General features: G+C 34.8%; 4 protein-coding genes and 2 long non-coding RNA genes across 21 annotated transcripts in view; 2 read left to right on the top strand and 4 right to left on the bottom strand.

Annotated features, from left to right (window-relative positions):
• Window positions 1–1,031: 1,031 nt before the first annotated feature.
• On the bottom strand, window positions 1,032–22,681 carry LOC106661547 (uridine phosphorylase 1). Of its 4 annotated transcripts, none has more exons than XM_014385033.2 (7): window positions 22,462–22,681; window positions 3,665–3,788; window positions 3,290–3,451; window positions 3,027–3,212; window positions 2,827–2,965; window positions 2,577–2,770; window positions 1,032–2,455 (listed from the first exon to the last, which is right to left on the bottom strand). In XM_014385033.2, the coding sequence occupies exons 1-7, from the start codon at window positions 22,509–22,511 to the stop codon at window positions 2,264–2,266; spliced, it is 1,047 nt and encodes a 348-aa protein (XP_014240519.1). In that variant the 5' UTR covers window positions 22,512–22,681; the 3' UTR covers window positions 1,032–2,263. The 4 variants fall into 4 exon arrangements, with proteins under 4 accessions (XP_014240519.1, XP_014240518.1, XP_014240517.1 ...); XM_014385032.2 differs by lacking the exon at window positions 22,462–22,681 and adding an exon at window positions 8,262–8,380; XM_014385031.2 differs by lacking the exon at window positions 22,462–22,681 and adding an exon at window positions 6,068–6,215.
• A 4,184-nt stretch (window positions 22,682–26,865) lies between these two features.
• Window positions 26,866–35,206, top strand: LOC106661534. 5 transcript variants are annotated; one of them, XM_014385003.2, is made up of 11 exons: window positions 26,946–27,107; window positions 27,305–27,488; window positions 30,201–30,360; window positions 30,517–30,630; window positions 30,700–30,913; window positions 31,005–31,166; window positions 31,231–31,358; window positions 31,479–31,588; window positions 33,228–34,078; window positions 34,156–34,326; window positions 34,394–35,206. In XM_014385003.2, exons 2-11 carry the CDS (start codon window positions 27,325–27,327, stop codon window positions 34,459–34,461), a joined length of 2,142 nt encoding a protein of 713 aa, XP_014240489.1. In that variant the 5' UTR covers window positions 26,946–27,107; window positions 27,305–27,324; the 3' UTR covers window positions 34,462–35,206. The 5 variants fall into 5 exon arrangements, with proteins under 5 accessions (XP_014240488.1, XP_014240489.1, XP_014240491.1 ...); XM_014385005.2 differs by having other exon boundaries at window positions 26,947–27,107; window positions 27,302–27,488; XM_024225598.1 differs by having other exon boundaries at window positions 26,980–27,107; window positions 27,305–27,398.
• Window positions 35,207–37,667: 2,461 nt separating this feature from the next.
• LOC106661608 (ribosome biogenesis protein 15) lies at window positions 37,668–42,627 on the top strand. 2 transcript variants are annotated; one of them, XM_014385122.2, is made up of 6 exons: window positions 37,668–37,856; window positions 40,228–40,668; window positions 40,742–40,921; window positions 42,001–42,109; window positions 42,165–42,379; window positions 42,447–42,627. In XM_014385122.2, the coding sequence occupies exons 1-6, from the start codon at window positions 37,830–37,832 to the stop codon at window positions 42,465–42,467; spliced, it is 993 nt and encodes a 330-aa protein (XP_014240608.1). In that variant the 5' UTR covers window positions 37,668–37,829; the 3' UTR covers window positions 42,468–42,627. The 2 variants fall into 2 exon arrangements, with proteins under 2 accessions (XP_014240608.1, XP_014240607.1); XM_014385121.2 differs by lacking the exon at window positions 37,668–37,856 and adding an exon at window positions 38,402–38,621.
• A 2,438-nt stretch (window positions 42,628–45,065) lies between these two features.
• LOC106661322 lies at window positions 45,066–45,424 on the bottom strand. Its single transcript, XR_001339689.2, has 2 exons — window positions 45,316–45,424; window positions 45,066–45,191 (listed from the first exon to the last, which is right to left on the bottom strand). It is a non-coding gene; the product is annotated as an uncharacterized LOC106661322 (long non-coding RNA).
• Window positions 45,425–49,250: 3,826 nt separating this feature from the next.
• LOC106661323 lies at window positions 49,251–49,923 on the bottom strand. Its single transcript, XR_001339690.2, has 4 exons — window positions 49,820–49,923; window positions 49,687–49,764; window positions 49,403–49,585; window positions 49,251–49,337 (listed from the first exon to the last, which is right to left on the bottom strand). It is a non-coding gene; the product is annotated as an uncharacterized LOC106661323 (long non-coding RNA).
• Window positions 49,924–51,007: 1,084 nt separating this feature from the next.
• Window positions 51,008–60,948, bottom strand: part of LOC106661434 (autism susceptibility gene 2 protein homolog) — a 345,697-nt gene continuing 335,756 nt past the window's right edge. For 2 of the 8 annotated variants that reach the window (XM_014384822.2, XM_024225595.1), the window contains exons 6-19: window positions 59,881–59,935; window positions 59,343–59,554; window positions 59,030–59,278; window positions 58,765–58,931; window positions 58,579–58,701; window positions 58,328–58,503; window positions 57,491–57,699; window positions 57,285–57,428; window positions 57,141–57,173; window positions 56,577–56,805; window positions 56,094–56,190; window positions 55,638–55,961; window positions 55,384–55,583; window positions 51,008–52,682 (exon numbers count right to left, since the gene is read on the bottom strand). In XM_014384822.2, coding sequence (XP_014240308.1) covers window positions 55,394–55,583; window positions 55,638–55,961; window positions 56,094–56,190; window positions 56,577–56,805; window positions 57,141–57,173; window positions 57,285–57,428; window positions 57,491–57,699; window positions 58,328–58,503; window positions 58,579–58,701; window positions 58,765–58,931; window positions 59,030–59,278; window positions 59,343–59,554; window positions 59,881–59,935 — 2,208 coding nt within the window. In that variant the 3' untranslated portion in view covers window positions 51,008–52,682; window positions 55,384–55,393. Of the gene's footprint in view, window positions 52,683–54,102; window positions 54,175–55,383; window positions 55,584–55,637; window positions 55,962–56,093; window positions 56,191–56,576; window positions 56,806–57,140; window positions 57,174–57,284; window positions 57,447–57,490; window positions 57,700–58,327; window positions 58,504–58,578; window positions 58,702–58,764; window positions 58,932–59,029; window positions 59,279–59,342; window positions 59,555–59,880; window positions 59,936–60,948 lie in introns of all 8 variants that reach the window. The other 6 variants (XR_002909990.1, XM_024225593.1, XM_024225596.1 and 3 more) reach the window with 6 other exon arrangements.

The following is a 60,948-nucleotide window of genomic DNA, read 5'->3' as shown; positions in this document are numbered from 1 at the left end:
AACTATCAAATATTTTTGTTTTTTGTGTTGAAGTTTGCCTTTGTAAAACATTTTACATATGCATTCTGGAAAATATTTTTTGAGTTTTATAATGGATTTCATTTAATTATAATCTTTTTTTTAAATAGATTTTTTAAAGATAAGTTTTAACAATTAAGTTGTAAGAAGAGAAATGTTTGAAGAAAGGCTTTGTAAAAAAGATTTATCTTTTTTTTTTCAATTTTGAATTTTAGGCACTAATAATATAATTGATTTATTTTAGATTATTATAAATCATAAATATAAATTGTAAAAAGCAAAAACTGGAATTAATAGTACAAGTAGGCATGACATTTATTTGTTGTGCGGGGCCATGACCAGTCTCTATTCTAAGCTACCACTAAATACACTACGCACTAGTTTTTTTTTATTGAACAAAAAAATGCATTAAAAAAAAAAGTAACTTCGTAATATGTTCATACCAAGGTAAATGGAAACTGTTAGTAAAAAAGTTTCCACCCCAGAAAAAGATAAAACTTTCCCGCGGGCGCAGTCAATGTGCTAAGACCTGATCGTTGCTGTTTCAATTTGTAAAATTTAAATTATCATATAATTCCCAATAATTTTAAAAGTATGAAATAATTTCAATTTGGTTTATTATTTTAAAATTGTTCTTTTAATCATACCAACTTGATTTTTTTAAAAATATTTGTTTTATATTCTGCGGTACATATTTTACTATAAATAAGTACATATTTTGTCAAAAATAAAGACATATTTATGTTTATATTTTGACTTTTTTAATAGATAAAAATCTACTCCCTAGTACTGAAGAATGTGCTTTCATTGAAAAAAGAAAGTTTTCATCAAAGAAAAATCTTTCAATTGATTTCATTTAATTGTTTATGTGATAGGTCATAAATGTTTATGACTCTACAAATATTTCTGAATGAGAAGAGTAAACATATGTGCTTGATTTATTACACATTAATTGGTTATTTTGTATAAATTATCTGTTCATAATATGGGTTTTAAAAAAAAGAAAGACAATATATTTGCAAGAGTAACAATTTTATGTATCCATATAGAATAATTTTTATCACAAAATTAAAATTAAGGTTATTGTTTTTAATTTAATTTATTTTTGTTTGATTGTTTTAAATGCACCAGATATGTCGTTGTTTGAGTATTAGGCCTGTCCGTCCTTTCCAGAGCATACATATCCAAGTGAAAAAAAAAAAGAAAAAATATAAGACGCTTCCTTAATATTTCAATTTTTAAATCAACAGAAACAATTACATCAAGTTTCTGTAGTTTTCACTTTTCAAGATAATATTTCAACGTCACAGTAACCAGTAACGTCAATTTTCTTAGGATACAATGCATTGTACATTCATGCTCAATAATATCGATTTTCTATTGCTAACAACAATAACCAGAATTCTACTAACAACTGTAAAAGTCTAAACGCAGCAATGTCATTTTACTTTTATACAAACATTGCTGTTTTCTAATTAGTCAGTTAGAAAATTTCTATGCCAAAGACTATCCATTCTTTTGTCTTTTATATAAAATAATAACACAATTTGTATTGCATTGGAAAGCATAATAACAGTCATAATAAACATTAACTTTCTGATGGCTACAAACATTGATTAACAATTGCAATCTTCCTTGGTGACGTTAAACAGGAAGATTTTCATAAGGCAATTCATATGGCACACTTATTTTAAAGGCAATAATATATAGAACGTTTATAACATCAACTAGCATAATAAAATTATTTTTTATATTTATTTACAATTAATATGCGATCTCTTAAATATATGGATCTTAGTAGTTTTTAGTATGATAATATAATAGAAGTAGAACACACAAAGTTAGTGCTTGGTATATATAGCAAAAATTGTTAGAAGCGAATATGAATTGATGCAGAGTACATTTTTAGGCAATAAAAGAACATTTATATACAATACATTTTTGTGATGTGTGGGTCATTATGAAAAGTTTAATCACAAAAATGTATGGAGTCCGAAGGTGAAGGCTTCAAATTGCAGAACAAATCATACTTTACAGAAACATTACCAAATTAAGTCAGGGAAAAATAAAAGCCATATTAAATGAGAGAAAAAATATGCTTTAAAATATTGTCAGTGATTTCATTCAAATGCACATATATCATTTTTTTATTATTTTATAGTGTTGCAAAATTCAAGCAATGCTTTGCTGCATTGCAGAAACGGCTCTCTGCCTTTGATATATCCAGTATTATTTTATTTATTTCTTAATCATAATTTTCAGATTCTTGCTGCACCAACTTAAACCTTCTTGGGCTTTTGACACAAGGACTGCATGGCGAAATGCAAAAGGAATCCATAAATCGACCTTTCGTCTGCAAAAAACGTTTGATGTACTGTGAAACTAATTTTTGTGGTCTGTTTTGCCATTCATCCAAAACTTCCTTTGGAACATGTATCTGGAAAAATAAGAGGACAATCATTTATTTCATCATTGCTGAATATTAAACAAATCCATTATCTCATATTAAATTTAAAAAAAATAAAAATATTTTAACCAATTATTTTATACGATCTTACCTGGTCACCTTTTAGCCTGTCTACAATTGTAACACAGATTACAGCACTCTTTATGCCAGCATGGTGTGTAAGCGCAGCAAACACGAGTGATTCCATCTCCATGTTGACAACACCGGCTTTTTGAACTTTTTCAAGATAAGCCATTTTATCTGCTTCTGTAAATTCACAGAATGCGCCGTCTAATCTTCCCTGACCTGAAAAGCATTTTTCAGTTGAGATTTAATTTTTATTAAATATGTAATATACGAACCTTCATAGAAGTCTGTGGTGCACAATGTTTTGCCTATCATCACATCATAAGGATCTTCATTGGAATGTAATGCTTTCAATTCTCTCACCAATTTTTTGTCAAGAATGGCTGGTCTTTGAATGACCTTTCCCAAGACAGGCTAAGAATAAAATAAAGAGATATATTTGCTAAGAACCTTGAATTTAATCATTTATAATTACGAGTTCAAAAAACGGTCTCATCAACCCGTCAACAGCTTGTTCAGAAATGACAACAGTGCCTCCTTCTAATCCAATTCCTCCACTTGTTCCTATCCTGAAGAACACAGGATCTTTCACTTTTGCATGGTACATGAGCTTGATCATTTCATGCAGCAGAATACCAATTGAAGGAATGCCCATTCCATGCTAAAAAAAAACAAAAATAACAACAACCTCATTTTCATGAATTTAAATACTTGATCAGATTTCTAAGATTAACTCACGCTAACTGAAAGGACCGGTCCTACTTTGTACATTGAATACCGGTACGAGAATTGGCTTATATCCTGAAGCATCGTTCCAGCTGGAAGTTTATGCCCGATTTCACCCATTATGTAATAGGCGAATTGTTCCATCCTCTTTGGTGTCCCTCCCATGCACACAAACTAAAAATATATAAGTATAATATTGAGAAAGGTTATAATAAGAAGATAAAACTATAGCTTGATCGTCCCTGATTACACTGGTATTGCTAGTTTTGTCCTTCTGTAACACCAACTAATGGTGAAATACCAAAACCAGGTACGATTGAGCTACATATACAATACCAATCACTGAATACTATTCAATTAACAATAAAAGCATTTTTTGAAAGTTACCTTGATGTCTCCAAACATTTCAACGAGATCATGAGAACCACTTCCTAAAGCCAAGTGGTAAAGGATGTCTTGGTCCATCAATTCAATATGTGGATTCCTGAGCCTGACGGTCCCATTTTCAAATCTGAAAAATATAAATACATAGAAATTTAAGTGATTTTACTCAATTCAATTTTTTTAAACAATTATTATATATTAAATGAAAAGTAAATAACATCAAACTTTATCAATTGGAGTGGTTGAATATAAAATTTGGAAAAGGCAATTTTACTAGTACATACTAGAAGAAAACCAACAGAACCACATTGTTTTGGCAGTTCCTTAAAACAGTTAACTGTATTTTTAATTCTTTAATCATATTGCATTTGACATCTTGTGCATTTTTTCTCCAGCACATTTCAATTGCACCAATTGAGTTTGAAGAGAATCAAACGATGAATTAGATTCGATTGAATTGTTGATTAAAAACAGTTGGTAGAAAAAAAGCAATGTGACTTTTAATTATACTGATCAAAAGCTTGTCAGTAGTAATTCGTGCTCAGACTACAGATAATATTAACGTCCTTGATCATCATTTAATATTCTTCCTTGTTACTAAAGCCTATAAATTCTAGACATAGTAATGTATTTTTATCTTTTCAAAAAATAATTTAATTTTAACAACATAAACAAATAAACACAATGAAGAAACCAGCAAGACGTAACAGGTGAAAACTGCTATTAAATAAAAAAATAAATATTTTTTTAAAAACTGAAGAGGGAAAAAGAGGTCAATATATCGCTATAATGCATGACATGATTTACAAAATTGAGAAAATGATTCTGGTTGTAATTTGTAATCGCTTTACGAAAATTAAAATAACTGAATAACAAGTTGTTAATAGTAATTTCAATAGGAAATATCGAGTACATCAACGTCCTTATTTGCCAGCTAGAATATTGATATTTTTAATGCATGTATAAAAAAATACGTGTTCTTTGATTATGTAATTACAAAATCAGCTTTATAATCAACAATGGTTTCTAGGTCTTCAGATAATTTCTGCCATTTACGACCGCTCTGTTTCTGGTTGTTTACACAGTACCCAAATCGACAAAATTGTGGAAAAAAGTATTCTCGACCAAATTGTATGAATTGAACGTGGGAGAACGATTCGACACGGGCCCTTTTAAATTCTCAGGGGTCGAGCCATTGTCAAGTTCCTCTAAACAATTTGACACTTCCGGACAAACAATCGGCAAGGAAATCGTGATTTAAGCCTTTGTAATTAACTCTTGTTAAACGTAATTCACCATTCTTAACTGGAAAAAATTGTTAAATTGTGAGATTTCCTCGTGTGGACCTAAGGTATGACGTTACCTAACATCTTGGTCTGCCTATCCTCGCTGATTTTCGTTGGTTTGGTGAGTATCGGCATTTTGCCATTTTTGAGCGATATTACACGGCAAAATACCGAAACTTGGCTGAACCAACGAAAATCAGCGAGGATAGACAGACCAGAATGAAAGGTAACTATCAAAACTATAAAAATTGGTTATATTGAAAATTTGATCAGCAAAAGTTTTTAATATCCTGTAATTTTTTAGCAACATCATAATACGCTTATAAAGCAGACTAAGCATTAAGATTGAGGTTTGTTGATGTAAGTAGAAATGAATATAACTGACAGAACCCTTATTTTATTTATGAGTGAATCAAAAACTGCAGATATTTCACAGACGCAGACGCAACCAGCAAACCATGGTTTTTACTTGCAAAATCAACATAATTAAAAGATAAAAATCTGCTTCCTTTACTCAGACATATATTTTTGCATTTAAAGGTTTACATTGCTTATCCAATCTTGTGCTACCATATCTAGAAAACTCTTACTCTCGATGACATTCTGCTTTTGCAATTTGAAAAGTGGTAGTAGGGTCGAAACTACCGTGTATAAAAGGGGCAGTGCGGGGGCGTCGGTGGCGTTGACACGGCGCTCATCACTGTAAGGTAAAGGTCCCGGGTTCGAATCCAGCGGCCCCCATTTTCTCAAAAACACCGGCACCCTGAGGATTCATATAACCTCTGATGTTGCAAACACACACACACAAAATTTCAGTGAGGCAAAATCTCTAAATAGCATTTTCTCCCTTATAATTTGTTTTTATGGAAGGACAGTTTGTATTTTACATGAATATCGATAAAAAATTGTAATTTATTGATACAGATTAATCCCCACTTAAAAAGAATCACGACAGCAACAATTAGACCGGGTTACAAATACGACTCTGTTTATTATGACATCTCTCTACTTTTATTGTTTGACCGGGAAAAAATTCTCTTCCAAGAGAGATGCGGGCTTGTGCCGACTTTCAGTACGAACGAACCCATTTAAGAGAAATAGTATGTAATCCATGGTTTACTTGCAGTGATTTTCATCCTCGTTGGGAAATTTGCATTCGGCCGATGTATCTGAGGAGTTTTCGATAACGTTTTCCCGTTCCATCTCGGAAAATGGGCGTCAGCGGTGTCATGTACATATGTATGTCCCGATCCGACTGAATGGCGCATATCTAATTATCCCCTTCTCTCGGGGCACATGTGATTAACGCCTCAGTGGGGACGGTGACATTCACTCTTCTACCTTTATACTCTGTTTTCTTTGTTTGCTACCTTTATTTATTTATTTTTTTCATACAGGGTTTTATTTTCACTATACTTTTTCGACGAGTTGCTGATTTCATATAACAGAATAACATTTTTAAATGTTTATGTATGGTGATAAACTGATACTCTTTATATTATTGTAATACACAACATAATTGGGAAATTGTTAAACTTAATTAATAATTAAATTAAATAAATAGAAATTGAGTAAATAATCTGAATGTAGAACACAGTTTTGAGCAATTATTACAAAAACCGCTAAATGGTGAACTTTTCAAAACAATTCACGCAGTTAATAAACATTGTGTAACTTTTATCATTTAGTTTTTATTATCATTTAGTGATAGATTAAAATTTAACTAACAATTTCTTACACTGTTTTGCTCTTAATGATGTAACGCGGAAAAATAAACCTCCTCTGGCTCGCGGAGGGTCTTAAGTCTCTAGGGCATCGCGTAAAAAGGCGATCGGATTTCGTCTTATGACAAAGAATCCAATTCTTCAAAAAGAACGGGTTGAAACTGTTCAGCGTTCGTTGGAGGAGACGAACGATGTCTAACCCGTCTTTTTATTATGTTCTATTTGTTTGTTGGCGAATTAATTGTAGTAATTCCTACATCCTCCAAATAATGGGTGACGAGCTAATAAGAATCATGAATTAACACGAATTTGTCCCCAATCAATGGAGTGACCGCGGCTTCGAGAAGAACTTCCTCAATGTACCTTAGTGAAAGATGCATTTTATAAATAATCAATTCGGTACGGGTATGGATCCACCTCATAACGCATTTTCTTTGAAAAGGCGGGGATTCACACATAGCATTTGAAGCAAAGCGTTCCCCGCAGACGGTCCACGTCATTTGATTACCAAAAACCACAGTATTCATCTGTGAAGAGAACAGCCCCATTGTTCAAGTTTCCAAGTGAGATGCTCATTTGCGAATAGTCCTCTTTCTACTCAATGCCTCTACTGGAGAGTGCCGATGCGGGACGTATAGAGCCTAGGCTATATTCACGAAGCCTTCTGACGACCGTTTCAGAGCTCACCCTTACATTAAGGGCCGTTTGGAATTGACTACCTGTCGAGGAAGACGTTAAATGACGGTTCCGTATTGTGGCAAGAGCAATAAAACGATAGCTAGATAAGTCTCTAGCCATCGTATATCGCTCTCTTCGATCTAGAATTCCGGTGGTCCTAAACCGCTGTAGACATATCGCGGATGGTAGAGCGCGGTACACGGACATATAACATCTATCCGGACGAGATCTCGACTTAAAATCATGCTCTAACAAAAATTAATAATTAATTTTTGTTAGAGCATGATTTTAAGTCGAGAAGATTAAATGTGAAGTGACTTTCTTTCTTTTTAATATAACGATTGTAAAAGTATTAGTAATACTCTATAAGGGTAAAAAACGTAATGTGTTTATGTTTTCAGTCAACTATTAATATTTAAACCTAGTTATCATTAATTGTTTTTTTATTATAGTTATTTTTGAGTGAATATTACTGTGGGACACGAACCCTCTGGATTAAGATATAGTCTTGAGGAAGAACAAATTCAATGTTTGGAGACTAAGTCGGTCTTCAAGGACATTTGATATCGCCTGTAAAAATACTTAAATATGTCAATCTGTAGATATATTTAAGATTGTTCTGATGATAACATTAAAATAGGTCGAAAGCTTGCCAGTAACAATGAATTTACTTTCTTTAAGACCGTACCTTGATCCAGTGTTCGTGAGAGAAAAAATTGTCGACATTTTTAATACTGAAAACATTACTGTAAGCGTTTAAAGGAAGTGTCACGATTTGCAGCCTGAGGTATTCAAGACAGAAAAAAAACAGAAGAGGCCTTGATATTTTGACATGAGTTATGTAAATACGCTGTCCCAATTGTAAGAATGGTTATTGTGAAATGTGCTGAAGACGGGGCACAACTCACAAACCTTGTCATTGTGAGATAGTCGTCGTGCGAGGTGTCGTCGCCGTTCTCATTCATAACAATCACATCACATATGTTGTCCATAACTGCAGCAATCGTACTATGGCTCAAAAAACGGATTTCATGACTAAGGTAGAGGGGAGGCTTAACAATCTCCCCTCTCATTAAACCGTCCGTATTTCCTTATCCGTATGGAATATATACATAATTTTTAATCGTAAGCACGTTGACCATTGGCCTGAACGGGACTTTTAGATATGGACTTCCGATCATTCATTCCTGGAGTCTGTACGGGTCATATAAATTGTACCATCATCACAGGAGAATTAAGGCAAGCTTTTTAGCATTTAAATAGCCATTGTATTGTTTAAAGGTTAAAAATATTTGACTTTAGAAAGTACGAATACATAAAACAAAGAAACAAAATGCGTGAAGTCTATTATACGCGCTATGTATTGTTTAATCAAGAGAAAGAAAAATCTCCAGAAATCAATCATACAAATTAGGCAAATTTCATTCTTAAATATAAGGAAAGTCATTTGATGAAAAAATCTCATTGAATTTTTTATTAACTAATGAATTGTTTGATTGAAACGATTTACAAAATAAATACACATTACATTCTTAAATATAAGGAAAGTCATTTGATGAAAAAATCTCATTGAATTTTTTATTAACTAATGAATTGTTTGATTGAAACGATTTACAAAATAAATACACATTTCATTCTTAAATATAAGGAAAGTCATTTGATGAAAAAATCTCATTGAATTTTTTATTAACTAATGAATTGTTTGATTGAAACGATTTACAAAATAAATACACATTCCATGTACTTATTAGAACGAAAACGGCAAGGTCAAGTAAATGAAAGTTTCTTCTAGTAATAAGTTTTAATGAGTTTCTTCTAATAAAAGGTTGTTTTATTGTAGCAAAAGTGATTTTTTTGATACGTTCATTTCATCATGCACCGTGAACTTTATGGCATTACATGAAATTACACGTCTCATTTTAAATTTACATTTAGATGAAACACATTAAAACTTCATGAGTACCTGAATGACAGTCTCCTGCCCTAGAAAAACAAATATTTCTTTTAGGAGTCTATAAAAATTTGATTTATATTCCTCTTGTAAAAACTCGCTTTTTGCCCGGGGCCATCGCAGTCCATCCATCTCTATGCGTTGCACCAATGAGAACCTTGCCTGTTGGTCACCATCGCATTCCATCAGCGTAGATCAAAACTCTCTGCGGTAGTTTTGTCCATATGGACAGGTAGGGTGGTGATGATTTGAAGTCGGTGTAGGTATTCCGCTATTCTTCCGTGTCCGGTCAATATTAGCATCGTTCTTTGGTGTGTCTGTGTACATTGCAGCGCCGATATGATTTGAATGACTCGTACCGTTAAAAAAAGTATTATTAAAACACTGATAATTCCTTAAAATGCGTAAAATTTTAATTGTAATTGCCTTTTACCACGGTATGCCTTTTAATACAGTAATAACGCCTTGGAAGCAGTAGCAGAAAAAAATCGCATGTCTTTCTATTTTAAAGTCATAGTTCTTTTAAACAAAATTTTAACAACACAACAAGGTAATATCACCATCGCACTTGGCCCCTACCTTGGGCATTATTTAGATAGCAGACTTACACGGAACCCACATACAAGATTAAAAAGACAAGAAATTAACAAACGATATGGACTACTCAGGCACCTACTGGGACCAAAATCAATAATAAACGTACATAACAAAGTAAACGTCTAAAAAGACGATGACCTTGTGACCTATCATAACCCCCTCCCCGCCAACCAATAAAAGATAATTCCAGCAGTGGCTGATTTCTCTTCCCAATGTCTCCTGGTCGGACAGATATGTCATACTAGTATATAATTTTTCTATACTATTTGCTCAATGTATATTTATTTTGTACAAATAGCAATAAATTTAAAAAAAGGGAAAAAATTATCATTGTATGATTTTATTGTGTGGTCTGCGGGTGAAACCGATCATTTTGGCCAGTATGTTAGACCAAAATTATCCGTAACGACCAAATCATTGGGCAAAAGGTTAGAGGTTTTTATACGTCATTGTGTATCAGTTTTGCAATTTGCAAATAAATTTCAACAACCATAAACTTTGAACGATATTTTATCAACAGAATGTGACGGTGTTTTTATTTTTCATCATTTGGTTATTATACTGTACAATAGGTGAAAAGGCTCTACAATTGATGCATACCTAATCTTTCAAACTTACCGTAACCTTAGTTCGGCGGATTTCAGTGCTCGATATTCTGAAGGCCCGCCCTCATTCACGCTAATAAATACAATTATACTAATTATAAGTATCAAAGAAGTATTGTGAAGTGGTTTGACCTGTCCGCGATACTCACACGTGTAGTTGGTCGTTAGCCCTCCTGTATGTCTGATTATAACCTTTCATACCATATGTACAGCTAAAAACTGGGGTATTCATTTTACGCTTGTGCCTCCTCAACTTTTTGTATCGCTTGTAATCTTGTATCCTTGTAACTTCTAAAATAATAAAGCTGTGGTTCAACTTTGTAATTTGAGGGGGGACATAATGATAATTTTAACATTTGTAATATATATAATTGAGTTTATTTACATAGTTGTGTGTTTTTTGTTTGTTACCCTTGAAAAGTGGCCCCAAAATGTATTATGTATTGGCAATAAAAAGTAAAACGAAGAGGTTGTGAAGTTCAATCAATACTCTCTCCTTCCTAAGCCTATTAGTTCCAAAGAAGTCAGTCAGGTCATAGTTAACCTTCCTAACAATAAAAGTCCTGGATATGTTCTCGTGAACTCTAATATCCTTCACCCACTTCCCAAAAAAGCAATAGTATTTATTACAACCCTCTATAATGCTGTCTTCAGAACCACATACTTTCCTCTCCTTTGGAAGTTCTACTCCGTACGTATGTTACCTACACGTAAAAAATCTATTCACCTAGCCTCTTCTCCCTATCCTCGGCACTTGAAAAACTTTTTCTTCAAGTAAACACTATCATCACAATCTTGAATATTATCCTCAATCTCCAATTCGGATTCCGCGGCTACCACTAGACTATTCTGCAAGCCCACCGTGTTGCCGACACCACCGCCACCTCCCTCAAGCTTAAACATTATTACCCGGGTGTTTTCCTTGACTTATCCTTTGATCGTGTATGCACCAGGGCCTGTTGTGGAAGATAAAGAGCATCCTTACCTTTACATACTTCGTTATCCTCAAATCCTTCCTAACAAACCGATACTTCCAAGTAACCCAGTAGCCCAAGATACCTCTTTTTTTTATTGGCCTTATGATCTTGCATATTAGCCATAGTACGAATTCTTGTGTGTTCAAATTGGGGGTTATCGGGAAAAAAGGGCCAGAGGCGACGGTGGGAATCGAACCCACGACCGCGGCGTGAGAGTCTCTCATGCTAACCACTCGGCTACCGCGGACCCCAAGATACCTCTTCCTCTTCAATTTTTCTTATTTTAGCCGGCGTCTCCCAGGGAAGCACACTTGTTCCCTTACTTTACAGCTGATCTCCCATTACATTCCGACATCTTAACCTCACATACGCCGATGTCCCGGCAATCCTCTCCCCAAACATCGATCCTCTTACTTCTATCTGTCACCACCAATCCCATTTTAATACGCTTGAACCCTGGCTTCGACAGCGTGGGGAATCAAGATAAACAATCAACAATCTAAATACATAGTTTTCACTCTTAATCGTAAAACACTCCCACCTGTCTATCTATGCAGCACCCCAGTTCTTTCAGCAAATAGTATACAATATCTTGGACTTTACTTGGATAAAAAACTTACGTGCAATCCACACACACACGACTAAAACAAATTGACTGAAACCTTAGACATAAAATGCTGAAGAAACTACTTTATACAAGATCTAAGCTTTAACAAAACAATATTATATACTACACTAATCGCCTCAATTTGGATCTTCCGACTTGAATTATACGTCGCAGCCAAGCGTTCCAATTTTAACAAAATTCAATCCCTGCAATACAAAATCCTTCGCATTCTAAGTTCCTTCGCATCGCTCCATTCTAGGTCAACAATCTATCTGCTACGATCTCAACATACAGTCCCAAACTTGATCCAGTCCCTCTACAATAAATTTCACTCCAAACTATCCTCCCATGATAATCCATTAATTCACAACATGTCCAGTTCAACCCTTCCTTCCAAGCCCATAGAAGACTGAAGCGAAGGAGGCCTCGCGACCATCTGATTTTGTAACTTCAGCTAATAACTTCACGTCATAATGGCCAATTACGTCCACATTCACTGGATGGTGGCCGTTCATATCAATCACGCCAGACATGTAAATGTGTAAAAAACATGTAAAAAATACCCCATCACATGAACATTATATTTGTTTTTTAAAATTTTATTTTTCCATTGAAAATAGTAAAGGCTGGAATTATTTGGACAGTTAAGCTCCTATCAATAGTTCTTCCAACATATTTATGATTGATTAACTAGTCTCAAAATTGTGATAAATGTGCCAACAAATAGAATTATTTTTGAAGTGGAATTTTCATTGGAATCGTCTAACAATAGAACAGCCTTGTCTAATTCTGTTGTACCTTTTGTTACAAGAGAATGGATGTCTATTGAAACGACAATCTGCCGAATAGCACGATGATTCAATAACGGAATCACGGCTGTCAGTACTGATTACGTTTAAATATCAGCGGCCGATATATTGTGTTCTCTCGAAACCGGCCCATTCGCGCGCCAAGCAATTGTGCAAAAGATACGATTCTCGCGTTTGACATTAAATACGACAGATGAAGGATCAACTTTCCACTCGTACGGAGCTTAGTAATTGTAAATCTCAATATTTTATTTGATTATAATTAAAAAAATAAGTTCAGCAGTTAATTTTTTTCTTACAGTGAATTACAGTACTAATTAGGAATCACTTCTGTTCTGTAAATTAAAGAGAAATATGCTGATTTAATCGTTTCAATCCCCTGGGATTTGAATTGTCTTCTCTGTATGTCTTTGCCAACTCACTGTGTGAAAGAACATTAAACACCTGCTGCCTGTGTTAACTAAGTACCACCTGCTTCCAAATCACTGACTTTGCATCGCTGTTCCAAAGCACCATCAATTCGTCATGTAGGTTTTTGCATTGAAAATCTGTGGATGTCCGCTGACTGGTGGCCTATTTATTGCAGTGATTTGGATGGTGCGTCATGGAAGAAAATTACCCCATTTCTATACACGAATGGAACTCCCCAATTCAGTTTAGCCAAGTTGCGTATTAGCCAAAATTTGTGTTCACGCCGTAGAAATGGACGTTCATTTGACTTTTTGTGGTTTAAAAAAAAAATACTTTTCATCCCACTCTCGTTAATCTTCCTGTTATTTTGAACAATATACGTTAGTAATGGGTTTTCTCAACGGCAAATAAAAGGTACGTTTCAACCTGGAAAAGGATTTTCACACTAGCCATTTGGTGGTCCGGAAAATAATGCAGGTTTTGATGTTTTCTTTCAATTACCCCTCTATATAATAAATTGTTTACGTATGATTGATTATTCTTTTGGACGACTGTCAACACTTTGTAATCCTCTTCCAAACAAAAATGTTTGTTTATTTCAATAGCAATTCGTTTCTTGGGAATAATTCTAATATTTGCTCAATAATAATTCCAAATAATTACTAAGATGACAACGAGTGATTTTCCCGTAATTTCGTTTTACGAATTTTAACTGGGTCGGAATGGTACCCAAACGGCCAGAAGCTTTAATGAAAAGTAGGGCGATGGCAGAGAGATGGTTTAAAACATTTCGAGAGGGAGACTCTAGTCTTAAGTCAAAGAAGGTTGTGGAAGGATTTCTTCCTTAGATGATGATTTTCTACGAGCTTTGGTCGAAGAAAAGTCCAGAGCTGTTCGAATCTTTCAGTTAGCAAATCGACCGTCATTGTCCACCTAACGAACCTTTTCTGAACAAAATTGTTACTTGTGATAAAAGTGGATTCTCTACAATAAAAGCAGAAGTCTTGGACAGTGGCTTCACATAGGAGAAGTAGCACCACATTTTTCCAAAGACACCACCTCATCAAAAAAGGTGATGGTGACCCTCTATGGTGGGCTTCATTTTGGCTGATTTACTACTGCTCCTTGTATATAGGCAATGCATTGATTTCAAATTGAAGCAATGCACCAGAAATTGACTTTACTGAAACCATCTTTGGTCAATCGCAAAAGGCCGATTCTGTTACAGTTACCCTAACGACTACCAATTTACACCAAGACAACCAATTAATGCCAAGACACCTGGTTGCAACATAAAAAACAACATAAAATGCGTTTACATTTGTTAATAACACTCAAAATTTTGTTCAGTGGATATAGACAAGTTGCCATCATGTTGGGAGAAGAGTATTGGGAGTTTTAATTGCTAAAAAAAGTTTACAATCGTTTATATAATTGTTTGTATTTTATAGCCATAAACCTGCATATTATTTTCCTGACAACCCAATAATATTACTTATTTTTAAATATCTTGTTAATTACAAAATGGTTTTCGTATTGGATTGATTTTGTTAAGTTCTAAGTTTACACTTCAATATTTATTCGACGTTTTCGAAACATTTGCACGTCCTGCAGCTCGTTGACTGTTAGTCATTTAAAAAAAAGTTAAAATAAAATAGTTACCCACGAACTCATTTCATCAGACATCACAATGTTTATATGGTTAAGGACCGAGACGTGAAAACGAACGAAGTCAGAACAAATATCATTAAACCTTTTAATTGATGAAATCAAAACCGAAACTTTATATTTGTGCCCACGAAATTATATTTCTTCTCGGCACCATTCCGGTTTGTTGTGTATGGTTTGTGTGTGACTGTTATAAACTTATTGCCACATCCAATCAGCACCATGTGTAAAGCTAACATCAACTACTCATAAAAGCAAATATTCTTGGGAGTATTCATCGGTAGTGAAAAATCCTTTTGAAAAAATGGTACATGAAGCGTAAGGAATCGGAACCATATTGTAGTTTGGCCTAGATGATGATCTTCATCCTAGTCTGCTGCCAATTCTCGCTTGTTTGGTCTAGTGAGACAGACAACTAAACTACTACATAGGTTATCATCTAATAATACACAAAAAATAGAAGGAAGGAAGAAGATTTATTCGGAATTGGCAAACATTCTTGAGGCGTCATTCCACTAAATAAAATAAATTTTTAACACGACAGGCTTCGCAAGTTTATTTCTCGCATCTTCAAGTGCTAACATGAACTCTGTCCCACATTGATAATAGGCCTTTTTAATCAGATGAACTGTGATCAGCTATGTCGATGATGTTTTCTGCCTATGTGGTGGTAGTTTGGAAGATGTCCACAATTTCTTAACTTTACTGAACTCTATACATAATCAAATTAAAGATCGAGGAAAATACTACTCCCAATTTCCTTGATCTCGATTTAAAAATAACCGACCAATCACTAGTTTTTTGATATATATAGAAAGCCCACCACTATGGATACAACGATTCAAGCTGTCTCCAACCCTTGGAAAAAAAACCCTAAAGAAGTTAATAACTTATAACACCATACACCTCTATAACAAGAAACAGTTGAAAACTTACTGTTGCCTACCTTTTATTGGCTCTCCCTCCAATAAAATCAAGAAACTATTCAATAGTAATAATGTGCCTTCAAAAGGTCTCTACGCCAGAATTGGTCCTATCTTAAAAATCCATTGGACTAATGGTCCCGAAGTAGGACGCCCACGTCGTCTTTTTTTCGGTTTATTGGATGTACCCAATAAACGATATTCGATTTTTTTTCAGTCTTGTAAACATAGTAAACAAATAGCAGCGACACACCTACGATCCATGACGTCAAGTGTGTGCGTGTGTGTAAAAACCACGATAAATCGGCCGACTTTTTATCATCCGGCAAATGTTGAGTGTGAAAAAGGCCTCTTGATAAAAAAGATCCCATATGGGTTTTGGTTTAATACAACGTTTAGTTTTGTATTTTTAAAAGCAGCAACCAGAATACAAAATTGTCAATTTTAACTCCATTAAGTTTTTTGAATAATTAATATAATTTAACAATTTGGCCTATGTAATGCTATATAATAAAGAGATAATTTGGACAATAAATTGAGAAGTTTGTAAGAATTCAAGGAATTTACGATAAGTGGACGTTCGCTAAAAGTATAGGTGTGCCAGCGACACGGTAAACATGAAAACGAGGACGAATGTTAAGTACGATGAGGCCCGTTTGAAAGCAGTATTCAGTAGCTTATCTCCAAGGACCCAATCGATGGCTTTTTCTATATTCGAAAATATAACGGGACTGCAGTTGGTACGGATGCAGGTACTCTGACGAGTGATCATTCCGACGATGTAATTGGAACAGACGATAGGGCTGCCGATACCACCCTGGCAAAGGACGTCGTGGTACTTAGAAGGCACTATGCCGTACCACTCGTTTTCGTCCACAGAATCGTCCTGACACCAGACGAACTTGGACGGGCATTGCGACGAACAGTAGTTACCGCTTAAGAGCAAAGGCCTCATTTCAAAACGCGACAGTTTCCAGTCGTATCCCGACGCGTTCAGGCCGACGAGGCCTTCTCTTTCCAACGAATACGTGTAGCAACGTTGGGCGAGGATTTTCGGATAATCCAGATGGTGAAATGGGACCAGCGTTTTCACACGATGCTTAGGCCAATAGCTATCCCTGATAGTTACCATTGCGAAATTATTCTTCCACGTTTTTCTCCTTTTATTGTAACGGCTGCGTCGATGCAATTTCCAACTGCCTATCTTCCGTTTCTCGGAGACCGCGTTCTTTTCGACATTTCCGATCAAGAGGTCGAACAAACCATGATCGAGAATCTTCACATCGTCGTTTTCTATCCTCGTGATGCAGACGGCACACGTGAGGACGTACCTGGGAGTTATCAGTGGCCCCATGCAGACGTACGATCGTGTTTTGATATTCCAGATAGTGGCAATAAACCAGCTGTCGCCCAAATCGCTCTGCTTGCTTCTCTCTTCGATTCCAACATCTTCTTCCTCTTTCGCCCGACAGACAGGAAACGTATATAATAAAAAAATCAATATAGACTTCATGACAGAACGTAGCCTTATTAAATAACGTACACATTACAAAACAATCCATATTTAAAACGTTATATTTATTTAATAGAGAACATATGGCAAAAGTTATTTATAATTGCATCCATGCTATTGAATGTCATCACTTATCAGTAACTTCGGCTCACGTCCTAATTGAATAAATTAAAAAATTACATTCAGTGGCAAGTTGCAAAACATTCACTAGTAATAAAACAGCAATATTTAAAACAATTTTTGCAATAAGTTGACAAGGTTACGTAAAATCAATTGACTAGATTTCACTTTTAATCAGGTGTTTTTTTGTTTTGTTTTTCCTCGTCTTTAGTTACAACATATATACAACACGCTACATAATATATTTTATTATCTTAGTTATTTATGAGCTTTTTTTTTTAATCTTGAGAACAAATTACAAGTGGTCTGTTGTTAAGCCGATCTTAATCACTCAAACAATCAAACTTAGTTCCTGCATAAAAAGGAGGTTTATAACTAAGGATAATATGTATAAAAGAGGAGGTTGGAAAAAAATCGACTATACAGGGTAGCAAACAATAGAGTACCAATAGGCATAAATCCGTTTATTGAACCGGCGGTAGATTCAATGTAAATCAATAAGTCAACAACTGTTATTTTTACCCACTTGCAAATATGCTGTAGCTCGGCCTTCGCCTGACAAAATGCTTAGCAATTCTCTAAGTTAATTCGCATCGACCTTTTTACGCAAACCTCGGATATGGATGAGAATGACAAATGCAGATTTCCAACAAATGTCAGTTGTTTATTTTTTTATATTTTTTATTTTTTTATTATTATTATTTTTTTAATTGGGGTTTGTTGGATTCAATTGCTGGAAAAAACTTGGCAGTGATTCTATCGGAAAAACTTGATTTATAATTACTAAATCCTAATCACTCGCAGGAAAGATTAGATTAATTAAATTCATTAGATTTCGTGGTCCGATTGACTAAATAACATCTTTCAATTAATTAATCTTTATGGTATTGGTTGAGATAAAAAAGTCAGTATCACGAGCGGGATTCGAACCCACGACCTTCGGCTAAATACGCCGCTGCTCTACCACTTGAGCATCGTGATTCACGAGCAGCGTCGTATTTAGCCGAAGGTCGTGGGTTCGAATCCCGCTCGTTACACTAACTTTTTTATCTCAATCAATACTTTCATAAAGATTAATTAATTGAAAGATTAGATTAATTTTAAATAAGCCAAGGTCCCTCTGGCCGGTATAAACTGGCACTAAAGCGATCCATAAACTGTGTATTATAAATACAACGTACAACAATATAAATACGTTTCGATAAAATATTTACGAGGGTCAAAAGTACGTCGCTATGCAAAATTAACGGCCCTGCAACACATAACTGAGTGGCAAAAAAAGTGGCCACCCTTAATATTTTTAAATATCTATTATACCATATTATTGTATAAAAGATATTTATATAGGTAAATAAAACAGAGATAAAATTTCCCTCTTGTGTGTAAAATCGAATTTTGTAAATAAATCTTTGAATAGTCAATCTCTTCGTTGGTTTTTCTGAAAGCTTCTTTCTACGTTCCGGTGGTTTAATTTTCTTAAATCGTACAATTTTTAACTTTCAAATTTGTTTGAGTGATGGTTTTAAGTCTTAACATGTAGGCTAACATCATAGCATTGTTTGGAAGATGGAAGAAGTCAAACATATGCGGACAAGGTGCTTAAGATTCACATAACAACTGTCCGAAGAATCTTCCATCGCTACCAGTGGAGGTTACTCAATAAGGCATGGATCAGGTCGCCATTGTGTCACAACCAGAGTCAGTCATCTCCATAGTCGACATACATTCTACCGCTGCTGAGATCAAACAACGACTTCAACAATTTAGAAATGTTAATGTCAATTTACGTACTTTAAGGGAAAACCTTCAGAAGCTGGATTACGCGCGAAAAGGCCTGCCACTGGTCCAGAATCTGACAAGGCATAGAACTTTTTTTTAACAACTGCGCCATTATTGATTTATCATTATCCGTGGCCTTGCAACCCAATAAATTTTACACGGAAACCATTGCTAGGGCGACACTGCTGCTCATTCGTGAACCAGGGGGCACATGTACTAACTGTACGGACGCGAACAGCATTACCCTCCAGCTCGGTTAAGTTTCGCAAGAAATGTCATCAGTTGGTCTGAGCAAGATTGAACTTGGAGATCTTGTTTTCGGATGAATCAAGATTTTGTTTGAGGTCTTCCGACGGCCGAGAGAGGGTTTGGTGGAGAACAGGAGAACGATACGTCCCTACAACATTTTAACTCCGGAGAACTTATGGAGATGGTGGTGTTATGGTTTGGGCAGGCATTTCGATGGAGGTCGAACAAACCTGACTTGCATCGAGGGTTTCCTAACTTCTGCATGAGACATTGAAGATGTGATATCAGAAGTTGTTCCTTGGCGACGGTTTTATTTTTATGCAAGGCGTCACACAGTTAGAATCGTTGGTGACTACTAAGAACGGGCTTCGATTCAAAGTTTGGAGTGGCCAGCATGTAGTCTCGACTTAAACCTTATCGAACTCCTTTGGGACGAGATGTCAAAGAGTGTAAAAAGTAGCGCAGAGATGCCAGAGAGTTAGGGAAATTGGAAAAATTAAGAATTGCGCTGTTAGAGGAGTATGAAAATATTCCACAGCACTACATTCAACATCTCATAAAATCGATGCCACGTCGGATGCAAGCGGTGATCAACGCAAAGGTAGGCATACTCCGTACTGAATTGAATATTTTCTTCAGTGTTTCCATAGCATCATTTTTGATCAAATTGTTTTACTCAGTTTATTTTTTAGTTTAATTATTTATCTAGCTATAGCTTATACAATACAACACACAATACTTTATTAGAATTGATACAAACAGAAAAAATAGAAATACTGATATAAAGTATAATAAGCATGGCTAATAGCCGTCTGCTGAGTTTACTGCTTAAAAGCTTACAAATACAGGAATATTAAAAGAAAAACAAAAAAGTCGAAGAGAAAATTAACATATAGCAGGTGTATGAATCATAATAGATGGAAGTATGAGAAAAAAGAAGGAATCAAAAAGAATTAAATAAGAACAAATTACCTATTGAGAACTGATAGAGTATTAAAAAACAAAGCAGTAAAAGTAAAAGTATATGTACAGGGACGACAATTATTGCATATCTGAAAGCCACTCGTATCTCCAGGCGTGCCGAGCAAAGGAAATTAGCGGTAAAGGGGATACTTGGGAGCTATAGCTTATATTTTTCTTTAAAATTTCAGTTAACAACAAAAAATAAAAATTATAACGTTTGCAACTAACTAAAAAAGATGGTGGCCACTTGCTTTGCCCCTTAGTGCATAATTCACATATCGTACAATGGACAGTCGAGATATTTTATTATTATTACTACAGTAAAAACTGCAAAAAGAAGCCGATTTAAAGCATTCTCAATCAATGCAAGATTAGTTTTTGGCAACTTGACAGGTCGTTCGCTCACTTCATTCTATTTTATGAGCAACACTTTTATTTTATTTTTATTGCTTAACCCTTGGCCAGTTCCTGAATGAGCCACAAAATAGATATCACTACTTTTACAGGCTGATTGTTTTGGAAGGGGGTCTGGAACTTTTATCTTTTCTTTTGAGTTCTCTCAGGACAAAAAGAACAAATTTGGCCGCAGTGTGGATATTATTGCATTGACATGCTAATTTTTTTGGAGGGGGGTCTGGAACTTTGTCCTTTTTCTCAAGGTTAGGTTTTTGTTGGGATATCACACTTTTCGGTTTTTAGTTCGCTTCAGCGTCGTGGACGTCGTCTTGGTTTTTTGAGGCATAGGAGCGATTATGCATGGCGTAGATTTTCTCTTGTAAGAAGAAAAATTGCAATTTTCATTTTCTTACCTTTTCTTACAATAGATATTCATATTTGCACCAAATACCGCAATTCTACTTATAATTTTGAGAAAATTACAATTTTCAGTTTTTACTTTTTTTTACAATAAAAGCCCTATGTTTGTACCAAATTTCCCTATATTGGAAGTGCATTACTTTTGTAAAAGACTTAATATGAGGTGTTCAAATTTTTCCAATGTCCTAAGCGACCTAGTTGCAATTTATGTGTCAAATTTCAAAAGCCCACATTAAGAGAAAGCACGGATACGAGAGTGAGAAAAACTGGGTGAAATGGTTCGAGTAAAGATCATGTGGTAGCTTGCTGGACAGCGCACTACCTAGCGCTCACTTTTGTTTTTCTTTTTTTGTGCAATCTTCTGTGTTAAATTGAACAAGTTCCCTGCCAGCAACCACTCAATAAAGATGTCTTGTAGCTCTGACCATTATTTCATGTTTAATGACTCAAAATCCTTCTGACGACTGTGTTTTAAATATTAAAGGGGCATTATAGTCAACGCCCTACAAAAATCGTTATAACGGCTGTTTATCGGCCACTGTTGCTCTTTACAAATTCCAGGTCGACTGATTTCTATACAGATCATAAGAGACATCTCGACAATTATTCTGTTTACACGTTTCGATTTTGGCCTGGAACGTTTACGCCATCTTCTTTGGAAAGATCTAAATATTGACCATATTTTTGGCGTAAAATTGAACCGCCTCGGAACAAAAACGACATCAGACAGACCCCATACTGTTCTGTTTGTTTACGATTTTAATCTTTAATGTATCTATTTGGCTATTTGGATTCTCAAAAAGTAATAAGTTATAATGTTTTTTCCCCATAGTAGCTGTCATAAAATATAATTGTTTCATCACTAGCACATTTTATTGATTTTTAAAATTTTGCCATTTTTTTAATTTTTAGATGGATTTTGTCATTTTTAATTTTAACTTTACTGTTGTTTTTTTAAATATCTATATTTGTTGAAACAGTTTTTTCGCAGAGGTTCGAGCCAATCGAATTTGCTCTACTTTCAAGAGTGGGAATTCAGAAGTCGGAAACAGCGAAGTACGAATAAGTCGTCATTTTAATATTAAAAAATTAAGCGAATAATTACAGAAAAAAGGGCGACTTACAGGAATTCGTCCAATTCTTCATCTGCCCCGTTCGACATTTTGCGGCTCATGGACTCTGGGAAGGGTAGCGTTCGAGAACGGGTTGGCGACGGGTTAAACAAAACGGGTGTCAAAATTAGGGAAGTTAGCTTGCCTTTCGGCTATCCTCGAAATTCAATAAAGTAAAGGAGGGTGTTCTACGAGGGACAGGGTGGTTTCAGATGGGTCGAACGTGGAGGGGCGACATGGGCATGCGCCACCCTTGGCAAAACCTAAAAACATGAAACGCAACATGGTAAAATATGCATTCTTAGCCTTTTTATTAAACGTCAATTATTTAATTGACTGATAAATTCCCCATTAAAATTTGAGCCGACGACCCACTTTTGAGCAGTTAATTATGAAATTAACAAGGCAAGTCAGTTTGGCGCGAAATATATTCAACGATCAAATAATTTTTCAACGAACGCACAATACAGTCTGCTGCTCCAGAATGTATAATGAATGAAACAACATGAGATTTCTTTTTGCAATCGTATATTCCTATCATGTAGATACGTCAAACCTCGCTGCTTTTGTTATCCGAGTCACCATTCTTCCATATTCAATGCCTGGTCTTTCACATATTTCCATAATCGGAGGGTAGTTACCAGTAGTATTAGAAACATCCGAAATGCATCATAATAATATGCAAAATATTCTGTCTCTTCAGGACCCAGCCCGCCAGATTGATGCACCCTCTCCCTGGACATCGCTCGCAAGTGTACTGTGGTTTGAATAAATTAGTAAGCGTCCCAAGCATACGACAGGTGCAATTACTACTCATTACATCCCACTACGTGCATTACGACCGGAGAAGTTTAACGGCCATACTTACATAACGTTTCCCTTTACCCCTGCGACCTCTCTCTAAACGGGGAGCCATTGTTAAGCAACGGGGACCGAGCAAAAGATGATCCACAACTGTTGATCCAATGAGGAACAGTAGTCAAGGCAGGAGCATGGCCTAGCGCGATCAGATCCTGGTGTAACCCGACGGGAGAAACTTGTGCTGTGAAGTGGCTTTCTGGTTTTGCTGGGGAAGGTAGGGGACGTAAGGTCAAGATCCAAGGAGCCCAATACAACTAGGGAGGTGAACTGGGCTTTGTAGTGGTGTCCCCGGGCTTAATCCAACAATGTGAAGAAGGGCAATACTTTAAGCGAGTTGCTGAGGGTTTGTGCCTCAAAACCGCCAATTTGCTGCACCGTTTTGGCAACAGGACTTTTCCTGTCCAAGGACGGGGTTTGCATTTGTGTGAGCTTGAAAGTAGCACGCGTTAGCCAACTTCGAAGCTCCGGTGACTATATGGTTGGGGTCAGCATCGAAGAGGGACCTCCTACTCTACGGGGCTAAACGGATAAGTGATTCAAGTATAATAGTGAGCACAAGGAAAGAATTCCACTATCTTCAGTGAAGTCAAGACTATTTTGTAAGGTCATAATGGGTAGAGGGGTAGGGTGTGTATGTTCACACGAACAAGTTACCTTTGTTTGTCGGTGCTTCTCCACCCCCTTATGTGTGTTTTGGTCGTTCGTCCTTTTTCTTTTCAATTAGTATATCGATTTGGATGATACATGTTTGGAAGAGTTGCAGAGGTTGAGGTCACATCAACCCCCGGGGGTTGCGGTGTTTTTGAAAAACTTCAAACCGTTTGTTAGTATTACTCTGTAGTATAATTAATATTATGTGCGTTGGATTTGAATTCAGGGCCGTTGAGATTCGAACCAACGGACCGTAACATGAATGAGTCGCAGCTTCGACGCTGCAACCGTTTCGCCACCGACGCTCCAGTGAATTTGGCTATTTTTTTATTTGATTTTTTATGTTTTTAGTGTACAATGTCTTATATTTGAATATTTCCAAGTATTCAAGTAGGTAAGTTCATTTTTCGACGTTCTTGTTCGTTGTTCAGTAGTTTCATTTTTGCCTGCATTTTTGTGATGGTTTGCTCGTCGTGTAGTTTGATTGTCCGTCATTGTCCTTAACCAAATGTGAAAAGCTTAATAAAAATAAATGTAGTATTACATGACAATTAGATAATGACAGACAGCGAAGAACAGTCTTTCGAAATAGAAATACACAAAGGAACACTACAAGTTCAGATCAGAAAATTATGGGCTGGAAACCTCATACAAGAAATAAACAATCCAAGAAACCTGCAGACTCTAGAAAAAAAAGAGGTCTCAGTTTGCAAAAGAAGAAGAAGCAGCAACTTAGTCAACAGATATCTGAGGGAGCATAATAAAATCTGACCACGGAGGTATTGTCCTACATCAAAATACTTTATTTCTCGCTCTTGACAAGCGTTTGACATACTCCCATTACAATTACCAATCTGTCAAAAATCTCCCTAGAAAATCCACTTGCAAAAACTAGAACATAGTCAATACTCACGGAGCACATAAAAAATCACACGCTACTCAAAATGAACACAAACCATACAATCCTAAATGATTACTTCATCCGACACAAAAATAGAATAAAGTTCTATTCCATAATAAAAGAGCGTGATGAAAAAAAGCGACTTGTCAGTACCGGCTACGCCAGTTAGCGTTGTCCGAATAAAACGCGTTTTTGAAAAACATTTTATTCAAACAAACGTGTAGTGCAAGATTACAGTAAATACAATGCAACTTAAATAACCTATTTTCGGTGTGAATGTAGCTTGATGGATACTACTATATTTACTACAAGTTCCTTTTGATCTCACGAGTCTTACATCCCCTGTATCCCTGATAGTTTCTTATAGATGTTGCTAGTTTTGGCTCTATGGGGGGGGGGGCATTATCCTGCATTAGCAAGAATTTCTCACAGATGTTGGTCGGAAATGGTGTACTTCGATTATGTCTTGTAAGTACCTCTTTGAAGTTGGAGTTCCTCCTCGATCAACAATTAATTCAGTGCGGGCGTCCATGCCACCCCAGAACGTCAAAGGCCCACCGTGGAATGCCACCTAAGGAACCATGCCAACCAACCACCAAGCCTGAGGATATATTAATCGAACCCACCTCATTCTGGAAGCTATCCACATACGTGCTCTATGGGGCCTGGCATTTTACATTACCCACCCATCGTGGAATGCAAACTGATGAACCATACAGCATGGAACGTATCTTTTTCCTGAGTGTCTCCATATGAAATTATGCCCATCTGAAGATTTGAAGTAAACGCTCAACTGTAAAGAGACCTCGTCCTGCATTATCAAGAATCTTTCACCACAATTGGCACTATGTGTTCTCCAATTATAGCTTGCAAGTACCTCTGTGAAGTTAGAGGTCTTCCTCGCACAACAGCCAATTCGGTGCGGGCGTCCAAGGAAATGCCTCTCCAGAATATCAATGACCCACCGCGGAATGCCATCTGAGGAACTATGTCAACCAACCACGTGCCTGAGGATATTTTCATTGAACTCACCTCATTCTGGTAGACATTCACATACATGCTCTATGGAGCTTGGCATTCCACATTATCTACCCAACGTGGAATGGCATCTGATGGCGCTTACCTTTCTCCTGAGCGTCTCCTAGGAAATTACACCCATCTGGAGATATGCAGCAAACACTCAACTGTAAAGAGAACTCGTCCTCAAGATTTCAATATCCAATTCACAAGTTCCTGCCTTGGCCATTTTATGAGCTGTGGTAAGAAGAGGTCCACGAGCCGGGTGCCGGGCCATGAGTGTATCTTCATTGTGCTCTATTCTTACAGACTGGAGGAAATCGAAACATTTCGGACTTGTCTGAGTGCCAGAGTTCTTATCTCATTGCCCGTAATGATGGGGTTTCGTAGAGCCTGATGACGGATGAATCTATCATCGCTCTCATCCGTAGACAGACCTAGGTCGACCCTATCCTATTGTAGTGATTGACACTCAGTCTCCTGGCGACTTCGCTTTCCTTTATGTTATGACCCTTTACACAGTCATACTCTCTCTACTTCATATGCCTGACTGGAGGCAGTGAAAAATGCTTAAGAATAATATCAAATAAAATCAACGAAGGGAAAAGATTAACTGAAATCGATCTTTAGGCGTAGCAGAATGGAAGGACATAATGCTAGTTATTGCGCAAATGGAATTAATCAGTACAAAAGTAAATGAAGGAAGTAAACAAAGCATTTTTTACTTTTTTGACTACGATAATTTCTACCTGTAACTAATATAGAAAGTGTGTTTAAATTAAATAAAATGGTGCGTTAAATTTGTCCATCAGTATAATTAGAAGTCTGAAGAGGGTGGCAGAGGGAGCCACAAAAAATCGATTTATTTAAGGAATTTTATCAAAATGAATGATTGTAGAAGTTTTATTGATTGAATATTTGTATGTAATGAATTTTCACATTTAGTATAGGTTAAAAATTATTTATTTCACTATTCTAAATACATATTTGTGAGTTTGTGCATGAGACTGTGTCGTATTCGAAAAGTGAAGTTTCCCGCGACTGCCGTCGACGCGTCAGCTGATAAACATGCTGTAAACTTTTGTTGTCTAGTTCTCGTGGTTTTTTTGAAGTTTCGCGATTTCCCAGTCGGATCGACTTGCATCTCGGAAACGAGGCTTCTCGGGTCTCAGACTCTCAGCTCGAGGATTTCGCCCAAGGGAAGGAGCATTGGACAGGACGCGAACAGGTGAGGAAAAAGGGAGCCGCCGTCTTCTGACGATTTGCCCGTCGTCCTCCACCCGGGGAAGGCGCCCGGAAATCGAAAGACGACGTTGCCAAGGCGATCCCCCAATCCGCCCCGGCCCCGACAAACTCACATTTTGCTATTATTCCACATTTTCGGCATTTTAGCATCGTTTACCATTCTGTTTTTCCACTCAGCAGACCGAGACTCTTGGTGAGAGATGACCGCGGAAGGCGACACGGAAGTCGAGGTCGGAAACGATTTCAGCAAAAAGCGAAAGTCGCTATTGGAGAAGTACGAAATACCGATCGATCACTTAGATTTCGGTTATATCAAATCGTGTAACAATATTAAGGAAATTGAAAAAATCGTTAAAATATTGAGGTATGTCACACATTAGAACACGCTGTAGAACTATCGAAACACAACGTACTCTTACATTTACTGCTAATAACTTGCCTTACCTTTAACACTAACCCTACAGAGATTTTTTTATAATAAAAACTACAATAATAACACCAGTTCCTTTACCTCTCTAGTTTTCAAGGTCAAAATGAGAACACAAAAAGTTATATAAATAACTAACATTTACTCCTTCAATTTCCATTGTTTTAGTGTCTATTTACTAAACTCTAATGGATTAAGTTATATATTTAAGATTATTTAGAGATCGTGAGATGCAGTCTTGTGGACAGGTTTACAAAAATTTCCTTTATCGTGCCAACATTTCAATCTTTATTGAGATAATCTTTAGGGCCTGGAATTTATAAACGATGTTTAAATTATACAAATACATGTAAAATGTGAAAAAATGAATTTGTACATTGGTAGAAATTTTAGACTCAATCAGAGTGTTTGGTTTCTGTGTGTTGTGTCAACATCTGCAAGTCACACCAGACCACATCTGACGATCTCCAAATATTCATTAATGAGCAATCGCTACACACCACACACTTATATATTTAAATTTAAGCTTTATTACAAGTCACTTTAAATTATCAACTTAACTTTACCTATTTAAAATATTGAATAAAATTTGCATAAAAGCCTTTTTTTCTCTTTCTTTTCGTTTTACCTCTACTGCTCTAAACATATGACCTGTAATTGCATAGTTTGCAATCATTTAAAGATGGCTCCATTCGCTGAATGCTGAATGCCGATTGCTGCCGAACATTTGCCAAGTCTCGAGATGCTTGTCTTGCCATTTGCCAAATAGTGTGCCTATTTAAACACACATGCTGGGTTTGTATAACCAGCCAGTTTTGGGAAACAGCAAATACGTATTTGCCAAATGCTGTGTGAATCCTCAATGTACTACTAATCGCGATGGACACCAGTGAAACTGTTATTACTGCAGCTGCGGTTACTGTTTTGAGCAGTGGCTACAAACTCGGTCACAAATTCCTAGTCCGTTTTGTTGGGCCAATCCATTTCTGACAGAAACGACACTTCACAATAGATAATACAAATAGACTAGTTAGGAATCATTTATTATTGAAAAGTAAATAGCACTGACGATTGATTATTACAGTTCAAATCCTTACAGAACAGTTGATTCCCGAAAGTGTGGGTGGTTTCAGTTCAGCTACTTCATGAATATTTGTGCACTGCAAGCAGTCTAGGAAACTGAGCATGGCAAGCACCGAATATGGTTTGGCGAATAACCAAGCACGAATCCCATATTTCTGGAGCCACCTTAAGAATATAGTTTATAGAGAATGCTACAGTATCAAATAAAATACATTCTTAATTATAAAATAATTTGACTGACATACTCGTAGCCCTCAGGCTGTCAGAGGGGTTGTAGATAGAAGAAAAATTAATAGAAAACAAGCAAAAATAACATTACAAATATATATACAAATTGAGTGAATTAAAAATTTCTCCAAATGATATATTATAATTGTATAAGAGGAATAATTTCATCTTAAAAAGAGAATACCGTAATCAGGTTGTACCTATATTTCCAGGTCTGTTTACAATATTTCCCTAAAGAGTCAATATCTTTTCCATTCGTGTAGTCACAAAATTCTTGAAACATTAATATAATTCTATTAAAAAACAATAAATGATATTCTAGTAGTATAGGGCATAAATTGGGGAATTGATACACGTCCTTGTCTACACCGTTAATACATTACGGTCAGTGATTAAACCATCATCGAGATGATATTTATTTAGACAAATTAGTGTGAGCCAGCTTGGGTCAAATTGTTTTTCTTTATTAATTAACCTACAACACACACATAAGTTATAAGGAAAAGAATAACTTGATTGTGGCCGTCTGACAAAAACCGGGTTAGAAAGCCTTTTTCGTATGCATGAAGAAGTGAATTAGAAGAATGGCCAGTGACGAGGCCAGCGGTGTTTCTATCTCCTAGGAAGATTCGTTGGGAGGGTAAGAGCAGAAAGGTCACTGTCAACTGAGGGAGTTGCAATTAAGTGAAAAATTGAGGTTTTGGTTAGGTCAGTAGCATAAAGAATTCAGGGATCTGAGTGGATGGTATGGTTACTGGCAAAGAAAGGAGCCTTTATGATAGTGTGGAGGGACTGGATTAGGATGAGTTTTCAGTTATCCCTATCCATGTCCACCACATAACCCATACAAAGCAAGGGGAAAATTTTTGGGTTATGAATAGAAAATCTTGAACTTATGTTCAGCAGTCTTTTTGTTGTCTTTTGTGAACTCTTAAAAAATATTTATCATTTTAAATATTTTGTTTTTCGTGTTTCATTAAATTTTAAATGGTACAATAATTTGTTTTAAAATTACTTATGAATCATTTGCCGATGTGCAAAACTAAAAACTGAAAGATGCATTGAGTTCTACATTAAAAGAAAAAAAATTCTTATTTTAAATTTTATATATATTAAAGAGATATAAATATGTTGTACATAGATAGGATATATCGATAGATTCGGAAGCATTTAGAATCATTATTTCAATCAAATAAAGTAATTAAGTTTTTTTTTATGATAATCAAAAAATGTGCATGATCGGCCTGACTAGAAAACTAATAAGCATTCACGCTGAAAAGGCCAAACTAAGGAAATATTTTCAAGATTCCATTCGGTGACAAAATGTATTGATTTTAGATCGAAAGACGAAGGGTACTACCCAGATCTCCAGAAATGCGCTGAAGATAAACTGAGATCGCTTAATAGCAATCACAGACTGTTAAGAACGGATGCTCCAGTTATGACAAAAGAGTTGTTATCGAAAGAAGAATGGAAGTCGATAACGGAAGATCTTGAGGTTCATATCCTTCCAAGTAGAATTTTATGTGTTGAAACATTTTTAGAGTATAATTGAGTTTGTAACATGTTGACATGCTTTAATAACTTTCACTTAGCAGTTTATTTGAATGTGAAATTTCTCATTTTTGTTTTTAATATGCTTGTTATTTTTTAGGATTGGAAAGGTGACGTTTCAAATAAAGAGATGGTATTAAGCAACACTCCCAAATGCAATATCAAAGCATATCCTGAAGTCAGAAAGTCGTCTGTAGGTCTTCCAATAGAGAAAGTAAGACAAATTTTGTACATTACATTGTAAATATCATCTTCAGATTATTGACCAAAACTGTTTTGGCAGAACGAGATGGGCTCAAAAAAAACTGAAAGGATAAAAGGATCAGATTATGCATCTTGGGATAAATTTGATGCAGATACAGAATGCTTGAAGATGGATCTCGAAGAGAAACTGAAAGAAGTTGAGAAAGAAAGAAAAGCACTGGAGGAGAAAAACAAACCCCCAGGTGAAAAAAGTCTAGAAGAACTAGCGCTTGAAGACATCAAAGATTCTGTAGGTCAGTTAACTAGTATAAATAAATTTTAGTAGTTATATTAGTTAATAGTTTTGTTTTACCTGTAATATACAAAATGTTTTTTATCTTTTAGAACATATGACACAGGAGGAACGTGAGATATTAGCTTTGAAGGAGAAAAACATGGGAAATGAGTTTTTTAAGACCAATAACTTAAATGAAGCAATAAAACATTACACAAGGAGTATTTATATGTATCCCACATGCCCTGGTTACAACAATCGTGCAGCCACATGTAAAATAAACAATTGTTTTATTTTTTCCATTTAAATATCCTTTTTTTTAATCTTTGTTTTTAGATTTAAAACAATGCAAATTCTCAAAGGCTTTAGATGACCTCAATAATGCCCTTAAACACAACCCAAAAGATATTAAAGCACTTTACAGAAGGGCAATTGCTCTCCAGCACAAAAACAAATTTGCTGAGGTTTGTGAATAAGTTTACTTATTTTTTTCCTTGTCCTTCCATATTGCTTTGCTATGTGACAAATAACATGTTTCGTGTACTTTTGTATGCCCATCATAATTGTTTGAACAATATTGTCAGGCTCTTGAGGATGTCCGCGAGGTTCTACGTAAACAGCCTAATCATGTTATTGCAAGACATTTAGCAGACCAACTCAGAGAGAACTGTGCTTCTTTGCCAAAAAAACACAAGTAAAGATTAATCTAATACTTTTTTTTATATTCTTTATTTGGTGGTTAAAAACATTTCAGTCTGGGTTGTTTTTGTTGAATTAAACACTAATTTTTCAAACGCCTTTCATTTTATTTGCTGTGCATTATCCCTTGTCCTTCACCAAAATGGTTATTTGAACTGCATAGAACTTTATTAGAAAATAACTATGAACTAGTTCTATTTAGCTCAAATAACCACTTTGAAGTGGCACCTGGGGTGTGGCCTGAAATAGCAAATAAAATTTAGTTCATTTCAAAAATTGACCGATAAATGACCCAATAGACAATTAAAGAAAGAACTACAATGCAAACAACATAACAACTTGTATACATATACAACACGTATCTTTTCACATAATACTGCAGAAGTGATAATTCTTGCGCCAAGTCCAACAAAGAAAAATCTTATCTCTTTGCCTAACACCATCCACCATCTTCATTTATAATCCCCTACAGACAATTGAAATCAAACAAGACGAATACTACTTTACCTCTTTCTCTTCTTCCTAAAACCTTTTTGTAATCACAAGTGAGTCATCTCCCCCTCAAAAGGAATCCTGGATTTGATTTGATTTATGTGTCAAATCCTTCAGTATCTACCAAGAAAAGCCCACATTTTCCTTACTTTACATCTTTAATTCCCACAAAGGAGCATTCTTGAACCTTTACACAATATATATTGCTGACATGCTTCTCCTTCCAGAAACAATTTTCTTTACTTTTGCTGATGATACCGCAAACCTTTCCCCATATAAATATCCAATCACCAAATACACAGAAACCTTCAAAACCATTTGCAATGCTTTGACGTTTGTGGAGAATTAAAATAAATGCAATGAAGAGCCAATACAGTAACTTTACTCTCAGACATATAACTCTACCACTTGTTCACTTTAAGGGGATTTCACTGTTGAACATGTATGTTACTTGAGACTTCACCTAGACAAACGACTTGGAATCCGCATACTAAAATAAAACAAATTAACAAAGGTTAGAAATTGTTATCACTATTACTCTTGTACTTAATTACTAAAGATTAATACCATGATTCAAAACCTATGTGGACTTACGGTATCAAACTCTGGGGGTCAACCTATCATTCCAACTCCCAACGTATCCAAAGATTCCAATTAAAAGTCCTAAGGCAAATTGTTAACCCTCCATAAGGAGTTTCCTCACCTTGTCTACACCGAGACCTTAATATTCCCTTTGTTCCAGAAGTAGCAAAAAGCTATTACAAAAAAATTCCATCAATCTCTTTCCACATGTGCCAATCAATGCCTTGGTTTGTCAGCTCAGTTCCACTGCCATTCAAGAAAATCATCCCCGTTGACTGAAACGCTGATGGCTACATGATAACCTACATAGTAATGAAGAAAATTGTTGATTGCTTATTTCTTCTAAAGGAGGCTCACCATTGGTTGATTTCTGCTCGCATGTTCTTCATTTAAATTTTGTTCTTATTTCGTAAAAATCAATAAAAAGAAGAGAGAAAAATGGTGTTCAGTTCAACAAAAACAACAAGACTAACAACTAATTATTTTAATGTTGTATTTAAAAAAAAAAAAAAAAATAATAACAGAACTGGTTATTCCTTTATAACTAACTTTTTTTCTAGATTGAGAATTCAAGATAAAGATCATCCTGATGACAATCGTGTGAAAGATGTGACAGAAGAAGAAATGCTAAGGGATTATAAAGATGTCAACTTCATTGAAGTCAATGACTGGGGTCTCCCGAAAATAATGTGCAACTGCAACGGTAAGTATATGGATGAGCCAGGCATCAGGCATGAGAAACACGTCAGGTTTCAGCACATCCTCAGCAAGTACCCACAGAATTCAAACGTAACAGAAATTAAAAAACCTCAAGAGAATACAAAAAAAAGAAATGATCAAGAGACCCATACTGCGAAAAAACTTGAGATTGTAGAGTTGGAGAAAATTGAAGAGGAGAAAATAGATGACAGCCAGAAAAAAACAGTAACTGCAGTAGAGCCGAACAAGACCCCTCGTTCGTGTCTCGTCGTGGACAAACGTGTTGTCAATGCTACATCTCTTCAAACAAATGTCCCTCATGATAACGCTACTGGGAATGCACAAAACCACGAACTCAACAGCACAAAGGTTAATACAGATCTTGACAACAAAATGAAACCTGTAAACATTCAAAACAATGAAACATTCATGACAGATGAGTATTCTGAAAAAGCTAGTGACAATGTGAAATTAGAAAGGAAGAATTCCAAAAATGATAAAACTGCTAAAAACATAAATATCCAAGATGCAGATGAAACCAAGATATTCCCAAACACATGCCTGGCTAAACGTAATACAACGACTGATTGTACATGCGGTGATATTGCGAATTTGTCCAGTTTTGAAATACTGGATATTTGGAAATCCAAGGAGTCCATTAAACACCAAGCAAACCTTTTACGTTCAATTTGCCCACTTCATCTTGCTAATGGTATATACTTTTACTTGTCACTTTTGCTGTGTTTATTTTTTGACAATGTTATTCATTATATTTTGTAATTATTGCAGTAATTGGAAGTAAATTGGAAGTGTCAATGGTTTCAAACTTATTCAATTGCCTCTACAACCAATTCGATCATAAAAGTGAGGCAGAAGTTATCAAAAATTATTGTCTCGCCATTACCAAGCTTAACAGGTTCTCTATAATGATGTGTTTTATGAGTGCCGAAGACAAAAAAAGTAAGAAGACTCACATAAGATATTTTATTGTCCAGGAATGCATTAAACATCTTTTGTTTTTTTACAGCCTTAAATGAACTAGAAAAAATCGCAGGTCCTTTTTTGGATGTTAACACAAAAAAACTTATTTCATAAAAGTTGTGTCACTTATTTTTGTTAGATTTAGAATAACTACCTGAATGAAAAATTCACACATTATTTTCTATTTGAAAAATTTTTAAGTTTGATTTAAATTAATATTTTAATTATGAATTAAATATATAAAGAAAGGAAAAAATTAGATTTCGTGGTAGGTCATTATTTTCTTCATAATTTTGTATGTGGAAGGTGGTGACAAGCGAATGTAATATAAAGTAAAGCGAGTGTAAATAAATGTAATATAATAAATGAAGGAGGTAAAATAATTCAAACCTTATATCTCTGGTATAATCTGGTTTTCATGTTTTGAAAATTTTGGAGCAGGATCTCTATTTTCAAAAAATAAAAATTACCTAATACAATAGAAGGGAGGTTTGGTTATTTTTTGACTCAAAAATTTTTTAAATTTATAATCTGATTAGATAATTTTTTAATATTTTTACCGTAAATGCACGTATTTCGTTATTCAATTTGTCTGGAAAGTTTAAACAAATCAAAACAAGTTGGTTGTATTAATGAAAATCACATTACTACAATTCTTTTACATTAGTGCATATACGATTCTTAATCAGTTACAAGTTGTTTTCAAAATCTGGCTATTAAATGAAACTACCGCAAACTGTAACCATTTTTACAGTGGATTAGTATATCAGAAAAAATTAAAACCTAGTCATATCATGCAAATGAGTTACATTTTATCTCAGGTAAATCATGTGAAACATTATCTGTCTGCTAGAATTTATTGAAAGCTCATAATTTTTTTGTGTTCAGATTTTTTTGGTTATTAAATGTTAACACTTAAATAAAATTAAAGTATTGCATTTTTTTTTCAACTTCATTACTGCCCTTTCCTTTTCCTTGTTTTGCCTAATTTTTGTATTTCTAGATTATCAAAACTGAAAATTTCTGTTTTAGATGTCGTTCTATTTATTTTAGGAAAAGTAATTTAATTTTTCCCTATAAAGTAAAGATTTAGTTGCATTTTAACATTTGGGTGGGGTTGAAAATAAGTCAACGATTATAATTCATATTGAATTTGATTTCAAGAACACAGACCTGCAATCTTCTTTATTGTTATCAACTTTACATTTTGCAGTAATAATTGTTTAATCTGAAAGTAAACCAAGAAATATACGTACTTATCTTTAAGATAGTAAGATTTGTATCGAGATTTTTAAACTTGGAAGCTTGTTTACTAATGTTATTTAAGGCAGGCCAAACAGGTTTTACCTATATGATAATTTATTAAACGAGTTAAAATACTAGGAGAGAGCAAATTAAAGTGCTGCTTGTTCGTAGAAAAGGTCTAAGGTCATGCCAAATCGTGAAATGTGGAGGACCTTCCTAAAAAAAATCACTGCTCTAACTTGACACTTAACAAAGTGGTCATAAAATATGGTCACACGGGTAACAAGACAGACTGAACTAAAACTGGGGGAAAAAAACATATTTCCTGTGTGGGTGGGACAGTTCCCAGAAGCATTGGAACATTGACAAATACACGCTGGGGAAGCGAGGAAGTATTAAATTAATACTGGCATCCTTTAGGATGATACGACCAAGGAAATGGCAGACTTACGACTTAGACATTCTTTGTTAACTTCTAGATAGCGAAAGGTAAGGATATTTCTGTCTAAAGGGCAGCTGAGCGCCACCAAACCAAGGTCAGTCAAGTTTAGTAGAACAGATGAAAGATAAAGTAAAACAGAGATAGATAACTCAAAATGCATAGTGTTGGCTAGATTCTAGCACATGAACAGACAAGTGTCGAGTATAGTACAGATGTGTTATTCTGTTATTGGCTTGAGTAATGCATCACATTTCACAGGTGTATAAGGAAAGTTAATAATATTACAGTTTTTGTTACTACTATCATCTACTATAATCTTTTATGAAGACCATTAGTTAGTGGGGCCATAACACAAGTTTTCACTCACTTGCGTTTACTTAAAAAATTATTACAACTAAAATGTACCTAAGAACCTAAGAAATTTTTAAAAGAAAGGAAAATGTTATTACCAAAAAAAATTAACGCACATTGTATTTAAAATAAAAGCTTGTGTTGTTTTTACGTTTATTGACCACCATGCATTTTTTTTTTTTAAATTAAGGAAAACTTAATATCGAAAGGGCCAAATTGGTGATAACTCTTTCCCAAATTACGGAAGGTGTGTGAGAAAAGATAAAATAATAAAGCCATGATCCAAACTGACCGTATTAATTATTTCAATTAATTATTTCAATTAATTATTCTTTTTATTGGTATTGGTTGAGATGAATGAGTTAGTGTCACAAGCAGGATCCGAACCCATGAACTTCGGCTCAATACACCACTGCTCTAACCACTTGAGCTATCATGACCGCAAAGGATCATGATGGAGGTCACGACACTAACTTTTTCATATCAACTAAGACCTTAGATAAAAAAAATAAATAATTTATACGATATATTAAGACTTTAAATAATGAAAATATTTTAAATTATTCTCATACCTAATATATCAACAACAAAATTAGGAAATAAATTAGATAACCCAATACCTAAAACCAAAACAGACTCAAGCAAACAAAATTCATCTCCAAAAAGAATTTAAAGAAAATATTCAATTATATAAATCCTGGCCAGTCCATTCGTAACGGGGGTTTCACTTGCCTCTGTCTTGCAGGAAGCAGAAACCTCAATTGTTTCCCACCTCTAGGATCACCCAGGTCCACGGGAGCAAGCAACAAAAGAATAAGTTAAATCTAACCGTGAGGAATGATAAATTTTTTCTAGTTTTATTACACATTTTTAAGGAATAATTTCTTCCTCAAAATATTTTCTTCTTGGAAAACAATGAAATATTTATTTAAATTGATTTATAATTTTTATGTACTGTGATTGAAATGAAAAATTAGTGTCATGATTGACAATTTGGTGTCCTAAGGGACAGAAGCCACAATAACTCAAGTGGTTAGAGCACCAGGGAGGCCAGAGGTAGTGGGTTCGAGTTCTACTTGTGACATTTTTTTTTATCTCAACCACATTTTGCATATAAGTTTAAAACACTACTTTGGCTTAATAAGACTAACTAAAATAAGTATGAAATATTTATATTGATTTTGTTTCTTTTCGTATATATATTAAATGACAAAATTAAACATAAGCAAGTACAAAGTGTTTGGTTTAACTAATTATACGGTTTATGTCATCTGTTTTCAATCAGTCGCTATCATCTGTAATGTAATGCAATTTTATTTCTGTTTTCCTTACACTTTGTCTTTCTTGGTTAAAAAGTTACTAGATTCGAATGAAAATAAATTTTAACAAATTGCCCATTGCCTTCCAAATCCAAATTATTTAACAAGGCTAACATGCAAATGCTATGTACTGGTTTTGTTTGTGTATGTGGGTGAGTATGACCCCACAAATAACTTAACTATAAGACATACGAGTTAAATGTAACAAAAACTTAGAAAACAGGGTACATTTTTATATTTATTTCTAGTTTCATAAATATTTATATTTTAATAGTAATAATAAAATACATAGTAGAAAGTAACAGTACAATTTTCATATCTATATATAAAGATGACCTGAGTTTGACTAAAACATATAAAAAAATTATTTCACAGATGGTTTAACGTTTAATTATGGTTTATTATGTGATAAATGTACAATTTATCATTGCCATTGAAAATTAAAAAAGTAAAATAAACAATAATATAATTTTTTGTTTTTTAGGCCTTTTTCGTACATTCCTCCGTAAAAACCTTCATGAAAATAACAACAATTAAACAATCCAAAAAAGGGGGAAAAGATAAATACGAAAAAAATAAGAAAATAAAAATGGACGTCATTTTTTTATCATTTTAAATTTTATTTTACTTTATTAATCTATAAATAGTTAAAATGCTTAAATTACGTAATATGTTTATTAAATTTCATCAATTCACCAATTTACCAATTAGTCAGGTACATGTCAAGTAACTGAACCTTGTCGAAAAACGACATGAGGTTTCAAAACGACAGGTTATGTTCTTTTCAAAATTGAAAACACGTGCTAAAGGTTTATGGTTTGGGTATGATTTCATTTATGACGAAAGACGGGGAACGAATTATTTCTAATGGGAAAAGCACGATTAAATGCCGTTCCAGGACGAAATACGACACGAAGGTGGGTATTTTTTCAGTTTGTGATTTCGATTTTATCAATTCGGCGGACAAAACTTTTACATTTCGTTAAGGAGACCGAACGTACTGACTTATTACATGCTGGATCATACTGCTGCATGTTTAACAACTCGCAGTTCATTAACAAAAGCTTCACAGATTTACCTTTATCGATTTCATTGCTACTCATATTGCGACGTCCAGAAAATAATGCAGTTTTATGGTTATACAATAAAGACAATTAAATAAATGAGTTTAAACATTTTTTAGCAATTAAAATACTTTCATCATTCTCAATCCATTTCTCCCAACGTGTTGGTAACTTATTAATTCCGTCTGAGTAGAATTCAGAATTTTTAGAATTGATAAAGTCAATAAATGCATTTTCCAGTTCCGTTTGATTTTTGAATATTATGTGTTGTAAGTAGTGGTCCAGGTGTCTAAAAAAATTGTAGTCAGTAGGCGAAAGGTCTGTAGATTAGGAAGGGTGAGGCAGAACCTCATAATCAAGATCCTAGTTTTCCATGTGGTACTTGGAGCCGAGCGTTGTCATGTATCAGAATCAGATTCCAATTGATGAAAGATGGCTTCAATAATGCCAATTTCCAGTTTATTGCTTCAGTTTGGGAATAGACATTGATTGTTTCGCCAAGATTCAAGGAGCAGTAGTGAATCAGCCCACATCACCTTTTTTTGGTGTATTGGCACCTTTGGAAAATTGGTGCTGCTTCACCTTTGTCAAGCCACTGTCCAGAACATCTGCTGTTATTGTAGAGAATCCACTTTTTATCTCAAGTAATAATTCTATCCGGAAAAGGTTCATTTCTGTTTTGACAAAGAAGTGTTGTGCAAAATTCAAAACGATGATTTTTTGGCGGTCATTTAATGTATGAGTAACCCTACTTTTGAGCTTTTTCACCTTTCCAATTGCCTTTTGAGATGGTCAGTGACGGTCAATTTGCTAATTGAAAGATTCTCTGCAACAAACAGTTGTTGTTCAAACAGATGTGGATGGGATTTTCTTTGACCAAAGCTTGCAGAACATCATCATCTAGCGAAGAAATCCTTCCTTCTTTCTCTTCAAGGCTAGTGTCTCCCTCTTGAAATTTTTCAAACCATCTCTGAACAGTACTCTCACTCACACTGCCATCGCCTCAGACTTCATTAATGTTTTTGGCCATTTGGGTACCATGCTAACCAACTTGTAAAACAAAATGACGCGAAAATCTATTGTTGATATCTTAGCAAATACTGAATTATTCCAAAGTAATGAATTGCTATTGAGGTAAACAAACATTTTTGTTAGGAAGGATTAAAAAGAGTTAACATTCGTACATAAGAATAATCCATCAAACATATGCAGTTTATTATATAGAGGGTTAATTGAAAGAAACATGAAAACCTGCATTTCAGGTGGCCCAGTAATTTTGAAGTCAATTTTTGCCATTTGTGAAAAAGATGGTGGCCTGATTTGGTATTTGGCATAAAGCCATAATTTATTACAGGTCTTGTTTTTATAATTTGTAATAATTGTGCGATAATTAATATTGAATTACATTAATGAATTTTGTTAAATGTACTATTACTGTTTTTAATAGTTACAATTTTAGCTTTCAGATAAAATTTCACCTGAAGCGCTCAAAGCCAGTGAACCTATAAAATTGATTAGAAAGACCACTGCAAAAAGACTGGCCAAGGAGAAGGTTTTAAAAAGGATGGAGTTACATGTTGATCAAGAAATTTCACCCAATAGGGTCCATCCTAAAAAAGTTGGTTTTGTCGGTGTTCAACCTTCGACTGAAAATACTACAAGGCAGAAAAAGGCATTGAGAAACAGGTCAGGAAGGGTGATGAAAAAACATACGCTGGCGAGTGAGAGGAAAAGGTCAGATAAGAAATCGACACGGCTTGTATCTAGTAGAGCAGCCAATTTGGCACAGGTAAAGAAAAAAAAGATGAAAGTTGAAGAAAATAAACAGGCTAAAACCTCTGAGCCCTCAGCAAGTAAAAATCTACCTAAATTTAGGAAAAATATTTCAAGATTAAATCAAGTATGTTACAATCATATTATTTTCATACAGTCAATATTATTTTCTTGTTATAACAATGTATCAAACCTTTTAGAAAAGCTCATCAGTTTCATCTTCAAAAAGCCGAAAAAGCATAAGTTCTAAGAAATTTTTAAGAGAACCTAGAGGAGTTGTGTATTTCTCACATTTGCCTCATGGGTTTTATGAAGAACAATTGAAAAAATATTGCCAGCAATTTGGTGCTGTGACAGGCGTGTATCTTCCAAAGAGTAAGGTAGGTAATACAAATTTCAGCAAACAATTGTAAGAGTTCATACTGTAGTGTGCAGAGTGGATGGGCCTGTAGTCTGGTCATTTCCAATCATTTTAGTCTAACTCTCCTCGCTGGTTTGGTCTGTGGGTTGTGTTCAATAGGGAAACAACATATCACAAGAACTTGTGACTATAAGCAAATTAAAAGGACCAGAAACGATGATCTCACAGTCATACATATAAGTTATATATATTGTATTATTCAATATTAGTTATAGCTTTACTTGTACAGAAAAATGCACTCGGCTTATCAGATGTCGATTAAGCACAATTGCATTTTTCTCCCCCTTAACCCGAGGTGACTTAATGATTGACCGAGGGTAAATAGATTAGATACTGTGTATGCTTTCTCGAATGTATATCGGTAAACCTACGACTTTTTAAATAAACATTTTTTAAAAAGTAAGATCTCAAATAATTATCCATATATTTATAATTGATGGAAGGTGTTGGTCTGCGTGTCGATGAACACATGTACAACTAGCCTTGGGTCCATCTACTTACTCGAGTTTTAGATTTGTGCCATTTTTCACATGCGAGTATAAACTGACCCAGTAGGGGCTCGGATAGGGATAAAAGAGGTGGCCACCTTTCTTGTGGCCAGGTGGCCAGGCTTTCTACACCTCGACCTGAGTAGATCTATTGTACTCTGCTAGTTATAAAACTCACTGGCCAGCTTCAGGTTGTTAATCAACCACCATAGCCTTGCCAGCAGCTCCTTAGTGATAATATTGCTTGCGTCTTTTCCTCTCCTAGTTTCAAGAATCAAACTGTCCCAGTAAGTTACCCAGTCTGGTTAAACAAGAGTTATATTTTAATTTGTTGCCATCCAGAATCATTTATTCTTGTTGGTTTTGACTGGCAGTTGCAGTTCAATATCTCCAACAAAATGATCACTGGAAATGGCAAAATACTAAAATAAATAAGATAGATGCAAGCAGTAAAAGATCAGTCAGAATGATCAGAAATTCAACTACATGTTCATCACTATGTCACAAGCAATTATAAATTATAATGAAATATCTTTATTGTCCAATCTAGATTGGTAACTACCGAGGGTACGGATTCGTGGAATTCAAGCATCCTGAAGTGGCTGAAATTGTAGCAGATACGATGAACAATTACCTCATGTTCAACAGGCTCATAAAAGGTATAATGTAAAACATCAATAATTACTTTTCAATAAATTGATGTTTATTTGCTAGCAAAATACATTCCACCTGACCAGCAAAAGCCCTGGGCTTTTGAAAGGCCATTACAATCGGCAGCCGAGCTGAGGGCAAAGGCACGTGAAGGCGTGCTCAACAGGACGAAAGAACTTACAAAGGAACAATTAGAGCGTTTTCAGAGTAGGTTGGATAACAGAGTGAACTCTTATCGTGAAAAGATTAAGCAGAACAACTGGGGCTATGATATCCAGGTTTTTATTATTAATCATGAAACCTGTACTTAAGAATTGTTTATTTTTATTATTTTATTTTTTTCAGGTTGGATTTGACACTCCTTGAGGCTTTCTTTTATAAATATATAACAAATACAACTTGATAATTTGTTGTCAATACAATTCTTTCTTTTTTAAACTTTGCACTCATTTGACAAGGATGGGAATGACTTTGTAAATGAGTTTGTAGATTTTATAAATCTATAAATAAAATTTTTTTAACTACATGTTCTTTTATAAGTAAAATCATTGTCCCATTCATTCCTTGAAGAAGACATGTACTTTTAAAATTAAGTTAAATATATATAAAGTACATATTTTCATCAAAAATGAATTCAAAACATTTTTTCAAATCACATTTTTTTCTTCTTCACACTTAGATTAGACAATTTAGACAACTTCACAATTTAGATTAGACTATGTAAGGTGATTTAAAATAAATTAGCCATTTTTTCTTTTTACCAACCAGCTTCATTAAATTTTTTAATTTACTTTTTTATTATACTCTTTACTACCCCATACTAGGTAATATGAATTGGGGCTGTTAAACATTTTGGGGTTTCTCCCTCGCAATACTATTTAACCTAATCATAATATTTATATTTTTGTGTAATTAGTAAAAACATAATTATTTAACATTTCACTAGAATCTGTTATTAATGAAAAACTGAATACATTCATAAACACAAATGCATTAATGGTTACAACTGCACAGAGGAAACCTGTTAGCATAGGATAAATTAAATTCAAGGAAAATAAATTTCCATACCCTCCTCTAGCCTCATTTTGATGAGTCCAAGGAGAAGATAAGCCCAAATATTTATTTCTTTTCATATTTCACAAGCAGTTTTTAGTTTGGCGTGGTATCTCTAACGTACGGCAGGGTGGTGGATGGGGAAAGATGCATTAATGACTCAATAAATTAATAAATATTAATGTTTTATTTTCATCTTCAGTTCTGAAACCTTCATCTTTTTATAAATAAATTCACAAAATGATTTTTTTTACAATTTTTTAAGTTTAGTGCTTAACATGTTTAGTGACCAGTAGTTCAATAAGTCCTGAGTAGTAGTCAGGATAGATGTATAGATAGAAATATATCTATCCTGACCGCTCCTCACTAATGTGCATTAGTATTCTCAGGCACTCCAAATACTTCATAACTCATCGTCCCTGTTTGAATCCATGCAGGTATTCATCAACTCCTCCATACACTCCTAGATATTGGCCTACTGTGAGATCCAGTAGTATTCAATTTTCCTTTTTTCCCTCCTGGACTGTTTGGAAGAACTTGAAGAAGATTCAATCTGTCTTTCATTCCATTTTGCTTCTTCTGCCCTCTCCTAGAGTTTAGTTTGATTTTTCAATTTGTTGCTCATTTTCCTTCTTAATTCAATATCTGTTTACAGCAGTAACATGAAAATTTTTCTCATAGAGGAGACATCTTGCTTTGACTACCATATCTTTTCTTCTGCTCTAATTTGGAAAGCGTCAGAGGGTGAAACAAAAGTTTATTTGTGCTCTGTAGATTTCCAAGGCAACGAACATTAAAAGTCATTTGATCTCAGTCAATGCCCATTTATCATTTCTAATAATTAACAATAGAGAACAATCCATGGAAACAAGAGGTAAATAGGCAGCAGTATTCCAAAGTAATATTGTTACTTAAGCACTTAATACTTGTATAAATGTAGGGAACGGATTTGTGATAGTTGTACCTGAAGTTTGACTAGAAAACGGATCTGTGTTTGCAGTGGTCAATGTCTACACCATCTTTCATTTTTGAATCATTGGACCTTTTTTTTAAGGGTATTTCAACTACGAGGTTATACAAACCCTCGGGGTGCCAGTGTTCTTGAAAAAAGCCCACATATATGTCAGGTTCAAATGCAGGGCAGAATTTTGTTAATTATAAGATTTTAACCTTGTTTTCTGGTTATCAGTATTCCTTCTTCTTTCTGGTGTTAACTTAGCTTTATTTTGAACCATCAAATAAATTCAGCACATAATATTGATGCAGGTCTACATGCTTAGAGTACTCAAGCCATTTTTAAAAAATAAATACATGCTGAACTATAAAATATACTCTCGGTCAGCTTCTAACCAATTTGAATTATTTAGTCAACAGTTCATCACTAATCATTGAATATTATAACGATTACATTCAAAATGCAGCCAACAGGACTGAAAACTTCCTTATTGAAGAAAATGTGAGGCTTGGCTCTGGTAACAAACCCAGCATCAAATAATATTGATTTTATTTGTTATTGGTAGCAAACCAATAACAAATAAATTAATAGGAAAATAGACAAAACAATAATGGATATAAAAATTATATTATTTATCCAATAATAACTTTTTTTTAAGGGTATTTCAACTACGAAGTTATACAAACCCTCGGGGTGCCAGTGTTCTTGAAAAAAGCCCACATATATGTCAGGTTCAAATGCAGGGCAGCATTTTGTTAATTATAAGAGCACTAACATAAAACACAATTAAGAAAAGGTAATTAATTATCAGTAACTAAAATTTAAATGAAATTTTTGACATTTATATGACTGAATAAGATTTAAGTGTTGTTTCTTCTTTTAATGCCTTTAGGTAAGTCATTGTTGTAACACTTAAAAATCAAAATTATAAACAGAATCTGTTGTTAAAAAGTCAATATCTTGTTATAATGAATTTTATTGGTAGAATCGAGGTCATTGTAAGTTCTTTCATTGTCACCATCAGTCTGGTCGACATTCATCCTTTTTGACTTCATTCTTCTGTTTTGAAACCAGACTTTAATCTAAAAAGATAAAAAAGATGTAAATAACAAAATCTAATTACAGGAAAGAGCAGAAAAACTTATATGTGTATTTATTATTAATGTTATGGCTAATAGTTAACTTATTAGTACATTTAGTGCTTACCAAAAACAATGGACCTTCAGGTTTGCAAGAAGTTATGAATGCCTACCCTCGTAGAGATAGTTTTGACTTTGAAAAAAAAGGAAAGAAAGAAGGGAAAAAGTTGTAACTTGGTGAGATCTAAATAAAATCTGCAACATTCATTGGCATTTCATCAATTTGTGTACTGTAGTACTGCTCAATATGTCTGAGGATCCTTATATCATCACTCTTGACAAATATGGTCGCGATGAAAATTGTCTTTCGGTTAACATTTGAAGTGAGATTGTAGTCTAAACGAACGGATAAGGCGTGAACGAATATCTGGCGGATCTCTCCTTTTAGTCGGCTATATATTTGTCATCATGATATATTTTTGCTTTGAAAATCTTCCTTGAACAAGCACACATTTAATTCAAATAGATTTATACTAAAATAAGGGTAATAATTTTCCTATTCTAGGATTTAAATTTAATGTAGTATTTAAATAGTTAAACTAGAGAAAAGAAGAAAAAAAATCTTTACTAAGGGACAGATAATTGAAGTATATCACTGTTTAGTACACTAACAATAAATCTTAAACAGTACAGCTAGAAATCCTCAGTTAATACTGGTATTAGATCGATAACCGTAAAATAATTAAATTATTCGGCTATTATTAAATTAGTAACGATTTTGCCAATTTAGTTGTTTATAAAAGTTTTTGGCAGTAGACACTGCTCAACCTGGCCGACTTTATTTCGCCGTTCTCAGGTTTTTTTTTTTTACTGTAACATACACTGAAGAAAACCGCACGACTTCTCCTCATTGTTGGTTTAGCCTATTCACCAAACATACCCGCCTTCTTGTTTACCTCAGTAGCAATTCGTTACTGGGGAATATTTCCGTATTTACTGAAATGTCAACGCGTGATTTTCGCGTAATTTCGTTTTACGAATTTAAACTCAGTAGGAACGGCGTTCAAACGGCCAGAAACATTAATTAAGACTGGGGCGATGGCAGTGCAAGTGAGAGCACTTTTGTTCAGAGATGGTTTAAACAATTTCAAGATGGATACTTTAGCCTTGAAAGAACGCTAGGAAGAATTTCTTATATTCTAGACGATGATGTTCTGATAGATTTAGTCGAAGAAAATCCCAGAGCAATTATTCAAAATCCTACAGAGAATTTCTCAGTTGGTAAATCGACCGTCGCTGACTACCTGGAAAGGTGAAAAAGCTCGAAAGTTACTCACACATCAAACGACCACCAAAAAAATCATCGTTTTGAAGTTCATTGCCTAAACAGAAACGAACCTTTTCTAAATATAATTGTTACTTGTGATAAAAGTGGATTCTCTACGATAAAAGCAGACGTTCTGGACCTGGACAATGGCTCTACATAGGAGAAGTAGCACCACATTTTTCCAAAGCCCCCACCTTATCAAAAAACAGTTTCTTGAATCCTGGCGAAACAATCAACGCTCTCAAATTGAAGTAATGCACCAGAAGTTGGCACTATTGAAAACATTTTTGTTCAATCGGAAAAAGCTGATTCTGTTCCTCGACAAAACACGGCCCCATCTCATTTGTGACAATAGGAAAACTGTTGGAACTTAATTATAAGGATCTGCCTCATCCTCCCTATTCCCCAGACCTCTCGCCTACCTTTTTTTCAGAAACCGTTTAACAACATAAAAAATGCATTGATCAAAAGTCGTTAGAAAGTAAGTTTACAGAATTTGTTAATAACAAAGGCTCAAAATTCTATGCATAGGGTAAAGAGAAGTTGCCATCACGATGAGAGAAGTGTATTGGGAGTTATGGAAGGTATTTTAATTGCTAAAAATTGTTTAAATCATTTATTTAATTGTTTTTATTTTATAATCATAAACCTGAATTATTTTCCGGACAACCCAATAATTAAATAATGAGACCACCTATCCATGGCCGCTTAAAATACAAATTAATTAAAAATTAATAGCTAACTCTATCGGAAGTTCTATGGGCTTAGCTTGTAAGCAATCCTGTCTAAATGTACGGGGGGCTGTTTTGTTTGACTGTTTCCATCAGCGAAATTAAGTACGACAATTTAACTTTTTCTAAAAGATTTAAATTGAAATTCATCGTTCATTAGACTTTAATTATTTGAAATAAAACAAAACAACATGGTCAGAAAGGTTGTCTTAGAGATACTTTTCTAATTATCGTCTCTCGGAGTCACATAAGAAAAAAATCGCATTTTTACAACCAAAAGAAATAAGGAAAAGCGTCGGACTAAGCTGTTTAGTCTAGGGAGTTCCATCTAATCCGAATGAATGAAAAATATTTCGATTAAGCCCATTCATTTAAGCCACTTGGAGGGACAGATTATTGTTATCGTTTTCTAAACCTTCAATAAACCGCTCAGATTGTAAATATAATCAGACAAAAAGGAACTTTTTATCTGCCATACAAAAGTTACTTTCAAGCTGGTGTACTACTTTTCTCAATAAGAATTTTATTCAAATTGAAACTGGCTGAAATTATAGTTTTTAAAAGTTACCCATAATTAATGAGAAAAGAATTTGTACTATTTTTTTTTGTTCTGGTGATTAAAAGTTAAAGTTTGATTTGTCAATAGTTTGAACGACTCTTACCATTTGATCCGTCAGGTTTACTTTGCAATTTAGGATTAAGAACCAGTCAACATTTAAAAAAATCTAATTCTATTTTTAAAGATATAACTAAACAAATTTAAGGCCGTAATAAAAAGTAATAAAGAACAATATTTTACTGTTAGATCCATACAATTATGTCAAGGCGTACACCTTTTGATCTAACCGGACTTTTTATAATATTCCAACATTGGACAGCTCATGTCTTTTCTAAATTACGTTATTTAATAATAATTAAGGCTTTACTGTAATAAATATGTTTAGGGAGAAAAAAAAAAAAAAAAAGGAATAAAGAAAAGAAGAAATCTTATCCCCCGACGGTTGCTCACATGTGTCGGCATGCCGACTAGTCTCGAGTCAAAGCTGACGTCAATCTGCCTATAAAAAGTGTGGGAGTTGAATTCTTAGTTTCAGTCCAAGATGGACAATTGGAGCTGGAGCCAGGAATGGCCACTTTGGAGGAACCACGATCCTATAGTCTATCAACCGCCAAACAATCTTAACGAATAATTCCAATCGAGTGAAAAAAAGAATATTCGCGTCATATTGTGTTTAAGGTTGATGTAAAATATGGGACAATCGCTTATGAAGTGTCAATATTTCTAATATTAACTGCAATATTAACTGCATTGTTAAGCACATATTTGTAGATTTACATACGGATTTTTATTTCAATCAGTTCTTCTCTCTCTCTCTCTCTCTCTCGTATGTACGATATGCGAAAAAGATGCTGAGTAAAAGAGAAAACACTCATTTTGTATGTAACAACTGCTTTAGGGAGCGAAATAAAATTTTGCATCCGAAGGAAGCCTATCCCATAAAATCATGTTTAAATTTCATTCTAATCTTCTTTGTCAATGAAATGATGATATTTTATTCAAGATCTAACGCCTAAATCTAGCGAAACGAACTTATGGTTAAGATGCGATGTCAAAATTAGCATGATTCAGAGGTGCCAATAAATTACTACCGTGCTTAGCTGAAAAGAGATATGATAATATTATACCTAATCAAGCTGTCAGGTTGCAATCATGATCAAAATTTTAAATTTTATAATTTTGACATGTTCCAACTGATATTGGCTAACATTTTATGTCATTCAGATTATTGCAAATAGAAGTATCTTACAGAAAATTTAGCGTTCTTTCAAATGGTGTAATTGGATTTGTTGTAGTTTCAACATTTTGGAAGTTGTAAGAGTTTTTATGTGGTAAGGTAGTGAAAAGTTGAAAAAACATAAATTGACTAATATCTTCAAAATAGAGAACTTTCCGAAAATTTTCTCCTGAGCATTTTGTGCTCCAAACAAACAGTAGAATCGACTCGCAGAGTTTCGTCAGAAGGAACTGGGACACCCAGTATATCTATCACCCGTTCCATGCACTCCAAGCGCCAACAGCAAGGATTGAAACTGAAAAACAATAAAAAAGAAAAAAAAGACTGTCTGACATTTTTATTTTCTACCTGGTTAAGTACTTAATTTGGGGCATCTGTGGCCGAGCCTGTAGTTTGATCATTTTGGTCTGTCAAATGCTTCTCTACATCTTCGGTGTGAAATTTCAGCAATCATCCTATACTCTAAAGTACTACTGTTCTGCTATACTAAATTTTGGTCATTCGCCACACACAGACAGGCGCAACACTGAAAATGGCAAAAAGCTGAAAGGCAAAATGTTTGGATTACGATCTTTGCGTGGATCCCCTTCACACGAAGCAACTCGTTTCACTCACGAATGTAAAATGAAAATGAAAAAAAATACCTGCCACAAACGCAAACAAATCAATCGCAAGAAGACAAAAATCGGGACCTGACTCAAATAAATTACAATAATAACCTTCTAAAAAATAAATACATTCAGATTAAAAAATAAAAATAAATGATCTGAGACATACATAACTCCTTGCCATTTACAATAAAAAAAAAAGAGCAGGTGCCTTCAAACAACGTGAGAGTCCTTCCTCGTCCTTTGGTGTCTCAGCTCGCACTGCCGAGCCTGCGGTTGGGGATTAGCTTATCCTTTGAGATAATCCTCATTGTTGAAAATATTGTTATAATTGGAAAGGACCAAACTTCTACAATGATTTATTGAATGCGGGAATCTGAATTTCTAAAATTGAACAAATTTAGTTAATCTGTATTTGTATTTAAATTGTATAATCTGTATTGTATTTAAAACAATTAAATTTGATATTTACAAACTGGATTTAGAAAATAAATTCTGCTTAAATTTAAAAATTAGCTTCACTAATTTCGTGGTCCGCTTGACCAATTAATATATTACAATTAATTAAGGTTTTTAGTTGAGATAAAAAAAGTCAATGGCACGAGAGATGGGAAGTTAATGTCCGAGTGGATCGAAGTCACGATAGCTCAAGTGGTAAAGCAGCGGCGTATCTAGCCGAAGATCGTGGGTTCGAATCCCGCTCGTGCCATTGACTTTTTTATCTCAACTAAAAACCTTAATTAATTGTAATCAAAACTAGCTTTTAATCCACTCCAGAAAAATATATAATTCTTTTACAGAAGATATAAAAAGAACATCGCACTGACTCTCGTTTCTCTCTCTCTCTCTCTCTCTCTCTCTCTCTCTCTCTTTCGAGGGACGTTGGTTGCCGCAATGTATTAGGTGTTGACATTATGCTCATCACTGTATGGTAAAGGTCCCGGGTTTGAATCCAGCGACCCTGCATACAAATGGGCTTTACATCCTACTAACCCTAATTTCAATTTATCAATCATTTTGTGATTTTGAACTAAGGGCACAATTTCCAGCACATCGGGTCAACTGAGAGTTGTCCAGGTAATAGTTGGGCGCCGCCAGTTGAATGGAAAATTTTGCAATGGTCACATCAAAAAGAAAGAGACTACGTTTGATAAACTTCAGTCAGGTTTATATCCTACCCAACCATCATTCTTTTTATTTTAGTTGTCTCGCCTACAAATTGTGTGTCTGGTGGTAAGTCCTTTATTATTCTGGTGCCGAGCTTATTTTTTTTTTCAGTGCTTATTTGAAAAATTTATTTTTCAGACAAAAACAAAACCGTAGCTGTAAAAGGTAGTACAAGCAAACAAAAATAAAACTCATTATTAATCACTATATTTCTTATTGAAAAACATTTACATCCATGATGCTATACTAATATACACTACATTAAAAATATTTTGTAAATATCTGTCGATAGCGATTTTACAAATTTATTTTATTTACCTTTTCTTGGAAACTGTAGTTCCTTACAAACGCACATAATTTAAATTAGGTACAAATTACAACGAGCATACTCAAATTTACGTATAATTATATACATAATATCCATGTTAAATATAAACTAAACAGCACATCACTCTATCGTATATGTACAATAAAATTGACAAATATTTACATTAACATGTGATGTATTTACATAATAAAAGGCTAGGCACATTGCTGATTTAGCATAATACTAATGCACACTCTACCTATTTGCTTGTAGAATACATAGTCGAATAACTTGTTTTGTAAAATTTAAATTATTATTTTATAAATTAACCAATCTATAATCGATCTTTGTCATTTTTATTTAAAACCATTAATGAACCAGGTAAAGAAAAAAAAACACCTGGGGTTGAAAGTAAGTAATGGTGTAGTCGGTATAAATAAATAAGAAAGTAGGGTGTGCTTCAACCATGGTATTTACTCTCAACTTCAATTTTTTCACTTGAGAATTACTAAAACATTGCCAGAATATTTTTTCTTTTTGTATAAATTGTTTCCCCCTTTTATATTTATATTTTCACGGGAAACAATAAATGTGTCAAAATAACATACCAACACAATTTAAAAAACAAAACAAAAAAACAGCAATTAAATTGACAGTGAAAAATTACAAAAGAACAATTAAAATTAAATAAATCTTTATTCAAATAAAAATAAACAATTATTATTTAGGTGAAATTTTTTTTTATCTCTTTGGGAACAATTTTTTTGCCAATTCAAATACGACTGTATCAAACATGGATTAATTCTTATGTGGTCCCCTTTACATTTAAATTTCATTTTCAAATATACAAATCAGATCTTTACCAATCGGGTCCCAAATCTATCATTTTTATCTTCTAAAATTCTAATATTAAAATATAGATTGTATACAAGCTTACAAGTATGATTAAACAAGCAACCTTGGCACATAAATAGTAAGCCTTATTATAATTATAATTGATAATGTTTTGGATCCAATATGAAAATACTAGGCAAGAAAAAAAATTGTAACAATTGATACTTTTCCCAAAGAAATAATACCAAAATAAATAAATCAATTGACATTATTAAACCCTTATCACACTTTTAGATTGTAATAAATTCATTTTTTTAAATAATAAGTTAATAACGCTATAATTTCTTTTAGTTTCTGCTATTAATATTCATAAGAATAATAGTTTTTCATTCAAATCTCTGTTCACTATAATTAAATTTTTTTTTTTTTAAATACAATAACTTTTCTTTTTCTGCCAACTGTTATAATTCTTTTACAATATCAACTTGAACAACAAGTCATAAGTAAAATAAGTTAAATGAGTGCTAAAACGCATTCAGTAATATCACAATGCCTAGGCATTTTCCAGTCTGCGTAAAACATACAATTTTATGTTGTTGTTTTAAACTCAGTCTAATAATGACTTAGTGAACATAACCCCATGGAGGCGTACTCAATTTACTTGTATTAAATTTCACTAGATTCTCTTCATTGTCAAAGACTCGATTTAATCTACTGGATATGTCTGAAAAAAAAATCAATTAAAAGTAATAATAAAGCTATTAATAATACTATTTAAGAGAGGGGGGATGGGAAGTTAGTGCCCGGGGGGATTGAAGTCACGATAGCTCAAGTGGTAAAGTGGCGGCGTATCAAGCCGAAGGTCGTGGGTTCGAATCCCGCTCGTGACACTGACTTTTTTATCTCAGCTTAAAACCGTAATTAATTGAATGTTATTAATTGGTCAAGCCAACCACGAAAAATAATGAATACTATTTAAATTGTACTATTAAGAATATTTTTTTTGTCTTAGAAGAACCTTATTTAATATAAAGATAAATGTCTAACGATTGAATATGATAAAAGAAATTATTAAAATTTTAAAAGAATTATTTATGTTAAAGCGTCCCAACATATGTTACGAGGTTGAAAAACATTCTATTAATAGAGATCATCAATGGTAATTGATAATATCACGGTTCTTTAAAGGTCTTGGGCCGTGGCCAGACTGGTGAATGGCTCTCCCACCAACGGACATTATGATCTTGGCAGGATCGCAATTCAAAGGATTTTAAACCATGAGATCGATCAAAAAGATAAAATTAGCACAGTTTAACGAAGAATTTTCGCATGAAATATCGCTTCGAATTATCAGGTCGTAAAATAAGCATTTAAGAGGTTTTTTTTGTGTGTAAATTCAATTAAAATTACCGACAATTGTAGACAAAATCAACACGAACAATTTTGTTCTACTACTTGTTGCCATTTTTGTCTAATTTTGTATTGGGTTGTCCGGAAAATAATGCAGGTTTTCATGTTTTCTTTAAATTACCCCTTTATATAATAAACTGTTTACGTCTGATGGATTATTCTTTTGTACAAATGCCAATACTTTTTAATCCTCTTGTGTGGATAATGCTATTTGTTTTTATTAATTATTCGGAAATGGTGAGATGCGGTCTGGTGTGATGTACGTTTCAGAAAAACATTTTCTTTATCGTGCCACGTTTCAATCTTTATTGAGATCATCTTCAGGGCCTGGGATTTACAAACATTGTTTAAATTTAACAAATACACAGGAAGTGGAAAAAAGTGAATTTAAACAATACAAAAAAAAAAATTTATATTCAATCAAAGTATTTGTACTCATTTTATTTTTACAATTTTTTTTGCATTGTATAAATTCACTTTTTCTTTCCTACTGTATTTGTTAAATGTAAACAATGTTTGTAAATCCCAGGCCCTGAAGATGATCTCAATAAAGATCGAAATGTTGGCTCGATAAAGAAAACGTTTTCTGAAACCTACATCACACCAGACCGCATCTCATGATTTCTGAATAATTATCGATTAACGGTCACTAATCACCACACGTTTTTATTGATATGTAAACTATATTTTTTGTGTCAATTTTATGGTTTGAGTAAATATAAAAATTACAGTACCTAATAGATGTATTTGTAAAATTAATCCTTTCACTTCAGTAACGTCTGACTGTTCCTTAAAATAAGTAACACCTACAAAGAAAAGTCCTGTTAAAAAGAAATATTTTTTTTTTTTTAGAAAAGCTATAAAACCTGCAAATATCTATGTCAAATAAAGTAGGTAGACAGCCGTATGGCAATACGCCAACTGGCGAAAGGGTCAAAAGAGGGAATAAGAAGAGTCCGGGACATGTCAAAACAGCCGAGTCGCTGTCTCTGTGATCATTGAGTGTTGGTTATCTGAATTTGGTCATCATCGGGTGAAGTATGACCAAAGTGCTTTTTTTTTTCAATGGATACCAGGAACTGTTACAGTTCAACAGTTCCCTCCTGAGCACTGCAGCTGTACAGCTTATTGTACTTTATCCCTGGCTCCATATTTTTGGGGGCTCGCAACACAAGTATGAATTTGAGCCCCCGGTGTGCCGGTGTTCTTCCATTGAAGAAACTCATTTTTGAAGGGGGTTGGGCCCAAATTCAGGATCGCTGAGATCTGATCCCGCTCCTTCCATTGATGAGTGCCGTGTCAATTTCTTTCAATTCAGGCCACAGGTCCCCTTAGGCATCAGAAAAAGTCCAGACAGTGGGGATCGAACCCACGACAGTGGGATCTACTAGCCGAGAGTCTGACGCTTTAACCACTCGGCTACCGCGGCCCCCACCAAAGTGCTTTGTTTCTTCCAAATAAAATTTTCTGCTTGTGAACCTAGCAAATCTCATAAAGGCAGCTCACGAGTGGGATTCGAACCCACGATCTTTGGCTAGATACGCCGCTGCTCTACCACTTGAGCTATCGTGACCTCGATCCACTCGGACACCAACTTCCCATCTCAACCCCACCCTCCCATCTCAACCCCACCTTTTGAATTTTCCCTCCTTTTTGCCATTTTTCAAATGTTGTGTAATCTATTTCATTCCCAGCGACAAATGAAATTGCCATGGAGAGCTTTAATGAAGGTATACTTCATTTTAACTTATTAAATTCACTAATTTCATGGTCCGCCTTGACCAATTAATATCTTTCAATTAATTAAGTTTTTTAGTTGAGATAAAAAAGTCAGTGTCACAAGCTGGATTCGAACCCATGACCTTCAGCTAGATACGCTGCTACTCTACCACTTGAGCTATCGTGACTTCGATCTACTCGGGCACTAAATTCCTTTTGAATTTTCCCTCCTTTCTTTTTGCCATTTTGGAATTAATATTTATATTGGTAATAAAAAAAAGCAAATTGATATTTACTTTATAACTGCTATCGAGACTGAGATGATTCTTCTTTTGGCTGATGAGCAGGAGGTAGTCTGTGAGGAGGGCTGGTGGCTTTTGGCCGGAGGTGTGCCACACTTGGAGGAGCTCCTGGGTATGTTCCGAAAAGTTTCGCTCGCTGTTCCTCTTCTTCACGGAGCGCCGCAACCAACGGATTATACCTCAAGGTGTCGTACCTAAAACGGTAAGTCAATAAAATTGGTTAAAACTTACAGTTTCAAATTAAGCACCTGTAAGGATCCCAAGGCGATGCTAGGAAGTGCGGGGGTAAAGGCCTGGGCGGCTGGCGTGTGAGGAAATGCTGCTGTCTCGAAAGCATCGCCACCTCGTCGTCTTTACTCGATGCAGGTACTACTTGAGGTTCCGCCCTTAAAGGTGACCTGTCCCTCACTTTGCTCACGCTGACGAGCCTCCTTTGCTTTTCCTCACGCCTCGCTCTTTCTCGACTCCTTTCTCTCTCCTTTTCCCTCTCTCTCTCTTCATGCGGGTCAGGCTTCAAAGTCCAAGGATTCGTCGGAGGGAAACCCTGTGTCGGTACCGGCCTGGGTTGCAGCCTGAAAAAAAAACGTTAGAATCATTGTCTTGAAGTTTCATAAAAATTATAATAAATTGGCTTGGCAGATTAAAAAGTAGAATATTTTTTAATAAATAAAATGAAAAATAGAAAGGAGTTAGTTAATTTTTACCTAGCCCAAGGATCGTGCATTGATGCAGGAGGGGGGAAAGCTGGTAACGAAGGAAACGTAGCCGTTGCAGCTGGGTACCTTCCAAACACACTTGTTCCTGCAAAAGAAAACAAAAATTATCAAAACATTTTATCATTTTAATAATACAAATTAAAATTAATTAAGGTTTTTAGTTGAGATAAAGAAGTCAATGGCACGAGCGGGATTCGAACCCACGATCTTCGGCTAGATACGCCGCTGCTCTACCACTTGAGCTATCGTGACCTCGATCCACTCGGACACCAACTTCCTATCTCAACCCAACCTTTTGAGTTTTTTTTGAGATAGGAAGTTGGCGTATCTAGCCGAAGATCGTGGGTTCGAATCCCGCTCATGCCATTGACTTTTTTATCTCAACTAAAAACCTTAATTAATTGTAATAAATTAATTGGTCAAGCGGACCACGAAATTAGTGAATTATACAAATTAAAGTCGAATACTCACCCATTGGAGGAAAAGTCGGTGGTGTGTGTTCAAACGTCGGCGGAGCTCTATGGGCCGGTGTGAAAGGATGGGGCGGGCCGAACATGTGCGTCGGAGGTCGAAGGAGGTCGCTTTTTCCGATGAGAGTACCAACTTTGCTCTCACCCCCCATACTCAGGCCTCCTTTCTGCTGGTGGTGGTATATTTCCCAGGCCACCCTTACGTGCATCGCATTCCATTTTCCCGTTTTCTGGAAATTAAATTCGAATTGGAACAAAATGTCATTTGATCCAAGGCTTTAAAAACTGCCAATGTGTGGAGAACTCAATAATTTTTTTAAAAATTAGACAACACTTTAAATATAAATATTTTAACTTTAAACTGGAATAAGGATAAAAAAAGAAACATGAAGTACAAGATAAAAAGATTTAAAAAAAATACAAATGAAGCACCAAACACATAAACAAAATGTAACGATAACATAATGAAATATGATGATAAAACAAATGAAATAGAAAGAAATCAAAAGGTAAGAAAAAAAGAGAAAATAAAAGCATAACTAAAATGACAAAACTAAAAACATACCACTGTTTTAGGTTTAGAAGGCTCAGTCAATTGCTGTGGAATAAAATAAAGCATTAGTTCATGAGTGTACCGGATGGTTATAAAAATGAAGGAAATATGAATAAAGCAGGAAAAAATTATATAATCGTTCAATCATTTACTCACTTTTGGTGTAAATGTAGGAATATGAGTAGGAGGTGCGAACGGCGTAGAGGGTCCGAAGGTCGGGTGCATGAGTCCCGGCGAGTATCCCGGGTATCCTGTGAAGCCGATGCTCTGCCTGTAGAATGGCGATTCGACGGCTGCCCCCTTTGGAATATCCTTGAACTGTAATAGAGTTTTCGAATTTATTTACGCGACGGTTTACTAACCGGTGTGAATCCGGTCCCACTTACTATTGGCGAGGTGAACAATGTCGGTGGCGGAGGCGGGATTATTGGAGTGGTATGCTGGTGAACGTGGGTATGCTGATGCTGATGGTGGTGCATCTCGGTCCTGATATAAGGTCCGCGATCCTGGCTTGCTAAAAATCTCGAGTCTAGCTCCCTTCTTAATAAATCACCTTGATCTGGAATAGAACCTAGCATCATTAAAACAATAACATTAGTAACAGATAATATATCTATCTAGTCTCAAAATTCAATTTTGGATAATGTAAAATAATGAATTTTAGTTAATGTAAAGTAATGGGAATTTTCTTTTTTTTGTATAAGCATCAAAATATTCTCTTTTTTGAACAATTCCAACAAAATTTGATATTTTCTTTTTTCACTGTCATTAAAGAAGAAAATTTCCGATTGTTGTTAACTATAAAATATTAATATCTTAGTACTGGCCTTATGTTGCTTGGTAAAATGTATTATAGCTTCTTTACAAACCTCTCGACTCTTGTGCACTTACAAAGAATTTGCAGATATTATTATTTATGATTGATGTTTGATGATAATGATTGATTAAAATGTATGTACAAAAAACTGTTGGAAGTCTATGCCATTCTGTTTTTCAGGTTAGTTCAATATTCAATTAAAATAAAAAAATCTGCACTATCATTAAAACTTAATTTGTAATAAAATGGATATTTAATTTTTTATATAAAGTATGCTAAAATGCTTCAGACATCCAACCACCAGTTAATTGTATAATAATACCGTTTAATCCAATAATGAACATTAATCAAACTAAAAGGATTAGTGGCAAAAAGTGCTTACTTGACTTACTTGACTGGAACAAAGACTCGGCGGAGAAAGGATTGGGAGGCGGTGCAGGGGCGGGCGGAGGTTGTGAGGGCGCGACTTGAGTTGGAGGGAACATAGGAGGAGGAAAAGGATGCGGGAAACCGAGTCTGCTGCTTGCAGCAGGAGATACTTGTGGACCAGTGTTCGAGCTGAAACAGAAATTTTAATTCTCAACAGAATTCAAAATAAGTTAATAAAAATAACTGTCGAACTGATCGTCTTACCTGACCCAAATGGAAGGCTTGTTGTAAGGGAGACTAGATTGTGGCGGATGATGAGGAGCGGTGTAAGGAGGTATGCTACCGGGGGTTCCGACACTTCCTCTGCTCAAGCTGCTGACGTTGCTGCTGTAAAAATGGAAAACAGGTTTAGTCGGTTTTCGGGTGAGAAGAGTTGAAGAATGGCAATACCTGTAACTGTCTCGCTCTCTGGTTGGGCTGTGACCTCGGGGTGAGTGGCTTCTTCCAACCAACGGGGTGTTCACCATGTCGCGATGACTCGACGTCGTTGTTGTCGGCATGACAGGGCCCACAGAGGTTGTGATCGGTTTTAACCCAACAGGAGATCTTCTCGCCAACTAGTTGATATATTCATTGAAACGATATTAGTGGACATGTTTTGTTAATTCAAAATATAAAAAAAATAATATGAGGAAAAAATTAGAAACTAACGTACCTGGTGAGATGGAGGTAAATATGGAGTGTTGTTGTAAGGGGCATACAAAGGTGGCTGATACGGAAGGGGTTGGGATGTGGCGGTTGTTGGATGGCATATAGTCGGCTGTGGCGGTGGAGGTGGATAACCGACATATCCCACTCCTGGCCTAGTTGTGTATGTACTGCTAGGCGGAGGTATAATCCGTGGAGAGCTTACATGGACTGGAGGTGGGCTCACTCGTTCTACTTTAGGGACACCATTTGGCATCTGAAAAAAAAAAAAATGAGTTTATGAATTCAATATCGTACCTAATGACAAAAGGTACGCTTACAGCTGGGAAGTGGTTGGAGGAGGTGACCGGTTGTTGCGGTGGTTGCTGTGGAGGCGGTGGCTGAGGCTGGGGCGGTGGCTGTTGCTGTATAGGCTGCACTGCCTGAACTGGAGGTGGTGGAGGCGGAGGAGTTTCAGGCCTTGGAGATCCATTAGTCTTGATCGTGGGTGTATGACCATTGACAATTTGAACGTCTGCTGGTTTACTTTCATCTGGAACAAAATCATTCAGTTATAAGCTTCAATAAAGCAGCATTTCAATATAATTATTATGACATTTTTGAATATTTAAGAAATAAATTATTTAGGTAGTTTACAAAACAAAATGTAATAAAAATAGCTGAATATTTCAAAATTCAATTTTTTTTCTATTAATTTTAGTCATACTCAACTGTTCGGTAAAATATAGTTGAGTAAATTTCAATATAGAATATAGAAATATTTCAACATGTTCATAGCAACATAAAAATCACACACACACACACACACACACACACACACACACANGGGGGGATAGTTGAAATATTTGAAAAACTTACGGTTTCTCGTAGGCGGGGGAGATGCTGAAAAGAGTACAGATCCTGAATCCGAAGCCTGAAAAACGGAAAAACAAAAATTTGTTACTGTCTGACAACTTAATAACATGAAACATGAGAAAATCATTTAAATAATGTAAAAGACAGCTTTGAACATCAATTCAAAGACGAAATCAATTCAGGGAAATGAAGCGCAAACTGTATATGTATGTGTAATTTACCTCCTAGTTAAGCAATATTTGTTTTCATGTTTGAAAGTCAATTAGCAAATTGTTTACACCGATAAAATATTTATAATTGTAAGAATAACAAACAAAAACATTCGAAAGGATCTCTGAAGTAACTTTACAACAATTGGCGCAGGGAACACAGATGGCAGTTGCATGAAACAATTGTTTTTAGCTCTAGTTATTTAATGGCTACACTATTGGTGGAGGAAATAGTGTTTAGCACAAACAAATAAATGAACAACAAAAAATCAGCCCTGGTAAGCACAATGAGCCAACACTCCTTGCTTGTTCTACTTAAAAAATTGTAGATTCTGAAAAAATCCTCACCAACCGATTTAAAAAAAAGACTCAAAAGACCTGGACAAATTTCCAGGTTGATTTGATAAATATTGAACATCATTGACATTTAAGCCAAGGCTGAATATCTGACTGCAGCTTAACTGCCCAAAAGTTTAAAGTTTTTATTGACCTGCATAAAGCAAGCTTTTAATTAATTTTCCCTTCAGTAAAATTTACAATCTGAGAATTGGCTCAGAGTTTATTATGCTATTAAGAAACCTGTTCTTAAAAGGAAAAATTGTCCTATAAGCGGATGTAGACTACTTGGAGAAAATAATAAATAACCGTAAAATAAATAACTGATGGTTAAGCAAAGAGAAAAACATTTCGATCTCATTTTCAAATTCATCTCATAAAAAAGTTCAATGAAAGAGAAACACGTTTCGAATCTAACTTTTCCATCATGACTTCAAACAAGCGAACTGTTGTTAAAGAAATCAGCCCTGGTAAGCACAATGAGGCAACACTTCTTGCTTGTTCTACTTTAAAAAAAATTTAGGTT

Source organism: Cimex lectularius, unplaced genomic scaffold (genome assembly GCF_000648675.2).
Source record: "Cimex lectularius strain Harlan isolate CLEC.00 unplaced genomic scaffold, Clec_2.1 scaffold16, whole genome shotgun sequence".
Taxonomy (NCBI): domain Eukaryota; kingdom Metazoa; phylum Arthropoda; class Insecta; order Hemiptera; family Cimicidae; genus Cimex; species Cimex lectularius.
The sequence above is the reverse complement of the archived record's forward strand: the minus strand, read 5'-3'. Positions and strand labels throughout refer to the sequence as shown.

What these genes read in the sequence shown, in the direction of transcription:
- LOC106661608 (XM_014385121.2), top strand. Translation starts at nt 38,529, where the DNA reads ATGATTTCATTTATGACGAAAGACGGGGAACGAATTATTTCTAATGGG. An exon ending in TGTATCTTCCAAAGAGTAAG is followed by an intron (nt 40,922 to 42,000) that starts GTAGGTAATACA and finishes TGTCCAATCTAG; the next exon opens with ATTGGTAACTACCGAGGGTA. An exon ending in GTTCAACAGGCTCATAAAAG is followed by an intron (nt 42,110 to 42,164) that starts GTATAATGTAAA and finishes TTTATTTGCTAG; the next exon opens with CAAAATACATTCCACCTGAC.
- LOC106661547 (XM_014385031.2), bottom strand. Translation starts at nt 6,150, where the DNA reads ATGGAACGGGAAAACGTTATCGAAAACTCCTCAGATACATCGGCCGAA. An exon ending in GACCGGTCCTTTCAGTTAGC is followed by an intron (nt 3,213 to 3,289) that starts GTGAGTTAATCT and finishes GTTTTTTTTTAG; the next exon opens with CATGGAATGGGCATTCCTTC. An exon ending in CACCACAGACTTCTATGAAG is followed by an intron (nt 2,771 to 2,826) that starts GTTCGTATATTA and finishes AATGCTTTTCAG; the next exon opens with GTCAGGGAAGATTAGACGGC.
- LOC106661534 (XM_014385002.2), top strand. Translation starts at nt 26,881, where the DNA reads ATGAGACTGTGTCGTATTCGAAAAGTGAAGTTTCCCGCGACTGCCGTC. An exon ending in TAGGTCTTCCAATAGAGAAA is followed by an intron (nt 30,631 to 30,699) that starts GTAAGACAAATT and finishes CTGTTTTGGCAG; the next exon opens with AACGAGATGGGCTCAAAAAA. An exon ending in ACAAAAACAAATTTGCTGAG is followed by an intron (nt 31,359 to 31,478) that starts GTTTGTGAATAA and finishes CAATATTGTCAG; the next exon opens with GCTCTTGAGGATGTCCGCGA.